The sequence below is a fragment of the Carcharhinus amblyrhynchos genome, chromosome 33, assembly GCF_965287045.1.
Source record: "Carcharhinus amblyrhynchos chromosome 33, sCarAmb.v2.hapA, whole genome shotgun sequence".
In the NCBI taxonomy this organism is placed as follows: domain Eukaryota; kingdom Metazoa; phylum Chordata; class Chondrichthyes; order Carcharhiniformes; family Carcharhinidae; genus Carcharhinus; species Carcharhinus amblyrhynchos.
In genome coordinates, this window is record NC_137356.1 from 6,298,482 (window position 1) to 6,370,570 (window position 72,089).

Here is a 72,089-nt window from a genome sequence, read left to right on the forward strand (position 1 = left end):
GCCATAATGTGTATAAATTGATGAGTCATTCCTGCTGTAACTGCGAATGTGTTTCCACCACAGTGCTGTTCTTTAAGCTTGGAAAAGGTGAATTGATTTTGCATCATGAGAATTCGTGACCAATTAATGCTTCAGAAATGGTGGAAGCTTCTAACCTCATACTTGTCCCACTGAGAAGAGAGAGCAATGAGAGAATGCTCTTGTCAAAAAAACAAAGCAGTTTGTACACAGGATGAGTTAACATCCTATTTATATTCAACTTTTTGTTTGCAAATTAATTTGTACTATAATTCTGTAGCATCTTAATCGCCTGCTACTGTTCTGTTTTTTACATTTTTATCTGATGGCATGTTTTTAATTGTGGATAACCCTTTTCACAGTGATCCCAATATACACTCTCTCTTTATTAAGCGGGAGCTGGACAACAAGTGACCAAGGATTCAACTTTTTTGCTTGCAGATGTGGCCGATGTGATTTGATTTGATTTGATTTATTATTATCACATAGTGAGAAGTATTGTTTTTTGCGTGCTATACAGACAAAGCATACCGTTCATGGAGAAGGAAAGGAGAGAGTGCAGAATGTAGTCTTACAGTCAAAACTAGGATGTAGAGAAAGATCAAATTAATGTGAGGTAGGTCCGTTCAAAAGTCTGATGGCAGCAGGGAAGCAGCTGTTCTTGCGTCGGTTGATAAGTGACCTCAGACTTTTGTATCTTTTTCCCGACAGAAGGTGGAAGAGAGGATGTCCGGGGTGCGTGGGGTCCTTAATTATGCTGGCTGCTTTTCCGAGGCAGCAGGAAGTGTAGACAGAGTCACTGGATGGGAGGCTGGTTTGCGTGATGGATTGGGCTACATTCAGGACCTTTTGTAGTTCCTTGCGGTCTTGGGCAGAGCAGGAGCCCATACCAAGCTGTGTTACAACCAGAAAGAATGCTTTCGATGGTGCGTCTGTAAAAGTCGGTGAGAGTCGTAGCTGACATGGCAAATTTCCTTAGATTTCTGAGAAAGTAGAGGCATTGGTGGGCTTCTTAACTGTAGTGTCGGCATGGGGGGGACCAGGACAGGTTGTTGGTGATCCAGGAGGAGAGGGGTTGGAGGGGTTTGGAGGGAACTCGAAGTAGGAGTAGGCCATTTGGCCCTTCGAGCCTTCTCCGCCATTCATTTTAATCATGGCCGATCATCAAATTCAATATCCTGATCCCACACTTCCACCCATATCCCTCAATCCTTTAGCATCAAGAGCTATATCTAATTTCTTCTTGAAATCACACAATGTTTTGGCCTCAACTACTTTCTGTGGGAGTGAATTCCACACATTCACCACCCTCTGGGTGAAGAAATTTCTCCTCACCTCAGTTCGAAAAGGTTTACCCCCTTATCCTCAAACTATGACCCCCCCTAGTTCTGGACTCCCCCACCATCGGGAACATTCTTTCCAAATCTACCCTGAGAGACCCTGTTAGAATTTTATAAGCTTCTATGAGATCCCTTTCACTCTTCTAAACTCCAGTAAATATAATCCTAATCTACAACTTTAGTTAGTTAGCCACACTACCAGAGGGATATGGAGGCTTTGGAGAGGGTACAGGAAAGATTTGCCAGGATGTTGCCTGGCATGGAGTGCATTAACTACGAGGAGAGGTTGGAGAAACTTGGTTTGTTCTCACTGGAACAACGGAGGTTGAGGGGCGACCTGATAGAAGTCTATAAGATTATGAGGGGCATAGACAGAATGGATAGTCAGAAGCTTTTTTTCCCAGGGTGGAAGAATCAATTACTCAGGTGCATAAGTTTAAGGTGCGAAGGTCACGGTTTAAAGGAGATGTACAAGGCAAGTTTTTTTTACACAGAGGGTGGTGGGTGCCTGGAACTCGCTGCCGGGGGAAGGCAGTGGAAGAGGATACAATAGTGAGTTTTAAGGGGCATCAGGACAAAATACATGAATAAAGTTAAAGTTTCCCTAACCTTGGATGAATGTTGTTCGTCACTCATAGGATGTTGATTTAAGACCAGTGTTTGTTGTCCATCGCTGATTGTCCCTGGGAAAATGGAGGTTAGCCACCTCCTGTCAGTACAATGGAGGGGCTTACTGGACTAACTCAGCAGAGAGTGAAGAGTCAGTGTGGGTCTGAGGTCCCTGTCAGATAGAGAGGATTGATTGAGCTCAATTCCTTGGTGGGGGAGTGACATTAATTACAGTTTTGAGCCTCTTACATTAGTAACGTACAACTGTCAAAATATCTTCCAATGAAGATGTTATTAGTTACAATGTGAATGGACATTCGCCAATTCCCAGATGGATAAATAACAATGGAATTCCTTGTAATGGGATTACGACCCCCCATGAAGCAGCAAGATGGTTCACTTCACAATTTGAAACCGAGTTCAGCCTATACTCCGCTTGGTGCGATCTGTGTGTGTGTGTGTGTGTGTGTGTGTGTGTGTGTGTGTGTGTGTGTGTGTGTGTGTGTGTGTGTGTGTGTGTGTGTGTGTGGCGGGGGGGTGGAGACGTGGGATTAAAGTTCAAAATATTCTCTCGATGCCCCAGGGTGATGGGTTGGATGCTCCTCTGGTCCCCATGTTGTTAGTGTTGGCTACTTTTAATGCATAACGTTTTGCAAAAATAAACTAATACCTGAAACTTCAGGTATTTTTGGTGACTATCACATTTTAGTGTTATTTTTCTTGCCACTTGTGTTTGGCATGTTAACAAACCCAGCCCCGACCCGCAGCCAGACATCTGATGTTTCTCTCTGAGCAGATGCTGAAAGGAATGTACGATGTGAGTCAGTGCGGCAGAGATTAGGTCTCAACTTGCAGGAATTCCTGAGCTCCACCTGACCCCTGTGATTGGTGCACCAATGTCCAACGCTACTGCATTATTCCCATGAAGTGTATCTATCTTAAAGTAAACTTTAGATCAGTAACATTTAGGGACCCTTCCACCAGCCCCACCACCTCTCTCTTCCCCGTTCCCCCTTTCCCCCTCTCCTCTGTCTCTCTTCCCCCCCTCTCCTCTGTCTCTCTTCCCCCCTTCCCCCCTCTCTCTCTTCCCCCTCTCTTTCTCTTCCCCCTCTCCTCTGTCTCTCTTCCCCCCCCCTCTCTTCCCCCTCTCTCTCTCTCTCTTCCCCCTCTCTCTCTCTCTCTTCCCCCTCTCTCTCTCTCTCTTCCCCCTCTCTCTCTCTTCCCCCTCTCTCTCTCTCTCCCCTCTCTCTCTCTCTCTCTCTCTCTTCCCTCTCTCTCTCTCTCTCTCTCTCTTCCCCCTTTCTCTCTCTCTCTCTTCCCCCTTTCTCTCTCTCTCTCTTCCCCCTCTCTCTCTCTCTCTTCCCTCTCTCTCTCTCTTCCCTCTCTCTCTCTCTTCCCTCTCTCTCTCTCTTCCCTCTCTCTCTCTCTTCCCTCTCTCTCTCTCTCTCTTCCCCCTCTCTCTCTCTTCCCCTTCTCTCTCTCTCTCTCTCTCTCTTCCCCTTCTCTCGCTCTCTCTCTTCCCCCTCTCCTCTCTCCCTCTTCCCCCCTCTCTCTCTCTTCGCCCCCTCTCTGTCTCTCTATTCCCCCCCCCTCTCTCTCTCTCTCTTCCCCCCCTCTCTCTCTTCCCCCCCCCTCTCTCTCTTCCCCCCCCCTCTCTCTCTTCCCCCCCCTCTCTCTCTTCCCCCCCCTCTCTCTCTTCCCCCCCCCTCTCTCTCTTCCCCCCCCCTCTCTCTCTTCCCCCCCCCTCTCTCTCTTTCCCCCCCTCTCTCTCTTCCCCCCCTCTCTCTCTCTTCCCCCCCCTCTCTCTCTTCCCCCCCTCTCTCTCTCTTCCCCCCCTCTCTCTCTCTTCCCCCCCCTCTCTCTCTTCCCCCCCTCTCTCTCTCTTCCCCCCCCTCTCTCTCTTCCCCCCCCTCTCTCTCTTCCCCCCCTCTCTCTCTCTTCCCCCCCTCTCTCTCTCTTCCCCCCTCTCTCTCTCTTCCCCCCCTCTCTCTCTCTTCCCCCCCTCTCTCTCTCTTCCCCCCCCTCTCTCTCTTCCCCCCCTTCTCTCTATTCCCCCTTTCTCTTCTCTCTATTCCCCCTTTCTCTTCTCTCCATTCCCCCTTTCTCTCCTCTCCATTCCCCCTTTCTCTCCTCTCCATTCCCCCTTTCTCTCCTCTCCATTCCCCCTTTCTCTCCTCTCCATTCCCCCTTTCTCTCCTCTCCATTCCCCCTTTCTCCTTTCTCTCCTCTCCATTCCCCTTTCTCTCCTCTCCATTCCCCTTTCTCTGTCTCTTCCACCCGTCCCCCCATCCCTCTCTCCAGAGTCGGAATAGAGAGAGGGAGGGGGAGAATAGAGAGAGAGAGGGGGGGAATATCTTTCCCGACACTCTCTATCTGTCAAGCAATCAAGAGCCAGCATCCTGGGTGACCTTCCCGCCTCCTGCCCCGATCATAACATGGAAATCCGTTTGTCGCAATCCCATTCCAATCTGGGCAAAAGTCCGCACAGATCTGGAATCAATCTTGGGGACATTTTTACTGGTAGGGATCAGATAGTTTAGTGCCTTGCCTCGGGTCACTGGGGGAATGTGAAGTCTACTTTTGAATTAGAGCTGTATCCCTGGATCCTGAATGGGATTAACAAGTCTTGGACTGGATTGGGAAGCAGGGCTTCAACTCCTATCAGTATTCCGCCTACTGAGGGGAAATGACCTGCCAAAGTCCCTACTCCTAATTACCACTTCATGACCATCGTTGAATGTGGACTTTGGATGAGAATTGGGTCCGGCTTGCTTGTTCCATACCCGCTGACACTGGTTACCTCCGCTCTCATGTAGGAAGTCGGACAAGGCCAATGAGCTTTTGTTGGTACAAGTTGGTATCTCTAACTTAGTAACAGGCAGACAACAGGGGAATTTAAACCTTAGCTGGTTTAGGAAATTGAGCTTCCCTTTCATGACTCAGAAGGTTGATGTACTGTGGTTGTGACACTAAAGTCAGGCCCTAAATTCGGTTGTTGAACCAAGATATAGATGGAATAGTCAAATGGGTGGATAAGTGACAGATAGAATTTAACCCTGAAAAGTGTGATGTGATACACTTTGGAAGGAGTAATTTGACCAGGAAGTTTACTATGAAAGGTCTGACACTGGAAGTTTTGAAGAACAAAGGGACCTTGGCGTGTTTGTCCATAGATCTCTGAAGGCGGAAAGGCAGGTTAATAGGGTGGTGAGAAAGGCATCTGGCACATTGCCTTTATCAATCGGGGTATACCTGACAAAAACAGAGAGGTCATGATAGAGTTGGATAGAACTTAAATGTTCCACCCCATGGGATGACATGGTGGTTAGCACTGCTGTCTCACAGTGCCAGGGACAAATTCCTGATGTGGGTCACCATCTGTGCAGAGTTTGTACATTCTCCCTGTGTCTGCGTGGACTTCCTCCAAGTGCTCCAGTTTCCTCCCACACGTCCAAAGGTGTGCTGGTTAGGTTGACTGCCATGTTAAATGACTCTAGCATCGGGGAGATTAGCAGGGTAAATATGTGGGATTACAGGGATAGGGCCTGGTGGGATTGTGGTCGGTCTAGACTCAATGGGCCAAATGGCCTCCTTCTGCACTGTAGGGGTTCTAGGATATCAGAACTTTGGTGAGGCCACAGGTGGAGTAATGTGTGCAATTCTGGTTGCCACATCATAAAGAAGGACATGAACTCACTGAGGGGTGCAGAGGAGTTCACCAGGATGCTGCCTGGGATGGAACATTTAAGTTATGAAGAGAGGTTGGATAGGATTGGGTTGTTTTCTCTGGAGCAGAGAGGACTGAGGGGATGACCTGATTGAGGTGTTCAAGATTATGAGGGACAGGGACAGAGTGGATAGGGAGCAGCTGTTCCCCTTAGTCGAAGGGTCAGTTACAAGGGGGACACAAGTTAAAAGTGAGAGGTGGGAGGTTGAGGAAGAACCCCCCTTGAGGAGAATTGAGGAAAAACCTTTGACTCAAGGGGGAATGCGCTGCCTGGGAGGGTGGTGGAGGTGGGATGCCTCACATCTTTAAAAAAGTACGTGGATGAGCACTTGGCACATCAGAACATTCAAGGCTATGGGCCGAGCACTGGCAAGTGAGATTAGGTGGGCAGGTCAGGACCTTTCATGCGACAGTGTAGACTCGATGGGCTGAAGAGCCTCTTCTGTGCTGTAGGGTTCAGTGATTCTATAGAGTTTCTGGCTAGTATCAGCTTTGAGCAGTTTTCTGGCAAATGGTGGAGATGGCTATAAATAACCTTAAGGAAAGGCAAATGGTGAAAGTCTCATTATTTTAACTGTATTAACACATTGTACAGTGCAGAAATGGGCAGCTTTGGGTTCCTTGATGGTATGTTCCTCCCCCCAGCTCTTCATGGACTCATCCTGGCAGCTCACCCTTCCTTTTATTCCTCAGGGACTAGCTGAGTTGTGCTTGCAGAGAGATGTATTATAATTCAGGTCAGAAACTCCAAAGTATTTTATGAAGGCCGCCTGGATCATACGTTTGGCAATTTGAATTTGGCTGGGATAAGGATGATATGTTTCACTTCAGGTACGATTTAAATGACCCATGGGGGAGCTTTTATCAAATAAAGTTTAGGCAAGAATATACTTAAACGTGTATAGAAAGAAAATTAGCAAATAGCTTTTACCAACTACAAACAAGAGAGAAAAACAACCATGAAAATATAACCCTTAATGAATGGATGAAATGTTCCAATTAAACAAACTTCCTTAACAAAACCCTTGTCACAGATTTAGCAAAGAAAATACAAATGCTCACATGATGCTGGAAATTTAGTTTATTTGTTAGTGTCACAAGTAGACTTACATTAACACTGCAATGAAGTTACTGTGAAAATCCCCTCGTCACCACACTCCAGCGCCTGTTCAGTACACTGAGGGAGAATTTAACGCATCCTAACCAACACCTGCGTGGCTTCCTCCAGATGCTCCAGTTTCCTCTCCCAGTCTGAAAGACGCGCTGGTTAGGGTGCTTTGGCCGTGCTAAATTCTCCCTCTGTACCTGAACAGGCGCCGGAGTGTGGCGACTAGGGGATTTTGGCAGTAACCTCATGCTGTTTTAACGTAAGCCTACTTATGACAATAATAAACTTAACTTACCTAACTTGCCCTCAAAAGCATCTACACTGTTCATCCCCAGCTCTCCTTGTTTGTAAGTGCCACATCCAAACCAGTGTCTGGGTAAAGAAGATTCTCCTGAACTTCTCACTGAATTCATCAAAGACAATCTCACGTATATGATCTCTACTTTCAGACTCCCCCCAACCCCACAAGCAGAGACATTTTTCTGTGTCTCCCCGACAGAACCCTTTAATGATTTTGACAATGTGTAACCCTCCCCCCCACCTCCCAGTCTTTTACTAGAGAAAGTTGCCCCAGCCTGTTGAGTTTATTCTGTGGCGATTGTTAATCACACTCAGTTAGTACTGGCATTCCTCTCTCTGGGCAAGGTGGTGGACATTCAGCAATTCAAATCCATTGAGGACAGAGTAGCTTAATGTGGGGCATGCTTGCTGTTGGCCAAAGTACCCAAGGTGTGACGCGAGTGCCCACGGTGAGATGGTTACCAGGTGTCATTGAGGGCTTGTGGTTTGCCGTGTTGGCGCCCGTTACCAAGCCATCGTAACGGCCAATTGCCATTGCGATGAGCAAGGCTGCACAAGGCGGAGTTGTCGCCGTTTTCCTGTGTTTCCTCCTGGCTGTGAGAAGCTGTAGCTAGGACTTTTCATGTCTCGCTTGTAAGTATGATGTGGAGATGCTGGCATTGGACTGGAGTAAACACAGTAAGAAGTCTGACAACATCAGGTTAAAGCCCAACAGGTTTATTTGGTAGCACAAACTACTAGCTTTCGGGGCGCTCCTCCTTCATCAGGTAAGTGGGAGTTCTGTTCATGAACAGGGCATATAAAGACACAAACTCAATTTACAGAATGATTTACAGATTCTGTAAATTGAGTTTGTGTCTTTCTACGCCCTGTTCATGAACAGAACTCCCACTTACCTGATGAAGGAGCAGCGCTCCAAGAGCTAGTAGTTTGTGCTACCAAATAAACCTGTTGGGCTTTAACCTGGTGTTGTGAGACTTCTCACGTCGCTTGCAAGTAGCCTTTGGACGTCCTGCTTGTTGTCTTTGGCTACCTCGCAGCATACAGAAAATCCTTAGGTATGCAACTGTCTCCATTCTGCAAACACGTCCAAGCCTGTGAGGATGTCTTTGCCTGACAAGAGCCAACGTATTCGAGGTTAGTAGTGGAGGCAAGTGAGCATCTGAGCAACAGGAACCCGATACAATTCCCAGCCTTCAGCTGCTAAAGCTCCAGAATTCTCTTCCTAAGTCTTTTCATCTCTCTCTCTCCTCTACGACAGTTCTAAAACAAAAACTTTTGATTTATTATTGTCACGTGTATTGGGATACAGTGAAAAGTATTGTTTCTTTGCGCTATACAGACAAAGCATACCGTTCATAGAGAAGGAGAGGAGAGGGTGCAGAATGTAGTGTTACAGTCACATTTAGGGGTGTAGAGAAAGATCAACTTGATGCGAGGTAGGTCCATTCAAAAGTCTGACAGCAGCAGGGAAGAAGCTGTTCTTGAGTCATTTGGTACATGACCTCAGACTTTTGTATCCTTTTCCGACAGAAGAAGGTGGAAGAGAATACATTTTGATTTGATTTTATTATTATCACGTGTATTCACATACAGTTGGGTGCAACACTGTGTCACGGTGGCGAGCACTCCTGTCTCTCAGCGCTAGGGACCCAGGTTCAATTCCCAGCTCGGGTCACTGTCTGTGCAGAGTCTGCACGTTCTCTCCGTGTCTGCATGGGTTTCCTCCAAGTGCTGCGGTTTCCTCCCACACTCCAAAGGTGTGAGGGTTAGGTGGATTGGCCATACTAAATTGTCCCTTAGTGTCCAAAGATGTGTAGGTTAGGTGGATGGGCTGTGGTAAATTGCCCCTTTGTGTCCCAATGTGTGTAGGTTAGGGGGTTTGTGGGTAAATACTTGGGGTTATGCGGAACAGATCTGGGTGCGATTGCTTCTTGGTGTCAGGGGGATTAGATGGGGTTGCAAGGATAAAGCTGAGGTGGAATTGGTGTCAGTGCAGACCAGATGGGCCAAATGGCCTCCCTCAGGGATTCTTTTCTAAATTCCAAATTTTTTAAATTGAATTCAAATTCCAGCATTTGCTGTGATAGGATTTGAACCCAGGTCCCTGGAACGTTATTTGAGTTTCTGGATTAATAGTTTATCAATAATACCTCTAGGCCATCGCCACCCAGATGATGGTCTTGTGAAATGCCTTGATTTACTCCATGGTGCTATATTAATGTAGGTTGTTGTTTATTTTCCAGTTGCAGCATGAACCTGACCTCTGTTTAAAGGTTGCAACCTTTAATCATTTGTTCCCAGATCTATCTTGTTGAGAAAATCAGTGTGCGGCATTGTCTCTATTCCTCACGGGAAAGTGAAGTATTCCCAGTTTTCCTGCTGACATCATTGTGGAGCGGTTCCCAGTACAACTGCTCCCTGGCGAGGACATGTTACTGGAAGTAGTTGACTCCAACCTTCTGTTTAGAATGATTGATCCCACCTGGGCTATTAGAGCTGGGAACAATGTGCTTCCTTATCTAACACAACTGGACGTGTTCCCCTCTGAGAAACCCCTCAGAGAAATTTCTAGAATGTCTGTTCCAAAGTAAAAACAGAAACCCGTTTACAATTTATCACTCGGTTCCCAGGAATACATGAACCTACAAATGTCCTTACAACTTTTACTCCTAACCATACTTCTTCAGCAGCACAGTGAGTTAGCACTGCTACCTCACAGCAGCAGGGACCTGGGTTCAATTCCCGGCTTGGATCACTGTCTGTGCAGAGTCTGCATATCCTCCCCACGTCTGCATGGGTTTCTTCCGGGTGCTCCGGTTTCCTCCCACACTCCAAAGATATGCGAGTTAGGTTGATTGGCCATGCTAAATTGACCCGAGTGTCAGGGGATTAGCAGGGTAAATGGGCTAGGCTTATGGGAATAGAGCTTGGATGAGATTGTGGTCAGTGCACACTCAATGGGGCTGAATGGTCTCCTGTAGGGATTCTATGATTGGCCATGCTAAATTGACCCTTAGTGTCAGGGAACCAGCAGGGTAAATATGTGGGGTTACAAGGATCAGGCTCTGGATGAGATTATTGTCGGTGCAGACTTGATGGGCCAAATGGCCTCTTCTGCACTCTAGGGATTCCATGATTCTTGTGAAGGGATCAATTGATTGTTGGATACGGTTCCATGAGGAATTATCGCCCAACAGTAATGAGGTTCCTGTGGCTAGTCCTTATGGTCCAGATATTGGGGTATCATTCTATATTCAGATAACCATGGTGGCACAGTAGTTAGTGCTGTTGCCTCCCAGCACCAGGATCCTGGATTCGATTCCCAGGTTAGTTGCATTGGCTAAAGAGTTATGGGGACAGTGGCTGTAAAAGTTACTGAAGTGTCTGACCAGCCGTGATTGTATTAAATGGTCGAGCAGGCTCGAAGGGCTGAATGGTCTACTCCCATTCCTATAAATGTCATAAGGATGTGGTAATGACACCATGACCATTTTCTCCACTGTTGAGGTGTAGAATTCTTGTGTAGACGTTTCATCTTTGTGTCTTTCACAACATAAGGGGGAGGCTATAGCCTAGTAGTATTATCACTAAACTGTTAATCTAGAAACTCAGCTAATGTCCAGGGGACCCAGGTTCGAATCCCGCCACGGCAGATGGTGGAATTTGAACTCCATTAAAAAGAAATCTGGAATTAAAATCTACTGATGACCGCAAAACCATTGTCGATTGTCAGAAAAATCCATCTGGTCCACTAGTAACCTTTAGGGAAGGAAATCTGCCATCCTTACCTGGTCTGATCTACATGTGATTCCAGAGCCACAGCAATGTGGTTGATTCTCGAATGCTTTCTGAACAAGAGCAACTAGAGATGGGCAATAAATACTGGCCAGCCAGCGACGCCCATGTTCCACGAATGAATAAAGGAAAACAGTGGCTTCACTTCACTAGCAGTAAAGCATTTTTGGACAATCTGAGATTAGGAAAGGTGCTTTCTAAATGCAAGTTATTTTAAAGGAGCGTTTGAGCATTGGAACTACAAAAGGTTGTGAATATAGCCCAATCCATTGACTCTGTCTACACTTACCGCTGCCTCAGCAAAGCAGCCAGCATAATTAAGGACCCCACGCACCCTGGACATTTTCTCTTCCACCTTCTTCCTTCGGGATAAAGATACAAAAGTCTGATGTCACATACTAACCGGCTCAAGAACAGCTACTTCCCTGCTGCTGTCAGTCTTTTGAGTGGATTTACCTTGCATTAAGTTGATCCTTCTTGACACCCTAGCTATGATTGAAACACTACATTCTGCACTTTCTTGTCTCCTTCTCTATGAATGGTATAGCGCACAAGAAACAATACTTTTCACTGCATGTTAATACATGTGACAATAATAAATCAAATCAAATCATGAGTCAAATGCAAGCATACAGAAAATTCTTCAGGCATAACTTCTTTGTACATGAAACCCCTGAAATAAAAAGTGAAGCTTTAACTATTTCCCTATTCTCTTCCCTTGTGATGCTTACATACTTTCCATCTGGTGCCTTGTAGAAATGAATTCTTTGCGTTCTTTAATAACATATGCTTTATTCTTGTCCACATATGTTATAGATTCTAAAGTCAATTTAACTGAATTTGGAATTAATATAACACACCTGACATTTCCAGAGACTGGAAATATTTGAAAACAACTTATTCCTCAAAGGACAGTTCCAATCGTTGCTCCATCTGCATCTTCCATACCCGATTGCTTCTTTTGTTATACCCTTGTTGCTTAGTCCACTGATCCGGTGGCCTTCCTGCATTTTATTCAACATCATTTTAATTCTTTAAGACTGAATTTGTTTAAAATCCATTGGCAATAAAAAAATTGTGTGGGGAAATGTGACTTGTCTTTGTGGAGTTTGCATGTTCACCCTGTGTCTGCGTTGGTTTCCTCCGGGTTCTCCTGTTTCCTCCCACAGTCCAAAGATGTGCAATTTATGTGGATTAGCCATGGTAACTTGCCCCTTAGTGTCCAAAGATGTGTATGTTAGGTGGATTAATGATGCTAAATTGCCCCTTAGTGTGCAAAAATGTGTGGATTAGATTGATTGGCCATGCTAAATTGTCCCTTAGTGGCCAAAGATGTGCAGGTTAGGTGGATTGGCCATGCTGAATTACCCCTTAGTGTCAGAGGGACTAGCTAGGGTAAGTGAATGAGGTTATGGGGATAAGGCCTCAGTTAGATTGTTAGTGCAGGCTTCCTTAGTGCCCAAAGATATATAGGTGGGGTAAATGCATGGGGTTATGGGAATAGGGTGTAGAGTGGGCCTAGGTAAAATATTGGAGATGGGCACTTTCTGCACTCTAGGAATACTATGATTCTATAAATACAGACAAACATAAGAAATAGGATCAGGAGTAAGCCACCTGGCCTCTCCAGCCTGCTCCTCCATTCAATAAGATCATGGCTGATCTGATTGTAACCTCAACCCCTCATTCCAGCTGACCCCCCCCACCCCCGATAATCTTTTACCCCCCCGCTAATCAAAAATCTATCCAGTTCTGCCTCAAAAATATTCAAAGACTCTGCTTCCATCGCCTTTTGAGGGAGAGAGTTCCAGAGACCTACCACCCTCTGAGTGAAAAAAATTCCTCCTCATCTCGAACTGACGTGGATGGCCCCTCATTTTTAAACAGTGACCCCATTCGCTCAGTGAGATCTTCGTCTTGGCACGTTCAACCTGAAAAGGCAGGGAAACTGATTTCATGAACAATTTTAAAAAGGATTCGGACAGGAGAATGAGGAACTTAGAGGGTTACAGACGAAATGCAGAGAAGTGGGATTCCACACAACCGCTGTTTTGAACAGGGACAATGGAACAATCGCCTCCTTCTGTGCTGCAGGTTTTCTGTGATTCAATTAATTCTCTGAGTCATGGTCCTCACAAGTACTGGCTTCTTTGTATTAAAATAATAATTACTGACCTTTCTTTAGCCTCTGGCTCCAGCACGTTGCGGAGGGGGTTGATGGGGCTGATTTTCACATGATGTGTTAGAATCATAGAAATCGCCAAATCCCTATGTGCAGGAGGAGGTCTTCAACCCGTCGGGTCTGCTCCGACAACTGTCCCACCTAGGCCCTATCCCCACAACCCCAGATAGTTACCCCACTAATCCCTCTAACCCACACATCTCAGCATACAAAGGGGCATTTTAGCATAGCCAACCCATCTAATCTGCACATCATTTGAAGTGTGGGAGGAAACTGGAGCACCCGGAGGAAACCCAAGCAGACACGGGGAGAACATGCAAACTCCACACAGACAGTAACCCAAACCGGGAATCAAATCCGGGTCCCTGGCGCTGTGAGGCAGCAGTGCTAACCACTGTGCCGCCGTGCCAACCTGGGTTAAACTCAGGCCTTCTCTGCCTATCTGATTCAGGTGGATGACGGAATTCATGGACAAGGTGGGTATTGCTTGGGAGAGGTGTTGATATTCTGATGATAATGTGAAGGGTATAACAAAAAAAACATAGCATCCCTACAGTGCAAGTGGAGATCACTCAGCCCATCTAGCCTGCACTGACAATCCCACCCAGGTCCTATCCCTTTACCCCCATGTGTTTACCCTGCTAATCCCCTGACACTAATCCACGATAAAAAGTCTGACAACACCAGGTTTCAGTCCAACCGATTTATTTGATAGTAAATTCACTAGCTTTTGGGTTAGCCCCTTCGTCACTTGGACTGAAACCTGGTGTTGTCAGATTTTTTACTGTGTTCACCCCAGTCCAACGCCAGCATATCCACATCATGACTAATCCACAATGGCACCTGAGTAAGGCCTGTGCCCAGCATACTCTTTAATTTTATCTTTTACTCTTGTTCTATGTTTATAAAACTCTAACTCTTTTAAACTCTCCAACAATGTTCTATTATCTTTCTCTACACCCTAGCTATGACTGTAACACTGCATTCTACACTGTCTCCTTCTCTACGTACAGTATGCTTTGTCTGCATAATATGCAAGAAACTATATTTTTCGCTGTATACTAATGCATTTCTTTTATTCATTCGTGGGACATGGGCATCGCTGGCTGGCCAGCATTTATTGCCCATCCCTAGTTGCCCTTGGAGAGCAGTTGAGAGTCAACCATATTGCTCTGGAGTTGCATGCAGGCCAGACTGGGTAAGGACGGCAGATTTTCTTCCCTGAAGGGCATTAGTGAACCAGATAGGTTTTTTCTAACTATCAACTGTGGTTTCATGGTCATCAGTAGATTCTTAATTCCAAATTTTTTTTATTGAATTCAAATTCTACCATCTGCCATGGCAGGATTCAAACCCAGGTCCCCAGAACATGAGTTTCTGGATTAATAGTTTAGCGATAATGCTACCGGGCCATTGGCTCATGTGACAATAATAAGTCAAAGGGTGCAATTCAGCATGGCCAATCAATGTACCCTGCGCATATTTGAAGTGTGGGAGGAAACCCAGGCAGACACAGGGAGAAAATGCAAACTCCACACAGACAGTGACCCAAGCTGAGAATCGAGCTCAGGTCCTTGGAGGTGTGAAGCAACAGTGCCAACCACTGTGCCACCATGCCACCTATGGGGCACCCCATTTAAGACGGACTTGAGGAGAAATATTGAGGGTGAGTCGTTGGAACTCTCTTCTTTAGAGAGTGGTGGAGGCAGGGTCGTTGAATATTTTTAAGGCAGCGACAGATCATTGACCTATGAGGGGGCAAAAAGTACTGAGGGATAGGTGGGAAAGTGGAGTTGAGGCCCCAATCAGGTCAGCCATCTAAATGATTGGAGCAGGCTTGATGGGCAGAATGGCCTATTCCTGCTCCTAATTAGTATGTTCATACATAGTCTGTGTGGAGTCTGCACATTCTCCTTGAATCTGCGTGGGTTTCCTCCAGGTGCTCCGGTTTCCTCCCACATTCCAAAAATACGTGCTGGTTAGGGTGTATTGGCCATGCTAAGTTTTCCCTCAGTGTACCCAAACAGGTGCTGGAATGTGGCAACAAGGGACTTTCACTGTAATTTCATTGCGCTGTTAATGTAAGCCTACTTAGGATGGCATGGCTGGCACAGTGGTTAGCACTGCTGCCTCACAGCACCAGAGACCTGGGTTTGAGTCCCAGCTTGGGTAAGCGTGGGTAAATGTTGGGTAAGACTGTGCCATTGAATCACTCCAATGGTTTGATTAATGTAATATCGAACTGCAATTTCGAATGAAACTCTGTATTCTGTCTACAAAACCTCTCACCACAGGAAAAGGAATATTCTTGTCTAGTCACTAAGCGAGAGAACCATTGGCAGTGCAATGATGGTAGAGACATGTACTGGGTGAGCTAAACCATGCCATATGGGCGATGACTCCCATGATTAAATCACTTCTCACAATTCGGCAGGGGGGTGGGAAGAACATCACAGTCAGAGAAAATTACTTCAGAGTACATCACTCAATAGCTGAAATCACAGGAACTTGTGCAATAGTCTTCCATTCTGTACAGTTGATTCACTCTTTTGCCAAAATAAACCAGAATTCATGGCACAGCCCAGACTAGCATTGTTGGCCAAATCCTAGGATCAAAGCTGGGATCCCCCCAACTATTCCCCGGATAATATGATTGCGAGATTGGGAGGAGGGAAAGTTTATTTATTAGTCACAAGTTGGCTTACATTAACACTGCAATGAAGTTACTGTGAAAATCCCCTAGTTGCCACACTTGGGCACCTCTTTGGGTACACTGAGGAAGAATTTAGCACGGCCAATGCACCCTAACCAGCACACCTTCTGGACTGCGGGAGGAAACTGGAGCACCTGGAGGAAACTCACGCAGACACGGAGAGAACATGCAGACTCCACACAGTGACCCAAGCCAGGAATCGGACCCAGGTCCCTGGCACTGTGAGGCAGCAGTGCTAACCACTGTGCCACCGTGACGCTCCACAAAGTGTTCAGCTATGATAATCCAACCATCACGAGTGTGCGGCGGGCTTGATGGACCAGTCTGTTTTTTCCTACCTGCTGATTTTATATGCTTGTTTAACCACATTTAATCCCCGCTGCTGCTGCCCCTCCCTCATCTTCTCGCCAACCCCCACTCCACCCCACCCCACCCCACCCTCTGAATGCCTTTGGGAAGCTGTGGGTGCATTTTGGTTAGGTTCCCAGAAGCCACAAGAGCACAATAGTTCTTTGAACCAGTATTTATACCGTGATCTATTAATCAATTCCAGCTAAGGAGAGTGAGGAGAATGGTTTGAAATGTGTCAACTTATTTTGGTTTCATTGAGAACTTCGATCTTGAGAGTTAAGACAGCAAAAAAGGTTTTTGGTACAACACACTCACATCGATAATCGTGTTATGGGCTCAAGGGAGTGACAGATCCCTGGAGAAGCTGACTGAAAATGGATGAAATCAAATTTGGTTTAATGCCCAAAACTTGCCTTATTAATTCCAAAGCTGATGACAACTGATAATGGCACCTGACAGGAATACTGGTATTGACTTATAAAAATGATTTTAAGCAAAAACAAGTAAAGGCAGTTCAACACACACTGGATCTGTAAATATATTTCATGAGAAGATGACATCTGGTTATGACAGAGACAAATTGTCCTACTGGTTTGTTGATCTCCCCAAGGCATCTGAAATGGACAACCAGTCAACATAGTAAATAATATGTTATCATTCTTCAAGCATATTTGTTGGTTTTCGCAACGCTTTTTCAGTGAGGCATCACACTGGAGAATATGGAAAGTGTTAAGTGGATTTCTTTTATACATCCATGGGTGTCGCTGGCTGGCCAGCAAATATCACCCATCTCTAAGTTGCCTTTGGGCAGATCAGAGTCAATCACATTGCTATGGTTCTGGAGTCACCCTTAGATCACACTGGGTAAGGGCAGCAGAATTCCCTCCCTAAAAAACATTGGTGAACCAGATGGGTTTGTCCAACAATCGACAATAGTTTCATGGTCATCAGTAGATTCTTAATTCCAGATTTTTTTTATTGCATTCAAATTCCACCATCTGTCGTGGCAGTATTCGAACCTAGGTCCACAGAATATCAGCTGCTTTTCTGGATTAATAGTCTACTGATAATACCACTAAGCCATCACCTCCCCATGATGGTGGGCATGGTTCTATTGTTTTCCATGTTGATCTGGGTGCTAACTGCATTGTGTGTGTGTGTGTGTGTGTGTGTCTATCTGTGCCTGCGAGTGTGTTGAGTAGATGCAACAGACCTCTTCTTATGCTGAGGGTTCCTACAATTCTGAGATTACAAAATCAGATTTCTTGTTTTGTATTTAAGGCTTTGGTAAAATTATTGAGTGGACTTTCTCCCCCTTAGAGCGGAATGGGCAGGTTGTTATGGCCTTGCTTGCCCTGAACTGTAAAGTCCCACCTGAAGTCAATGGACCTTTCCATGGTCCACCACCTCACCTGCTCCAATTCCTGTGGTGGGCAGGACAGTAAAATTCTGGCTAATGTCTTCATAGCACCAACAATCATACCACACAAAGTGCTGGAGACGGGAGAGTGAATTAACTTTAAAAGGTTCTGGGAGTGTGAGCATCGCTGGACAAATGGGGTATTTATTGTTCATCCCTAGTTGTCCATGAGAGGGTGATGATGTACATCATCTTGAACCGCTGCAATCCAAGTGGTGACTATATTTCCGCAGTGCTGTTCGGTATGGAGTTCCAAGGTTTTGACCCAGCAATGATGATGGGGCAGCCATATATATAGCCAAGTTGAGTTACGACCTGGAAGGGAACTTTGACTCAGTCCCATGTGCTCCAAGTCTTTCTAGGTAATGGAGATGAGAGAATTAGCAGATGCAATGAAAAAGGCAAGGTTTCCATGGTCACAAAGTAAGATTGTTGCACAATAGTAAAAGGAGATGAATGCACTGTGAGGATGAAAATATTTCCTATGTGACCCTGGTGAGGTTGTGTAGTACTTGCTGTGCCCACATTTCTGTCAAGTCATGAAGACTATTCGCAGTTCTTCATTTACATTCTGGGCCCAAGTCACTTTACAAGGGTCCGGTCTTGCTGGCCTAGATTTCCGATGGCCCCAGAGGTTCCAGCTTCCGTGACAAGGCACTCAGGATTTTATCAAATTTCTCGTATCTCTCATTCTGACTAAGTTCAGTTACGTTGGCACCCCAGAACAATCTTAAAGCAAATTCGGTCTTGAAAGCCTCTAATAGTTCATCGTTCGGGTGAAAATCTGGAAAAGGAAGATTAACATTAACCCCTTTGAACATTTAAATGAAGTATTATTGCAATTGGGGAAATATACACACTCAATCGAACCAGTAGATTAAATCACTTCTCTGTCTCCTCTTCTATGCCTACAACCCTGCACTCATCCAATTCTGGCTTCTATCTGCCAGTTTCATTGCTGTACCATTGGCAGCCATGCCTTATCAAAACCCTAAGCTCTGGAATTTGGTCCTTAAACTTCTGTGCCTCCTTTCACTTAACATCTTCCTTCAATCCTATTGCTTTAACCGAGCATTTGGTCATCTGTCTATCATCTTGATGCCAAATTTTGCTTCTTTGTACTTCTGCGAAGCAACTTGGGATGTATTGGTAGGCGCTATATAAATGCAAGTTGTAATCACTGTTTATAGAGCACCTTTTATGCTGATGATAAAACCTCATAGAAGGGTCTGCGGACTTGGCTAAAGGTAAAGTTAAAGTTTATTTATTAGTGTCACAAGTAGGTTTACATTAACACCACAATGATGTTACAGTGAACATCCCCTAGTCGCCACACTCCAGCACCTGTTTGGATACACTGAGGGAGAATTTAGCGCGGCCAATTCACCTAACCAGTACGTCTTTAGGACTGCAGGAGGAAACCGAAGCAAACCCATGCAGACACAGGGAGAATGTGCAGAATCCACACAGACAGTCACCCAAACTGGGAATGAAGCTAGATTGCACAAAATGGCTGTCACCTTCCTGGACTATAGAAGGTTAAGGGTTTAAGTTTAAACTTATTTATTAGTATCACATTAGATTGGTGTCCCAAGTAGATTACATTAACCCTGCAATGAAGTTACTGTGAAAACCCCTTAGTCGCCACACTCCGGCACCTGTTCAGGTACACTGCTGGAGAATTTAGCGTGGCCAATTCCCCTAACCAGCATGTCTTTGGACTGTAGAAGGAAACCGGAGCACCCAGAGAAAACCCATGCAAACATGGGGAGAATGTATAAACTCACACAGTAACCTGAGCCGGGAATCGAATCCAAGTCCCTGGTGCTGTAAGGCTGTAGTGCTAACCACTGTGTAATGGGCCATCTTAAGAATCAATAGGGGATATTTTGAAGCTATGAGAAGGGTGACAACATAGCAGGATTCAGAATGAGTGAGCTAGAAAGTTAGTGGAAGGTTTTGTCACCAATGTGAGGAGAGAGGAGGAAGGAGCCAGCGGTTTCTGCTCTTCTCCACCTCTCAGTGACTCCAGCCAGAAATGCATTCATACGAAATGACATAAAAACAGGTCTGCATTTGTTAATTTCAGCATCCGCAGTATTTTGCTTTAGTTATAAAGCGTGATGTATCTTATCAAATAACCTCATTAGTGAGGTGTTGTATGGATAATGGAAGAAGTGATTAAATCATATCTTAGCTATTTAAGGTTTATTTATTAGTGTCACAAGTTGGCTTACATTAACACTGCAATGAAGTTACTGTGAAAATCCAAAAGTCGCAACACTCCGACGCCTGATGAGACACATTGAGGGAGAATTTAAGCATGGCAATGCACCTAATCAGCACCTCTTTTGGACTGTGGAAGGAAACCAGAGCACCTGGAGAACACCACACAGACAGGGGGAGAACATGCAGGCTCCACACAGAGAGTGAACCAGGAATCGAACCTGGGTCCCTGGCACAGTGCTAACCACTGTGCCACCCACAGTCTAAGTTAATTATTAGTCAAGTCACAGGACACAGGTGAGAACAATAATTTGATTTATTATTGTTACATGTATTGGAATAGTTGGAAGTATTGTTTCTTGTGTGTTATACAGACCAAGACTACTGTTCATAGAGAAGGAAAGGAGTGCAGAATGTAGTATTACAGTCATAACTAGGATGGAGAGAATATACGGTAGGTCCATTCAAAAGTCTGATGGCAGCAGGGAAGAAGCTGTTTTTGAGTCAGCTGGTACATGACCTTAGACTTTTGTATCTTTTTCCAGACAGAGGATTTTTCCTCTGATCTTATAACAAGGATTTTTCTAAAAACAGGGGCCCATTAACTTGGTCAGCACAAGCTGATCACTGCTAGATTTTTTTCTATACATTGTGCATCAGAAATGGATAATTTTCAAGTGTATGTTTCATTTTTAAAAAAAAAATCAGATTTAGTTTTGTCACTTTACACTCAGCGAACGGAATGAGCTCTCAAAGCGAGGCCCAAAGAATTGGAATGTCACCACAGCTCCCGCTCTAGGCCCCAAACAATTCCCCTCAATCCCAGCCTCTTAGGAATGCAACCTACTGACCCAATATGCCACTTCCACTTCCTTTACTGTATCCTTAAGGCTTTGAGTGATTACTGGAGACTGGCTTGACAAGAAGACTGAAAAGAGTTGTGGGGCATGATGGACAGAGGAAGCATTGTAATGTCTGGCTCCCAGCAAACAAGACACAACCCTGATTTATCAGGAGAAAGGGGGCATCATTGTGGTTAGTGTTACAATGAAGGGCTATTGTCGAACACGCCCACTCCTTTTACTTTCAAGTATTTTCTCACCATTGTGAAATCTATGAATTCTGTAACCACCTCCAGCCTTTCTCTGTGCTCCTCTAATTATGGTTTCCTTGCACATCCAGGACATTTAATCACTCTACCTTTGGAAGTGGTGTCTTCAGCTCCCAAGGCCCTATTCTGTGGAAATCACTCCCTAAACCTCTCTGCCTGTTCCTTAAAATCTACCTGTTAGACCAAGACTTTGGTTCCATTATCCCCTTGCATGGCTCCTTGTTAGATTTTGTTTGATAAATCCTCTGTGAAGCATCTTGAGATGTCTTGCACTATTTGAAGTGCTACTTAGATACACGCTGATCTAGTTTCTAGAAGCAGGAGTAGGCCATTCGGCCCTTCAAGCCTGCTTTGCTATTCATTTTGATCATGGCTGATTATCAAATCCAACATCCCATTCCCACCTTCAGCCCCATATCCCTTGATCTTTTTAGCCCCAAGAACTATATCAATTTCTTCTTGAAATCAGACAAAGTTTTGGCCTCCTGTGGTAGTGGACTCCAACATTCACCACCCTCTAGGTGAAGAAATTTCTCCTCACCTCAGTTCTAAAAGGTTTACCCCTTATCCTCAAACTATGACCCTCTAGTTCTGGACTCCCCCACTATTGGGAACATGCTTTCTGAATCGACTCTGTCTAACCCTGATGTTGTTGTAAAACAAGTTTCAAATCTGTCCAACCAGAGAATGAAATATCAAGTGATCTTTAATCCACCCCTGAATTTTAGTTTATTCATTAGTGTCACAAGTCAGCTTACATTAACACTGTAATAAAGTTACTGTGAAAATCCCCTAGTCGCCACGCTCTGGCACCAGTTCAGGTACACTGAGGGAGAATTTAGCATGGCCAATGCACCTAACCAGCACATTTTTGGACTGTGGGAAGAAACCAGATCACCTAGAGGGAAACCCATGCAGACACAGGGAGAACATGCACATTCTGCACAGACAATGGCTGAAGCCAGGAATTGAACCTGGGTCTGTGGCACTGTGAGGTAGCAGTGCTAACCACTGTGTCACCTAACCAGTCATCATCGTCCAACTCATCTAACTTAAATGGACATGGCACTGGCAAAGAGTCAGGAAAGGGTTTCGGATCTTCAAATAATATTTTGTTTGGAATGTGAGCAGTGTTCTCCAAACTTGCCCATTTTCCAAAGTCAGGCTTCAGATCTGCTGGCACTTCACTCGGGCAATGTTGTAGGACTTTATGTAACTGATTGTCAATGTAGGGGCATCACAGCCTGATCCTGCAGCAGGGAAACTTCCAGCACAGCTCACCTCTAATACGCAGAAGTGTGAGCCCAGGGTGTGACACCCAATTCCTCCCTCCTCCCCATTATGATGTTGTCCCAAAGTAATTCACAACCAATGGAGCACTTTTGAAATACTGACATGTGGGAAACACAGCAGCCAGTGTGTGCACAGCAAGATCCCATAAACAGCTAAGTGGTAATGGTGAAATAACCTGTTCGAGTAACGTAGGTTAAGGGTTGAACAGCTCTTGTGCAAAATAGTGCTACGGCATCTTTTGCGTCCTCCTCAGAGGGCAGAGGGGGCCTCTGTTTGACATCATCCAAAAGCTGCTGTTAGCAACCATGCTGCACTCCTTCAGTACTTCACTGAGCATCGCTGGATGCTCAGGTCTCTGGAGTGGACCTGCAACCTTCTGATTGCGAGTCCTACCTACTGACGGATAAATTTGCACAGACCTGGAATGAAACTCGTGACCAACAGAAAGTATTGGAACTTAATGAGTGTTGGATAAGATAGCGCAACTTACCTTTCAGTTTGGCCTCAGCATTGGCTTTATATGTCGCGGCATTCAGTGTCACAGACCGAGCTGCCTCCAGTGTCTTCAGCAGCATTGCGCAGCTCTGATCTACGTTATCCCAAGCTTCCATCACGTCAGACACCGATTGACGCTCCATTAATGTAATGATGGGCAGAATGTGTGGAACGGTGATATTTTGCAGAGGGAGCTCAACTGTGTTGGGAGAGAAAGACTTTGAGAGAACAGACAACACTGCACAGTAAAGAAAGACTTTGCGTACACATGGTGCCTTTCACAACCAGAGCATTTTACAGCCAGTGATGTACTTTTGAATTGCAATCACTGCTGTAATGTAGAAAATACAGTAACCAATTTATGGACAGCAAGTTCCTACAAACAATGGTCAGATAATCTGTATTGATGTTGTTGGTTGAGGAATAATCATTGGCCAGGAAATGAATAGAATCATAGAATTCTATAGTGCAGAAGGAGGCCTTTTGGCCCATCAAGTCTGCACCAATCACAATCCCACTCAGGCCCTATTCCCATAACCCCATGCATTCATCCTAGCTAGTCCCCCTGACTCTAAGGGGCAATTTAGCATGGCCAATCATGGCATAGCAGTGCTAAACACTATGCCACCATGCCGTGCAAGCACTGATCCTTGATGCAGCAGAGTTTCCTGCTCTAACTCTCAAAACTTCATTTCTGTTTGCACACTTTACTTCGTTACAACATCAGGGCTGCACAATGAGTCATCAGGAACAAATACAAATAGATTGCAACTCAAGTGAAGATACTCTCAAATGAGGCATAACTGGTACTGTGAAGATGAAGTTAAGAGAAAGCCAGATAAGTACATAAAGAAGAAAGATGTAAGAGGATATGTTGATGGGATGCGATGAAATAAGGTGTGAGGGTGCTCATGTGAAGCAGAAGTGGCATGGTGGCACAGTGGTTAGCACTGCTGCCTCACAGCACCAGCGACCCAGGTTCAATCCCCCTTGGGTCACTGTCTGTGTAGCGTCTGCACATTCTCCCTGGGTCTGCGTGAGTTTCCTCCCACAGTCCAAAAGACATGCTGGTAGGGTGCATTTGCCATGCTAAATTCTCCCACAGTGTACCCGAAAAGGTACTGGAATGTGGTGACTAGGGGATTTTCACAGTAACCTCATTGCAGTGTTAATGTAAGCCTATTTGTAACTAATAAATAAACTTTACTTAGGTTAGCACCATTGCCTCACAGCGCCAGGGGCTCAGGTTCAATTCTGGCCTTGGGTGATGTTTCTGTGGACAGTACGAAATCTCACAGCTCCACATTAAAGTCCAATAGGTTTATTTGGAATCACGAGCTTTTGGAGTGCTGCTCCTTCAGAGACTTACCTGATAAAGGAGCAACAGTCTGAAAGCTTGTGATTCCAAATAAACCTGTTGGACATTAATTTGGTGTTGTGGGACTTCTTACTGTGTCCAACCCAGTCATCTCCACATCGTGTCTGGAGTTTGCACGTTCTCCCCATGTCTATGTGGGTTTCCTCCAGGTGCTCCAGTTTCTCTCCACAGTCTAAAGATGTGCGGATTAGGTTAATTGGCCATGTAAAATTGCCCCTTAATGTAGTGGGGATTAGCAGGGTAAATACATGGGGCTACAGGGATAGGGTCTGAGTAAGATTGTTGTCAGTGCAGGCTCAATGGGCTGAATGGCCTCTTTCTGCACTTAGTGATTCTATGAAGTTGACTAGTTGAGCCTGCTTCTATTAAGTAAATTCTATGGAAGTCAGCAACAAATTATCAAGTAATGGATTTATTGTACACAGGTGAGTGTGATCTCCAATTTACACCAATTATCCCAACTGATGTGGTTAACTGATTCATCTTGAGATCTATTACAATAGTGACTTTTAAGAAGCGTCTGGACAAATACATGAATAGGATGGGAATAGAGGGATATGGTTCCTGGAATGGTAGGGGATTTCAGGTCAGTAAGGCAGCATGATCAGTGCAGGCTTGGAGGGCTGTTCCTGTGCTGTAATTTTCTTTGATCTTTGTTCTATTCTCAGTGTTCCAAATGCAGAAGTCTCTACAGCAACCTTGCAACCTTTTGGCTAAGGTCAAGCATTAAGCCTAAGATGGGGTGCAATATCTCATCTTGACAGAATCATACAATCACAGAATCCTACAGTGCAGAAGGAGGCCATTCGGCCTATTGAGTCTGTGCCGACCATAACCCCAGCCAGGCCCTATTCCCATAACCCCAAGCATTTACCCTAGCTAGTCCTCCTGACACTAAAGGGGAAATTTAGCACGGCCAATTCACCTAATCTGCACATCTTTGGACTGTGGGAGGAAACCGGAGCACCAGGAGGAAACCCACACAGACACAGGGAGAACGTGCAGGTTCCACACAGACAGTGACCTGAGGCTGGAATGGAACCCAGGTTCCTGGCACTGTGAGGCAACAGTGCTAACCACTGTGACCCACAGCTTCGATCTTGTTTGTCTCTCTTGTGGGGACTGTGAATGGACTTCAATTGGATTTTCAATTTGGTTTTTGGGGCGAGCAAGGAATGGGTTTGCATTTGCTTGGTCCATTCTGAGCATTGACTTTGTAACTTTAAGACTGGCATCTCTACAGGGGGATGAATAATTACTGACTAAATTAATGAATAAATGCACACAAAATTCAAGGAATTGTGTTGTGCTTGAAGTTAATTTCAAATAGAAACCATCATCTTATTAGATTTTTGGGTGGGTTTTCAATTCTGAAGTGCTAACATATTCCTACTCCACAGGCCTGGTTAAAGCTCTGCATCACCTGAGTGATTCGCTCTGGACAGAATACCTGCCTTTTCCCTCATTCAATGACTTGATAAATGGTTTGAGCTCCTTCTCAAACTTGATGGCACTATCCGTGTAATTCCGGCGCAGAGTCCGCCACGTGTGCTCCAAGCGCATGATCTGGTAAGAGAAGGGAAGAAGTTGCATCACTGATGGTAATTTGTCTACTCACAGTCTCAGTGTAACAGTTCAGAAGTTTAGGTAGGAAGAATAGAAGCATGGACTATTTTATAAATGGGGGAAAGGCTTCGGAAATCTGAAGTACAAAGGGACTTGGGAGTCCTAATTCAGGACTCTCTTAAGGTTAATGTGCAAGTTCAATTGGCAATTAGGAAGGCAAATTCAATGTCAGCATTCATTTTTAGAGGGCTGGAATTCAAGAGCAGGGATGTATATCTGAGTCTGTATAAGATTCTGGTCAGACGCCATTTGGAATATTGTGAGCAGTTTCAGGCTCTATACCCAAGGAAGGATGTGCTGGCCTTGGAGGGGGTCCAGAGGAGGTTCACAAGAATGATCCCTGGAATCAAGGGCTTGTCATATGAGGAGCAGTTGAGGAGTCTCGGTCTATACTCAATGGAGTTTAGAAGGATGAGGGGGGATTGAAGGATGAGGAGTCTTGCTGCAACTGTACAGGGTACTAGTGAGGCCGCAGCTGGAGTAGTGTGTGCAGTTTTGATTGCAACATTTGTGGAAGGATATATTGGCCTTGGAGGGAGTGCAGAGGAGGTTCACTAGGCTGATACCGGAGATGAGGGGGTTGGACTATGAAGAGAGACTAAATAGACTGGGTCTGTACTCGTTGGAGTTTAGAAGGATGAGGGGGGATCTTAGAGATGTATAAGATAACAAAGGGGATAGATAGGGTAGAAGTAGAGAGATTCTTTCTGCTTAGAAAGGATAGCAGGACTAGAGGGCACAGCCTCAAGGTAAGTGGTGGGGGTGGGGGGAACAGTTTAGATTGGAGTTGAGGAGGAACTTCTTCACTCAAAGGGTGGTGAATCTCTGGAATTCCCTGCCTGTTGAAGTGGTGGAGGCTACCTCGCTGAATATATTTAAGTCATGTAGGTTTAAGTAGGTTTTTGATAGACAGGGGAATTATGAGTTATGGGGAGAAAGCGGGAAAGTATAACTGATCCACTTCAGATCAGCCATGATCTTATTGAATGGCGGGGCAGGCTCGAAGGGCTAGATGGCCTACTCCTGCTCCTATTTCTTAAGAACATAAGAACATATGAGGGGATCTAACTGAAACTTACAGAATACTAAGAGGCCTAGATAAAATGGACATGGACAAGACGTCTTCACTAGTGGGACAGACTAGAATTCGAGGGCACAACCTGAGTGAAGGGATGCTCCTTTAAAACAGAGATGAAGAGGAATTTCTTCAGCCAGAAAGTGGTGAATCTGTGGAAATCACTGCCACAGAGGGTTGTGGATGCCAGGTTTTTGAGTGTTTAAGACAGAGATAGATAGGTTCTTGATCAATACAGGGATCGAGGGTTACAGGGAGAAGGCAGGAGAATGAGGATAAGAGTCATATCAGCCCTGAGTGAATGGCAGAGCAAACTGATGGGCTGAATGTCCTAATTCTGCTCCTATATCTTATGATCTCATGGTGTCCATTAAGCCACACCCACCATTAGCCAAAGAGAAAATGTTAGGATTTAAGGGGCCTCACTGTTGTCGGAAATTAGTCCGAGCTCCACGGTCAGAGATCCCAAATCTCATCCTGTCACAATGCTCAGTTTGCAAGAGAAGGGGTGCAAAAGAATGGATACAAAGGGCAGGAAATTGTGTTTATAATGTACAAAACCCTGGTTAGACCTATATAAGAGAATATTTAATTCTGGGCACCGCAGGATACATTGCCTGGGACTTTTTTTTTCTTCTTTCACAGAATGTAGACGTCGCTGGTTAGGCCGATTACTTACTACCCACCCTGAAAAGGTGGTGATGAGCTGCCTTCTTGAACTGCTGCAGTTCATTTGGTGTAGGTACACCCAATGTTAGGACTTTGACCCAGCAACAGTGAAGGAACGGCCAATATCTTTGATTTGATTTACTATTGTCACATGCATTAGTATACAGTGAAAAGTATTGTTTCCTGTGCACTATGCAGACAAAGCATACCGTTCATAGAGAAGGAAAGGAGAGGGTGCAGAATGTAGTGTTACGGTCAGAGCTCAGGTGTAGAGAAAGATCAATTTAATATAAAGTATATTTCCAAGTGAGTGGCTTAGAAGCTTTGAGGAGCCAGGAGGCAAGTAACTTTCCATACAGTTCCCAGCCTCTGACCTGTTGTCCACACTATTTATAAGGCTGGTCTGGTTCAGTTTCTGGACTGGAAGACAGATTGCATTGCACAGAATTACCAGAATGATACTTAAATGTAAAATTATAAGGTGGAGATGCCAATGTTGGATTGGAGTAGGCACAGTGAGAAGCCTCAGAACACCAGGTTAAAGTCCAACAGGTCTACTTGGAATAGCAAGCTTTTGGAGCACTGCTCCTTTATCAGGTGAGTGGAGAAGTATGTTTCACAAACATTGCATACATAGACAAGGACCCAATTGCAAGATAATGTTTGGAATGTGAGTCTTTTCAGGTAATCAAGTCTTTTCAGGTAGAGACAATGCGAGTGGAGAAAGGGATAATCACAGGTTAAATTGTATCAAGCCAGTACGGTTAGTAGGATTTTGCAAGCTCAGGCCAAATGGTGGGGTTACGTGTAGTGTGACATGAACCCAAGATCCTGGTTGAGGCCTTCAAGACACACAACACAGAATCATCAAAAAGAAACTGATAGCCAAGTAAAGACGGGTTACATAAACTCGGTTTGCAATCCCTTCATTATAAATGATAGAGAGCAATTTGATACAGGTATTTAACATGTGAAAATTGTGCTTACTGGATAAATACTTGAAAGGAAAGGTGTTCAGGATTTGTGGGAAGAGCAGGGGTTTGAGACTCATTGGATAGCTCTTTCAAAAAGACAGCACACAAGGGATGGGCCAAATGGCCTTCTGTATTGCATAATTTGAAGATTATTAATGTGAAACTCAATGCTTATCTCAAGCAAAGGCATAAGAATGGTTCTCAAGTCTGTATTGAAAAACAAGGTGCGGCCTTGGGAAAAACTCACATGAAAGGATGGAAACTAATGAAACAACAGGAGGTGGTAGAGGAGGAAGGGGGAAGACAAGACAGAGTGTCCAAATACCTGAGGCAGCTCCAAAGCTTTCATGATGGCTGAAAGTCCAAAGAGATCTCCCATGGAGTCTTTTAGCTCAACAGCCAGTTGGATGATTTTATGGAGAACTGCAGATCTTTGTCCAACACTTGCTGTGCAACCCAAGATGTCCACGGCAATGCCCAGGGCTATCAAATGATGCCTGAAAAATGGAAAGCAGGAGAGACAGTGAAGAAGTCTCTTGTGGCAAGGTGTATATTGACTAAAGATGATGGACCTGAAATGTTAACTCTGTTTTTCTCTTGTCAGTATTTGACTTGTTGAGTATCTCCAGCATTTTCTGTTCCCACATACGGACAGTGTTGCCGCTTCAGCTGAGTTGGAATCCACAGCAGAAGATTGAACATCTAGCACTTTCCTCTAATTCCTTTTTATTTGTTTATGGGATGTGGCCGCCACTGGCCAACATTTATTACCCATTCCTGAAGGAATTTAAGAGTCAATCACATTGCTGTGGCTTTGGAGTCACATGTAGGCCAGACCAGGTTAGGACTTCAGATTTCCTTCCCTAGTGGACATGAGTGAACTGACTCTAATTCATCTCTGTTGTGTTTGTTAATATATCTGCAAGGCAAGAGCTCCATTGGATCTATTTACTGGCCAATCCTCACTTAATCTACTGTAGATTGATCAGAATTAGTACTGGTAAATTGATCCAAGGATGTGCGGGTGAGGTTGATTGGCTAGGCTACATTGACCCTAGTGTCAGGGGAATTAGCAAAGTAAATGTGTGGGTTACGGGAATAGAGATCTGGGTGGGATTGTGGTTGGTGGAGAATTGAAGGGCCTAATGGCCTCCTATACAGCATTCTACGATTTCTGATTTTGCTGACTTGTTATGGCTCACCACTTCCCTTGATTTCTCTACATTACTGACCAAATATTTGGTCACCTGTCCTAACATCTCATGTGGCTTGGTGTCAAATTTTGTTTGATTATGCTCTTGTTATTGTGTTTGTGGTTGCTAGGTGGCCTGGCAACATCATCCACCTGCACCATTGTATGTCACGATGTTGTACATTCAGTCTTGCAGTTGACATCACTTCTGATGACACCATTTATCTCTTTTTTTCTTAACTTCACTTCCTCCAAACTAACAAAATAAATGAGATTCCAAAAACATCAAACAGGGCGGGGAGGGTCTTCTAAATGGATCACTGACTCAGATATCAGGATTGCCAGAGAGGTGATGGCGTAGTGGTACTAACACTAGGTTATTGATTCCGGAAACTCAGCTAATGTTCTGGGGACCCAGGTTTGAATCCTGCCATGATAGATGGTGGAATTTGAATCTAATAAAAAATATCTGGGGTTAAGAATCTACTGGTAACCATGAAACCATTGTCTGAAAAACCCATCTGGGTCACCAATGAAGCAAATTTAAGGAAGCAAATCTGCTGTCCTTATCCAATCTGGCCTACATGTGACTTCAGAGCCATGGCTGACCTTGGGCAACTGGGATGGGTAATAAATGCAGCCAGAAACTCCCATGGCCAACGAATGAATAACAAAGAAAAAATGTTTTAATGTCTCAATGCTGACAGCAACATCGGCCATTGGTTGTTACTGCATATTACCTGACCAGGAGGTCCATTCTCAGCTGATGTCCATGGGGTAATGTGATCAGAACCAGTCCCGAGCTCACTCCCATCATCTTCTTCTGTTCCAAGGACACGTTGATGATCCGTGCAACCTAGAAGACCAAAGCACATTGTCCTTTTCCTTAGATAGTAACATAATCTGCTCCTCCCAATGACCTGGGGCCCACCATGTTTTTAACAAGGTCTTCTGAGTCTGGAGACATTTCCCTCCCCTTTTGGCAACTTTACAAGCAGATGCTGCATTAATATTAAGGTGCAGAATCCTGTGGTGTTAGTTTCTAAACACCGAGACCTCCCTCAGTGTCCATAATCCCCACTGGCAACATATGTTTGTGAGATGGCCATCATGTTTGCCAATGGGATGCACTTCCCTTGCACATACATCAACTAATTCATGCATGAACCTTGGCAGAAAGTATAAGGCGGCAATGATGGGAGGGAGCATTACAATGAAGCCCAACTCTATTCTCGCCTCCAATCCATACAAGTGCACTTTCAGAGCAGGTTTATTGGCAAATAAATAGATTGTTCTTTTTTAAACCCTCCCCCAGCTTAGACTGTGACTCAAAACCAACGACGTCACCCCCACTCGAACATTGATGAAGTTCCTGTAATCAAATTAATTAATTATTAAGGACGGCAAAGTGGTTAGCACTACTGCCTCACAGCACCAAGTACCTAGGTTCAATTCCGGCCTCGGGTCACTTTGTGTGGAGTTTGTATGTTCTCCCCGTATGTGTGTGGGTTTCCTCCGGGTGCTCCTGTTTCCACCCAGTCCAAAGATGTACGGGTTAGGTTGATTGGCCGAGCTAAATTGTCCCTTAGTGTCAGGGGGATTTGTAGGGTAAATTGATGGGGTTACAAGGATACACAATAATTCCTACGAATGTTTCAAGTTCACCTAGCTAATACATCCACTACCGTTCAAGGATAGAGTAGGTTGGGAATGGTCTGCGGAGTGTCAGAGAGCATGAAAGTACTGACTAGTGATGGGATGGTGTCCGGGTAGTATTGTTGTCAGTGAAGATGCAATGGGCCAAACGGCCGCCTTCTGCACTATAGGGATCATTTGATGAATAATGACCTATTACTTAGAATTCAGAGTTAACAGTGCAGAAGCAGGCCATTCAGCCAACTGGTCCATGCCAGTGTTTATACTCCACTCAAACCTCCTCACTCGCACCTCCCTCTCCTCCACATCTCATCCTTTTCTTTCCTCCCTCATGTGCTTATCCAGTTTCCCCATAAATATATCCATACTATTCACCTCAACTTGTGATGGTGGGTGGGATTTTACTGCCTCGCTCACCCCAAAACCATAAAATCCCACCTGAGGTCAATGGACCTTCCCATTGTCCGCCACTTGCCTGCTCCAATTCCCATGATGAACAGTCTGGTAAAATTCTGGCTAGTGAGTTCCGAGTTCTCACCACTCTCCTTTTTCCCTTTCTGGATTTATTAGTGACTGAGTTTGTTTATTATCCCGGGTTTTGGTCATGAGTGGAAAACTATTCTCTGCATCTAATTTATCCAACCCTGTCGTAATCATGGAATTCCTGCACCGACCCCAATCCCACTCAGGCCACATCTCCACAACCTCATGCATTTATCCTAGCATGACACTAAGGGACAATTTAGCATGGCTATCTTGCACATCTTGACTTTGGGATGAAACTGGAGCACCTGGAGGAAACCCACGCTAACACAGGGAGAATGTGCAAACTCCACACAGATGGTGACCCAAGCTGGGAAACGAACCCGGGGTCCCTGGCACTGTGGGGCAGAAGTGCTAACTGCTGTGCTGCCTCCAATTTCCAAGAACTTTATTTGGGCACCCCCTCAACCTTCACAGTTCTAGAGAAAAAGATACGAATTCAACCTCTTACTTTAACTGACCCAAAGCCGCAGTGAATCTGAACATTCTTACTAGGTCAAGGTGTTGGAATGGGTTTGACATTACATTAATTGCTAATTACCTGACAGTCCATTTTCAGAATGTGCTGTGCTGTAGTCTTTGCGTCATTGTCAGCGAATATTCCTTTGAGGCGTTTAAGCACAGTTGAATCAAGAGGTTTGTTGTCAGGAGGAAGTAAGATGGAAACAAAAGTGTCAAGTTTAAATGAGCTTGTGGTCTCCAAATAGGGCCGTTCAAATGACCAGTGTTCATCATTGTCATCATCCTCGATAGCTTCTTCATGGTGGGTCTTCATGGAAGCTGAGTATGCGTCTAAATCCAGAAGAGCAAAGTCCGTATCTGTCCTGCGGGTCCGGCTCTTCATTCGTTCGGTGCTACGTAACCTCTCCACATGGGTCTTTGCCAATGATGGGATCTGGCTGGTCTGAGGAACTTGTGGCACCAACTCACAGTAGACATTGGCATTCAAGGCTGAATCAGTTGGCGTGTCTGTCATCATGATGGATGGAATTCGGAGTGGCTTTGGAGGTGCCTTGCAGTGTAGCTGTCCATCGGAGCCTCTCAACACCATACTGGACTGCGAACCAAAGCGTTTTGGGAACGCTTTGGGGTTGATTAGTGGGTCACTCCCTGTTCTATACATTAGCGATGAAGGACGAATTGATTTGTGTGATCCATTTGCTTGTATAACATCCTTGGGTCCAGCTGCACACAAACACAGCAATTTTACTGTTAATATAATAGCTAAGTGATGGCTATCACATTGTTCTTTCCTCCTCTCTCCTCTTTGTGCATTCCCCATTATAGATGGACAAAACTAGAGTGCAGGTACAGCAGATAAAAAAGAAAGCGAATAGAATGTTGGCATTTATACCTAAAAGAATAGAATATAAAGGTAAGGAAGTATTGTTGCAAGTATACAAGGCATTGGTGAGGCTGCACCTGGAGTATTGTGCACAGTTTTGGTGCCTGTATTTGGGGAAAGATGTAGTGGCAGTGAAGGCAATTCAAGGAGGTTCACTAGGTTGATTCCAGAGATGAGCAGTTTGTTGTATGAAGAGAGATTGAGCAGTTTAGGCCAATGCTCTCTGGCATTTAGAAGAATGAGGGGACATCAAATTGGAGGTATAAAAGATGATAAAAGGTATGGACAACATAGATGTGGAGCAGATGCTTCCTCTTGTGGGGCATTCTAGGACGAGAGGTCACAATCTTAGGATAAGGGGCAGCAAATTTAAAACAGTTGAGGAAAAACTACTCTCCTGTGGAATTCACTACCCCAAAGTGCGGTGGGCGCTGGGACAGTGAGTAAATTTAAGGAGAAGTTAGACAGATTTTTAATTAGTAATGGGTTGAAGGGTTATGGAGAGAGGGCAGGAAATGGGGATGAGGAGCATATCGGCCACAATCAAATGGCAGAGCGGACTCAATGGGCCAAATGGCCTAATTCTGCTCCTATATTTTAAGAAACTTATGAAAAGCCAGTTCTCTTGTGCTGCTGTAAGCTAGTCATTAAAAGGTATGCCCGAGTGCCATGGACCCAACTCAGCTCTTTAACTCCTCAATTCCTTCCAGAAGTGTAAGAACAGCATCTGAGACCTTGGTTCAGGCATGGCCACAACCTTTGTTTTCCCTTATCATCTTTTTCAATAATCTGACTGAGAACGCAGGTTGTAGAGTTATCACTGAATGAAACAGAGGCCATTCAGCCCATCTTACTCACATTTGGGAAAGAGTTATCCAATTCGATGCAGTTCACTGCCCTCTCCCCAAAACCCTGCAATACTTTTCAAGTACCGATTCAATTCCCTTGTGAAAGTTACTATTGAATCTGCTTCTGCCATTATTTCAAGTAAGGCAGTTCTAAATCACAACAACTTGCTGTGTAAAAAAAAATAGGTTTCCTCATGTTATTTAGTTCTTTTTGGCGGTCCCTTAAATCTGTGTCCTCTGGATGCTGACCCTTCTGCTGTTAGGAACAATTTCTCCTTCTTTATTCTGTCAAAGCCATTTATAATGTTGAATACAAAGAACAAAGAAAGTTACAGCACAGGAACAGGCCCATCAGCCCTTCCAAGCCAGCAATGACCATGCTGCCCAACTGAACTAAAACCCCCTACCCTTCCAGGGACCATATCCCTCTATTCCCAACCAATTCATTTATTTGTCCTGATGCCCCTTAAAAGTCGCTATTGTATCTGCTTCCACTACCACCCCACCCCCCCCACCAGCATTGAGTTCCAGGCACCCACCACCCTCTGTGTGAAAAAACTTGACTCGTACATCTCCTTTAAACCTTGCCCTTCGCACCTTAAACTTGTGCCCCCTAGTAATTGACTCTTCCTGGGAAAAAGCTTCTGACTATCTACTCTGTCCATGCCCCTCATAATCTTGTAGACTTCTATCAGGTCGCCCCTCAATCTCTGTCGTTCCAGTGAGAACAAACAAAGTTTCTCCAACCTCTCCTCATAGCTAATGCCCTCCATACCAGGCAACATCCTGATAAATCTTCTCTGTACCCTCTCCAAAGCCTCCACATCCTTCTGGTAGTGTGGCAATCAGAATTATTATTTCCTCTTGTTCTTACAGTATTGTCTCACACTATCCGCTCACTTCAAAAAGCCTTGCTCCTTCTTGAACAGAGGTTTTGGGATGAAGCCCCACTTGATGTCTTCAGTCAAGATTAACTGACACACTAGTGTTCATAGAAATTCCTCAGAATCCCTACAGAAGGTAGGGTAGAGAAGTACAGAAGGAGACTATTCAACCCATTGAGCCTGCACGACAACAATCCCGCCCAGGCCCTATTTCCATAACTCCACCTTGCGAATCCCCCTGACACTAAGGGGCAATTGAGTATGGCCAATTGACCTAACTCGCAGCTTTGACAAAAAGGTCATCTGGACTTGAAAGGTCGGCTCTTTTCTTGCCTTACGGATGCTGCCAGGCTTGCTGAGATTTTCCAGCATTTCCTCTTTTGGTTTCAGATTCCAGCATCTGCAGGAATTTGCTTTTAACCTAACCCACACATTTTTGGATTGTGGGAGGAAGTCAGAACACCTGGGAAAAAAACCACACAGACACGGGGAGAATGTGCAAACTCCACAGACAGTGACCTGAGGTGGGAATTGAACCTGGGACCCTAGTGCTGTGAGGCAGCAGTGCTAACCACTAGAATGTTAAGCAGACATCGTATCATCAGGTGGAAGTTATCATAATGGAAAGATAGGAGGCTGGATTTTCTGCACCTCAGCCCCCGCAGTGTATTTTGTGGTGGCAGAGACAGCCTGCCATTGGCCAGTGGCAGGATCTTCCATGGATGAGGGGACCAGAAGATCCCACCAGCAGGAAGAACCGGAGAATTTCAGCCAGCAGATTTGGAATGGATGAAATCAAAATGGCCAAAAAAGAGGCCTTCTCCACTCAACTTCTCTGATGTAAGCTGTGAGGAGCAAAGAAAACAGGAGGAGACTATACAGTCTCTTCAGCCTCTTTCGCCATTCAATGGTTGATCTATATTTTAACTCCCAACTCTTGGTTCTGTAACAAAAATTTATCTATGCCAGTTTTGAAATTTTCAACCCACCTTTCAGGCGAACAAATCCCAGATTTCTACTGCCCTTTGTGTGACAAAATGCCTCCTGACATCAGCCCTCAACAGTTTAGCTTTAATTTTTAAGGCTTTGTCCCCTTATTCGCACGCAGGAACCTTACCGGAGAGTACAAGAAGGCAGGCCAACAGTGGGAATGATGGGAGGCAGCATTATTTTGGAGTTTAACTTATTCTCACCTCCTATCCATATAAGCATGTTTTCAGGTCAAGTGTTTTGGCTAGTTTCTATTTACATATCAAATCCACTAGTCACCTTAAATACCTCAATTAGATTGCCCCTAAACCTTATGTACTTAGGAAAATACAAACCTAATCCCGTCCTCAAATTTAAATTCAGTAACATTTGGTTCAAGGAAGGTGGATTTTGGCTATTGAAGGAATGACAGACCAGAGATCTTACTCTACAGTGTTAAAATTTCAAGGTATGATGAAAAGAATTCAGACTAGTGTCCTTACAGGGGCATCACGATAGCACACATTTGGCAATGCTGCTTCACAGCGCCAAGGACCCGGCTTGGGTCACTGTCTGTGTGGAGGTTGCATATTCTCCCTGTGTCTGTGTGGATTTTCTCCGAGTGCTCCGGTTTCCTCCCACAGTCTGAAAGACATGCTGGTTAGGTGCATTGGCCATGCTAAATTCTCCCTCAGTGTCTCCAAACAGGCACTGGAGTGTGGAGAGTAGATGAATTTCACAGTAACTTCATTGCAGTGTTAATGTAAGCATAATGTGACGTATAAGATTATGAAGGGAATACATAAGATAGAAGAAGGGACATTGTTTCCATGGGCAGGTGAAACTAGAACTAGGGATATGGCCTCAAAATAAGGGGCAGCATATTTAGGACTGAGCTGAGGAGGAACTTCTTCACACAAAGGGTTGTGAATCTGTGGAATTCTCTGCCCAGTGAAGCAGTTGAGGCTACCTCATTGAATGTTTTTAAGGCAAGGATAGGTAAATTTTTGAACAGTAAAGGAATTAAAGGTTATGGTGAGTGGCAAGTAAGTGGAGCAGAGTCCACAAAAAGATCAGCCATGATCTTATTGAATGGTGGAGCAGGCTCGAGGGGCCAAATGGCCTACACCTGCTCCTAGTTCTTATGAGCCTTACTTGCGACTAATAAATGAGCTTCACTTTTTAAACTTTACAGTGTTAAAATTGGTGGAACCCCGAGGTAAGATGAGGAGAATTCAATCAGACTGAGAATAACACCGATTTAAAATTGCCTTACTTCCAGAAAGGTAGCTGTCAGACTGGGCAGACTGTAACGGCTTCTTGTCATTCTCGTAGTCCAGAATATTTGGGTGGCTGCCACTTTTGTCCTTATTTCTACAATTTAAAAAAAAAATGAGTAAACATAGCAATGGCTTTGATAGTCGATCTTTGAGCCACTTCCTGTGCCACATTTATATGTGCTAAGGTCATTTTACTGATAACAGTGTTAGTCAGTCTACCAGGATGCTAAATGCTGTCACAAATGAAATAAGACTTAGAGTCATGGCCCCAGGATGTCCCAAATCACTGTTTTTGATGTGTAGTCACTATTGTAATGTAGAAGACACTAATTGTATAAGAGTTTTCAGCAAGTCCTCGGGGCAGGGTGGGGGGGGCACATGGCTCCTTCTTCATTCTACAAAATTCCTGCATGGAAACTGACCTTTCAGATCCACACCCAGATCGGCAGTGATCTGGATAAGCCAGATCACTGAGCATGGCCCGGACAAATGAATGCTCTCCTCACCCAGCTCAGGTTTCAGTGGGCCTTGAACTGAGTGGCTTGCTAAACCATTTCAGATAGGCAGGTAAGAGTCAAACGCATTGCTGTTGGTCTGGAGTCACATATAGGCCAGATTAGGTAAGGATGGCAGATTTAAAATCAGAGACCTCAACAGTACAGAAGGAGGCCATTCAATCCATCAAGTCTACACTGACCACAATCCCACCCAGGCCCTATCCCCATAATCCCAAGCATTTACCCTAGCTAGTCCCCCTGACACTAAGGGCAATTTTTAACATGGCCAATCCATCTCACCCACACATTTTTGGACTATGGGTGTAAACAGGAGCATGTGGAGGAAATCCACGCAGGCACAGGGAGAATGTACAAACTCCACGCAGACAGTGACCCAAGCCAGGAGTTGAACCCAGATTCCTGGTACTGTGAGGCAGCAGTGCTAACCACTGTGCCACTGTACCAGCCCCTCAAGGATTTTTGATTTGATTTATTATTGTCACGTGTTGGGATATAGTGAAAAGTATTGTTTCTTGAGCACTATACAGGCAAAGCATACTCTTCATACAGTACATAGGGGAGAAGGAAAGGAGAGAGTGCAGAATGTAGTGCTACAGTCATAGCTAGGGTGCAAAGAAAGATCAACTTAATATAAGATAGATTCATTCACAAGTCTGATGGCAGCAGGGAAGAAGCTGCTATTGAGTCGGTTGGTACGTGACCTCACATTTTTGTATCTTTTTCCCAATGGAAAAAGTGGAAGAGAGATTGTCCTGGGGTACTTGGAGTCCTTGGTTATGCTGGCTGCTTTTCTGAGGCAGTAGAAAGTGTGGACAGAGTCAATGGATGGGAGGTTGGTTTGTGTGATGGACAGGCTTTGTTCGTGATCCTTTGTAATTTCTTGTGGTCTTGGTCAGAGCAGGAGCCATGCCAAGCTGTGACATTAGTGAAGGTCACTGGCCTGTGTGAGAACGTAGGCTGATTTGTTCTTTTCCTAATTCAGGAACGCTGAGGGATGCCCCACCCAGTGCCTCTCCCTGCTGGGATCAGCAAAACACCAAGAACAACAGCAACTGCATTTATAAAGCACTTTCAATATATTAAAACATCCAAGGTGTTTCAGCATAGTGTTATCAAACACGATTGACACAGATACATAAGGACTTATTCAGACAAGTGATCAAAAGCTTGGTAAAAGAGACGGGGTTTTAAGGTGCATTTTAAAGAAGGAGAGAAAGGTTGTAGGATGAGAGGGAATTCCAGAGTTCAGAGCCCATTGGCTGAAGACATGATGATAGTAGCACTGTGGTAAAGTCATTGAATTGGTACTCCAGAGGCCCAGGCTAATGCTCTGGTGGAATGCGTTCAAATCCCATTATGATGACTGGTGGAATTTAAACTCAATTAATAAAATCTGGAGTTGAAAAGCTGGTCTCAGTGACCATGAAGCTTTCATCAATTGTAAAAACCCATATGGTTCACTCATGCCCCTTTAGGGAAGGAAATCTGCCATCCTGACCCTGAGACCTGCCTATTTGTGTGGAGTTTGCACATTCTCCCTGTGTCTGCGTAGGTTTCCTCCGGGTGCTCCGGTTTTCTCCCACACTTCAAAGATGAAGGGGTTAGGTGGATTGACCATGCAAAATTGCCCCTTAGTGTCAGGGAGATTAGCAGGGTTACCGGGATAGGACCTGGGTGTGATTGTTGTTGGTGCAGGTTTGATGAGCCAAATGGCCTCCTGTACTGTAGGGATTCTGTGATACCTGTGACTCCAGACACTGCAATGTGGTTGACTCTTAACTGCTCCACTGAAATGCCAGCAAGCCACTTAGTTCAAGGGCAATTAGGGAAGGGCACCAAATGTTGGCCTTGCCAGCGATGCCCACATCCCATGAAAGAATAAAAAACTTAATCGGCGGTGAAGGAATTAGAATAAGTGATTGAGGGACAGCAGAGGTTGGCGGAGGTTACAAAGATTGGGATGGGCCATAGAGAAATTTGAAAAGGGAAATAAAAAAGAATTTTATAATTGAAGCATAGCCAGAGTGAGAGCCAATGTAGATCAATGAACGCAGGAGTGATGCATAAGAAGGTTATGATCCAGGATGTTTGTAAAATTTATTTATTGGTGTCACGAGTAGGCTTACATTAACACTGTAATGAAGTTAGTGTGCAAATGCCCTATTTGCCACACTCCGGCGCCTGTTTGTACACTGTAGGAGAATTTAGCATGGCCAATGCAGGCTAACTAGCATGTCTTTTGGACTGTGGGAGGAAACCAGGGCATTCAGAGGAAACCCAGGCAGGCACAGAGAGAACATGCAAACTCCACACAGGCAGTGACCCAAGCTGGGATTTGAACCCGGGTCCATAGTGCTGTGAGGCAGCAGCGCCAACCACTGTGTCACTGTAGAGTTTTGGTTGAGCCATTGTAGGCAGGTTTGAAGATGGGAGGTTGGCTAATATAGCATTGGAATAGTCATGTTTAACAAAGGCAAAAATCAAGAACTGAACCTATAACCTCCTGATCTGTATGACCTCTCCTAAGCCTGGTACAAGACTGTCTGTGAGATAACAATACATACTTAGTAAGACAATAATTAATTACCTTAAAAGATTGCTGTCTGCTGCAAGTTGGTCCAAAGACACTCCGTCGGACAGATTTAAGCTGAATCTCTTATTCTGATCAGGGTTTCTTGCTGTCAGTTGTTCATCATGCAGTCTTTGGCCAGATGCTCCTCTATATTTTTCTTCAATACATCGCAAGGGGACAGTGCGGTTTATTGGATGAAAGATTATTGCCCCGCTATCCTCTGAGATTGGCTTGCGGTTTCCGACGTAGAATCGCACCAGTGCTGGGAGGTTATCAAAGCTCTCCTGTTCAAACTGGAAGAGCACACGGGTGTAGGACTCCTTGCGTCGGAGGACCACACGAATGATTTTGAAATGGAGAGGTTCATGCTTCCAAGTGCAACTCAGCACGTAGTCTCCAGGACTAGAGCGAGATTCTCGAATGAGGAAATCTCCATCCCTCTCAATTAGTGCCTCTGCGACCTAAAATTACGAGAAGGAGAAAAATCAGTGTCCATCTGCTACACAGCAGCTATTGCTAAATCATTTCTTGCCTGTTCAGACATTCATTATCTTTTCAGAATGTGCAAACTCTGCACAGACAGTGCCATGAATCAAAGCTGGGTCCCAGGAGCTGTAGGCAGCAGTACTAACCAGTTGCCACCCTTCCGTGTCATTGTGCCACTGCAGAGCTTTGGTTGAACTGAGGTAGGTAGGTTTGAAGAGGAGAGGTTGGCTAAAAAAGCATTGGAATAGTCATGTCCTGAGGGGTATTACTTGGGTAACAAGACATGAAAGATATGGTACTGGCTTAAAATCACCAATCAGACCCATCTTTGGGTCTGGGGGTCGAGGCAGTTGAAGGGGTAGCTCTACAACTAACTCATACCCTACATGAGATGGGAGGATCTAGAGCAATTGAGCAGGGGGCAAAAAAACAACAATGCACTCCTTCAAAGATACTCCCCTATAAATAATGCTAGACAAGTTTGCTACGTTTGCTAGTGAATTTCAGGTGGCAAAGGATTAATTGCTTCTGCCTTAATCCCACAGTTTACCTCTGAATATGAAACCGCCCCTCATGCAGTGTACAGTTATACAATGAAATAAATGACCAGTGATGTCCAACCTGCCGTGGAATAGGACCATGAAACCAGGCATGGCTGCAAAGTTCATCGGAGCTTAGTTTCAATTCCTCCTCCAGCTCCTTTGTCAGCGGATCTTTTCCAGAATTCATTATGAGTTGATCAGTAACTAATTGAAAAGAACAGATTAATGATGTCAGTGTCAAGTATTTCTAACGCCAGCCTAATGCAGCTGTCCAAATCAGGCTATCCAATAAAGTTTGTTTGTTTATTTATTGGTGTCACAAGTAGGCTTACAATCACCCTGCAATGAAGTTACTGTGAAATTCCCCTAGTCGCCACACTCTGGCACCTGGTCCGGTACAGTGAGGGAGAAGTTAGCACAGCCAATGCACCTAACCAGCATGTCTTTCGGACTGTGGGATGAAGCTGGATCACCTGGAGGGAACCCACACAGACACGGGGGAGAATGTGCAAACTCCGGACAGATGGTGACCCAAGCTTGGAATCTCCACATCTTTGGACACTAAGGGGCAATTTAGCATGGTCACTCCACCTAACCTACACATCATTCGGACAGTGGGAGGAAACTGAAGAACCTGGAGGAAACCCACACAGGCACAGGGAGAACATGCAGACTCTACACAGAGACCCAAGCTGGGAATCGAACCCGGGTCCCTGGCACTGTGAGGCAGCAGTGCTAAGCACTGCGCCACTGTGCCGTCATTAATATTGAGCTGCGCTGTGCTAGGAGTGCTGCATTGCTCCAACTGCCATCTTATGGTTGAGATTTTAAACTGCAGGACAGTGTCCCCTAATGAGGGGCAAAAGATCTTTGATACTATTTGTAAGAGAGAAGCAATATTCACCCAGGCATTCTGGAATTATTTATCCCTTAAACAATATCACTCATACATCTCATCTCTTTGCTGTGAGTAGAAGCTTGCTACGCACATTTGTCTGTCATGTTTCTTACTTTGCAACAGTGACTTCTCATTAACTACACAGCACTTGGGGACATCCTGAAAGGTACTTTGGAAAAACAAATCTTTTTCCCGATTTTTATTCTACATTATCCTGGAAAAAAGTGATAGGGACCCAATATACACTTCCGAAGTCTACCGCAGACTTCAAGAAAGTACAATGGGTGGAATTTTCTGGTCTTGCTTGCCCCAAGACTGGAAAGTCCCACCCGAAGTTTGCATGGTCCGTCCCACCTACTACAATCCCCATGGCAGGCTATGATGTGGGTATGCCAGCGTTGGACTGGGGTAAACACAGTAAAAAGTCTGACAACACCAGGTTTAAATCAACCTATTTAGGTTGGACTTAAACCTGGTGTTGTCAGACTTTTTACCATGGCAGGCTAGGCAGGAAAATTCCAGCCAATATGTCCCAAAATCTTAATGAGGAATCAGTAACTCCTCAGAAAATATGCATCTCCTAGGGCAGCCACCTTAATAGAAGTTAGTAACTAAAGGATTTGAGATCCTTTATAAAGTTTTTAAAGTTTACTTATTATTATCACAAGGGGGCTCTGGAGTCACATGTAGGCCAGACCAGGTAAGAATGGCAGATTTACTTCCCTTACAAGTTTATTTATTAGTGTCATAAAAAGGCTTACATTAGCGTTGCAATGAAGTTCTCTGAAAATCCCCGAAACACTATGCTCCGGCACCTGTTTGGGTACACCGAGGGAGAATTTAGCATGGACAACGTACCTAACCAGCATGTCTTTCGGACTGTGGGAGGAAACCAGAGCACCCAGAGGAAACCCAAGCAGACATGGGGAGAACATGCAGACTCCACACAGACAGTGACCCAAGCCAGGAATCAAACCCAGGTCCCTAGTGCTGTGAGATAGCAGTGCTAACCACTGTGCCAACATGTTTTGTGCTCAAGGGAGATAAAGGTATGGAACAGATAAAAATATTGTTGCCCAACGTAATTCCAGTACAAACAAAACAGAACATTCAACAGAGTGTATTTTTGTACAGTATTTGTTTAAAGCACCTGACTTGTTCATGACTGTTGTTTTCGCAACTAAGTTCAGCCTCCCTCACAGAATGACAAGACATTGCCCCATCAGCAACATCCCCCCCCCCACCCCCCCCCCGACACAAGACCTGATACTTGTCAATTGACACAGGGAATATGTTGCACCATTGTTCTCTGTGGAAATGGTGAGGCCTGATTATATTTTGACCACCACCCTCCTCCCCACCCTCCATGCCCGTTCTTAAGACTGCATAGTGGCCCAACCACCTCACAAATGACAGCACAGCCCCTCTGTAAGACAGATGGAGTATGAATACACTAGTGACAGTAACAACACAAGAAATGGTAAATCTTTCACTGATTCAAACTCAACTGACTGCAGTGAAGGAAACAGCAGGACGTCTGAAAGTTAATATAGCTTCACACAAAGTTGTACTCTTATAAAGAAAAGTAAATGGTATTTTCCATGTGTCCACACAAGGGTCGGAACACGCTATTACTGGTTTGTACAGGTTTGACACGTCCTCTCCTCACTGTAACAGAATAAAACTTCACAGTGTTTTCATCAACTGCATTCCGCACATTTTTCGCATAAAGATCTTGGTCTAAAGACTTCCTCTGTGCACGGAGCGCTACTCTTTAGTGTCCTTCAACGACATAGCCTACCTTCTCAGCTCATGGTTCTTCTTCTCATCCGTTAATCACCAGATACAGCCAAATTTAGTTTGGTGGTTTGGTTCACTGTTGCAAGGAACACCTCAATTTAGCCCAGGGGAGCTGCACCTTTAGGTGAAACCATTGGCTCAAAAGGTACGAGGGAGGAGGTCTGTCGAGTACTGGGAGGTGGAGTACTACAGACTGAGGGGGCACTGCCCATCGTGGCATGACAATTCACCTCCTGCTCTCTGGCATGACGCACTGCAAATGAAGTGATAAAAATTGCTTCTGTTGAGCTGGCTGAGTTTGTGAGAACATTGACAAATGCAGGCAGGGCACCCCTTCAGAATATGGAATATTCCAGCAGTACTCCACCCTTTATTGCACACCTGACAGCAAACCTGTGAAACTTTATTGCTTATCATTCAGGCCTGAAAACTGGTGAGACTATGAGAACTGTGCTTCCTACTCACCACACCCTCCCCTGCACCTCCCTCCTCTTGCAGCTGTGGGATCGAGGATTGCCAACCCTCCAAGAATGGTGTGGGGTCTCCAGGAACATGACAGTAATCTGAAGGGCACAAGTAATCAACCGGTGGGGACAAAGAAAATAATTTGATTTGATTTATTTTGAGGGGAGGCAACGGCCTAGTGGTATTATTGCTAGAATATTAATGTAGAAACTCAGCTAATGTTTTCTATGCCAGAGGTAGTAGTAGAGGCAGGTACAATTTTGGGTTTTAAAAAGCATTTACACAGTTACATGGGTACAATGGTATAGAGGGATATGGGCCAAATACGAACAATTGGGACTAGCTTAGGGCTTTAAAAAAAAGGCAACATGTACAAGTTGGGCCGAAGGGCCTGCTTCCATACTGTAAACCTCTATGACTCTATTATTGTCACATGTATTAGTATACAGAGAAAAGTATTGTTTCTTGCACACTATACAGACAAAGCATACCGTTCATAGAGAAGGAAAGGAGAGAGTGCAGACTGTAGTGTTACAGTCATAGCTAGGGTGTAGAGAAAGATCAACTTAATGCAAGGTAGGTCCATTCAAAAGTCTGATGGCATCAGGGAAGAAGCTGTTCTTGATCCCCTAATCCTCTAAAATCCCCGAGTCGCCACACGCTGGCGCACTGAGGGAGAATTTAGCATAGCCAATGCGCCTAACCAGCATGTCTTTCAGACTGTGGGAGGAAACTGGAGCACCCAGAGGAAATCCATGCAGACATGGGGAGAACATGCAGATTCCACACTGGCAGTGACACAAGCTGGGAATCAAACCCAGGTCCATGGCGTTGTGAAGCAGCAGTGCTAACCACTGTGCCACCGTGCACAGAGTACACGCTTCATTTTATTTGAACACTTTCCTTGTAAAATTAATGGAGAAATATATAAAATGAACTGACTGTTTGAGCAGGGCAAGGTAGGGAGCCATATGGTGAAGTCTCCAGCAATCCAGTCAACCAGAGTTTGCAACCCTACCTGGAAGGTGATGATGGGCGAATGGTTAAAAATTGGGGGTTCTTTCTCCCCTCCCACAGGTTCTTCCCACCTATTGCTGACATTTAGTTCAAAGACTGTAGCATGCCACCTCTCCAGATGTTTACAGTTGATTTCAGCCATATTGTGTAAAATTCTGTCCATTTGATGGCACGATGTGTCATTAAACGGGTATGAGGTGGTAATAAGATTAAAGTTGCAGCACGGTGACACAGTGTTGAGCACTACTGTCTCGCAGCACCAGGGATTTGATTCCAGCATTGTGTGTGAAGTCTGCACATTCTCCCCATGTCTGCTTGGGTTTCCTCTGGGTGCTCCGGTTTCTTCACACAGTCCAAAACAGTATGGATTTGGTAGATTGGCCATGCAAAATTGCCCCTTGGTTTCAGGGGGACTAGTAGGGTAAGTACATGGGGTTACAGGGATAGGGCCTAGGTGAGATTGTTGTTGGTGCAGGCTCGATTTGCCAAATTGCCTCCTTCTGCACTATACAAATTCTGTCATCGTCTATGATCTATGATGTTAATAAATGAGGTGGGTTTGGATTGGTGCCTGTATTACAAGAGGCTCAATTACATGGTTGCATCAATTCCTCTTGAAAGTCCTTCTTTCAAGGCATTATTTCATTGCTAGGATTTTTTAATTATTCTTTGATATTTAGGTGTCCCAGACAAGAGTGATATTTATTGTCCATAGAATCATCATTGACCCCCCTCATATAGAAGAGGCGATTTGGCCCCATCGTGTCTACACTGACTCTGACAGAGCATCTTACCCAGGTCCACTCCGCGCCCTATCCCCGTAAACTAACACATTTACCCTGCTAATTCCCCTAACCTACACATCTTTGGAGACTAAGGGACAATTTAGCATGGCAGTCCACCTAATCCTGCACATCTTTGGCCTGTAGGAAGAAACTGGAGTACCCAGAGAAGTACACAAAGAACTTTCAAAGTCAACACAGATATCAGCCAAGACTGGAATTGAATCTGGGTCCCTGTGAAGCAGCAGTGCATCCCATAGATTTTACATATGTTTTTGCAGCTACCTTCTGTTTGATTCTACTAAGTGGCTTGCTTGGCCACGACAGAAGGCCATCAAAATCAACCACGTTGCTTTGGATTTGAGTCACATATAGATCTAGATAGGGTAAGGACAGTAGATTTCCTTCCTTAAATGACATAGGTTAATGGCACCCCATCCACAAACATTCACTCCCTCCACCATTGACACACAATGATATCAGGTGTACCATCTACAAGATTCACTGCAGGAACTTAACAAGGCTCTTTAGACAGTACCTTTCAAACCCATGACTGCTACTGTCTAGAAGGACAAGGGCAGCAGATGTATGGAAAAAGCACCACCTGCATGTTCTCTTCCAATCTACTCACCATCCTGACTGTGAAATATATCACCATTCCTCCACTTGTCACTGGATCAAGATCCTGGAACTCCCTCCCTAACAACACAGTGGGTTTACCTACATCACATGGACTTAGGGGTTCAAAAAGGCAGCTCACCACAATCTTCTCAAAGGGCAGTTAGGAATGGGCAATAAATGTAGGCCTAGCCAGCAAAGCCAACAATGCATGAATGAATAAAAAAGAAGGCATGGTGACACAGTGGTTAGCATTGCTGCCCCACAGTGCCAGGGATCCAGGTTCTATTCACTGTCTGTTTGAGGTCTGCACGTTCTACCCATGTCTGCATGGGTTTCCTCCGGTGCTCCTGTTTCCTCCTGTGGTCCAGTGATGTGCGGGCTAGGTGGATTGGCCATGGTAAATTGCCCCTTAGTGTCAGGGGCAAAAGCAGGGTAAATACGTGGGGTTAAGGGATAGGGCCTGGCTGGGATTGTGGTTGGTGCAGATTTGATAGGCTGAATGGCTTCCTTCTGCACTGTAGGAATTCTATGATTCTGTGAACTAAATCATGAGGATTTTTATGACAATCTTACACATTTAAAATGCCACTAATATCATTTTTTAAAATATCCAACGTGCCAAATTGGGTCTGGAACTTGTATCATCTGGTTTATAAGTCCAGGAACGTAAACACCACACCGTTGTATTCCATGTACGTAACCATAATCGGCTAGCTTTCCTTGCCAATAGCTATACTTGGAAATATAAAGGTCCCAACCTTGAGTGTTCCCATGGCATTGGTGATATTCTTGGTGGCCATCAGTTACCTAGGTCCACTCTTTGATGCACTGAACTGACATTATTATAACTGCTTGACAAAACATTGAATTTAAAAAAATCTCCAATGTCATTGAACAACCAAGATTGGCACCTTTATATTTCCAAGTGTAGCTATTGGCAGGAAAACCTTTTTTTTATTCATTTGTGGGACATGGGCTGACTGGCCAGCATTTATTGCCCATCCTTAGTTGCCCTTGAATGGAGTGGCAAAGGGCATTTGAGAGTCAACCACATTGCTGTGGCTCTAGACTCATAAGTAGGACAGACTGGGTAAGGGTGGCAGATTTCCTTCCCTAAAGGACATTAGTGAACCAGATGGGTTTTTCTGACAATTCACAATGGTTTCATGGTCATCAGTAGATTCTTAATTCCAGATTCTTTTCTTGAATTCACATTCCACCATTGCCACGGTGGATTCGAAGCTGGGTCCCCAGAATATCAGCTGAGTTTCTGGATTAATAGTCTAGCAATAATATCACTAGGCCATTGTCTCCTCAACTAGTTAATTAGGGTTATTTACACAGAATGCAACAGTGTGGTGTTTATGTTCTTGGATATACAATCCAGATGATACAAGTTCCAGTCCCACCATGGCATTTTGGATATAAAAAGATATCTGTCACACAATCCATTATCCAATTTATCACACAAACTAGCCTCCCATCCACTGACTTGTCTACACTTCCCAAAGCAGCCAGCATAATTAAGGACCCCATGCACCCCAGACATTCTCTCTTCCAATTTCTTCCGTCGGGAAAAAGATACAAAAACCTGAGGTCATGTACCAACCGACTCAAGAACAGCTTCTTCCCTCTGCTGTCAGACTTTTGAATGGACTTACCTCGCATTAAGTTGATCTTTCTCTACACCCTAGCTATGACTGTAACACTACATTTTGCACTCTCTCCTTTCCTTCCCTATGGATGGTATGTTTTGTCTGTATAGCACGCAAGAAACAATACTTTTCACTGTATGTTAATACATGTGACAATAATAAATCAAATCAAATCAAATCAAAGGTAATATACATGGCATTTTAAGTATGTAAAATTGTTATAAAAATCCTCATGGGGTTCAGGTCTATTTTATTCATTCATGCATTGTGGGCTTTGATGGCTCGGCCAATATTTATTGCCCATTCTTAGTTGCCTTTTGAGAAGGTTGTGGTGAGTTCCCATATTCCCAAATTGGAAAGCAATCAGCAGACTAGCGCCAGAAAGTTGGCTTGGTGCTGGTACACTCAAAGCAAATAATGTTCGAGTAGCAAGCTTTTAAAAGCCTGTGAGACCACAGCATATTCAGGACCGTGTCACGCAGAGGCAGGGGAAGAATGTGATGATTCCACGACACATCAGTGGACCCACCCTTCCCCAGCAGCCCTGTAAATGCATCAGGATATGACAACATATGTTGGCTAACAATATTGATGCATCCGATAATGATTTACCATGCCTCACCTTTCAACATTCCACTCGTATTAACATCTAGCAGATGTCTCATGGGGATGGCAGCCATTACTGGTGGCAGTTCCAGCAGAGATTTGTGCAGTTCAGATGAGGGCAGGAATGTTCATTCTTTAATTGTCAAGGGAACACAAGCCTAGTTTACATAAACTCTCTTCATAATCTAAACCTTTGAACCCTGGTGACATTCTAGTGAATGCATTCCTTCCAAGGTAAATATATCCTTTCTAAGGCGTGGTGTCAAGAACCATACTCAGTAGTTTGGTTATTCCAGCGGCACAATAGCAGTGGTTAGCACTGCTGCTTCGCAGTGCCAGGGACCTGGGTTCGATTCCCAGCTTGGGTCACTGTCTGTGTGGAGATTGTGTGTTCTCCCTATGTCTGTGTGGGTTTCCTCTGGGTGCTCCGGTTTCCTCCCACATTCTGAAAGATGTGCTGGTTAGGTGCATTGGCCCAAACGGGTGCTGGATTGTGGCGACTAGGAAATTTCACAGTAACTTCATTGTAGTGTTAATGTAAGCCTTACTTATGACAAATAAATAAACTTTAGGTGTGACCTAATCAGGGTAGCTGGAGAAAAACTTCCCTTTCATATTCTGGCCCTGGAAAGTTCAAATTTAATTTTGACAATCTGTGCACTTGGTTGTGGAACCAATAAGGTTATGAATGAAAACAGAAAATGCTGGAAAATCTCAGCAGGTCTGACAGCATCTGTGGAGAGAGAATTTCGCGTTTGAATCCAGACTCGAAACGTTGGCTCTAGTCTCTCTCCACAAATGCTGTCAGACTGGTTGAGATTCTCCAGCGTTTACAGTTTTTGTTTCAGATTCCAGCATCCACAGTATTTTGCCTTTATATAAGGTTGTGAATGACTCAGATTGCTTATGGAAGTGACTGACAACATTAAAACTGAGAAGGTATCTACACACCCTTGCAGTAGGTCAACTTAGGAGTTGGGCGCGTCTTGTTGAAGTTGTACAAGACATTGGTAAGGCCACACTTGGAATACTGTGTACAGTTCTGGTCACTCTATTATAGAAAGGATATTATTAAACCAGAAAGAGTGCAGAAAAGGTTTACCAGGATGCTACCAGGATTTGATGGTTTGAGTTATAAGGAGAGGCTGGATAGACTGGGACTTCTTCCTCTGGAGCGTAGAAGGCTGGGGGTGATCTTATAGAAGTCTATAAAATAATGAGAGGCACAAATCAGCTTGATAGTCAATATCTTTTCCCAAAGGTAGGGGAGTTTAAAACTAGAGGGCATAGATTTGAAGTGAGAGGGGAGAGATACAAAAATGTCCAGAGGGGCAGTTTTTTCACACAGAGTGTGGTGAGTGTCTGGAACAAGCTGCCAGAGATAGTAGTAGAGGCGGGTACAATTTTGTCTTTTAAAAAGCATTTAGAGAGTTACATGGGTAAAATAGGTATAAAGGGATATGGGGCAAATGTGGCCAATTGGGATTAGCTTAAGGGTTTAAAACAAAACGGTGGCATGGATAAATTGGGCCAAAGGGTCTGTTTCCATGCTGTAAACCTCTATGACTCTATAACTCATAATAGCTACCATTATCAGCTCTTCTTCAAAACAGAACTGTGGGAACTTTTGCACCCACCCACAATTACCTCAAGATGGTGACCTGTGGCCACAATGGGACCCGCCAGGTCTAATATAGCTGAAGGATGATACATTGTCCATTGGGTGGTGCGCTGAATCTCCCCAAATAAGACAAACCCATCTACTGAATTACCACGATGTCAGAAGAACAAATGATTTGGGCTAGGATTTTATTGGCTCAGTCTGCCCATTGATGGGCTGGTAAAATCGCATGACAGCCGAGAAATCAGCATCACACCCGATTTCTCAACTCTTGCGATTTCATGAGATGGACTTCCGGCGGGGTCAACCTCTTGCTGGGAATGGGCAAGAGGCGGAATAATTTATTCAAATATTGATTTCCATTTCTTTAGTGGGCCTGATGCTGAATCATCCGGGCTCGCTTGCCGTTATGGCTTCACCCGGAGAGGTTCTCTCCAGCGAGGGAAACGCCCACTCCCCATGAATGGGAACAGTCGTGTTGGCCTCACCGGTGGAACTGGAGGCCATTGAGATTCACCCAGGGAGGTCAAAGGCAAGCGTGGATGCCTGTTGGCAGTGCCAGCTTTGCAGTACCACTCACGGCACCTTTGCAATGCCAGCCTGGTACCTTAGTAATGCCCACCAGGCCCTGGTGGCTCCTGCTCACTGGGCAGTGCCAGGGGCAGCAACTATGGGGAAGGGGCCAGGAGGCAGGACTTATAGCAGGTATGGCCTGCAAGGGCAAACCAATCGGGAAGGGAGGGGGCCTGCTATGCACTCTGTGGATGTGATCGGATCAGGGGGAGGGAGGCACGATCGGTCAGTGATGGGGGGGAAGCAGGGGCATTGTGGGACTTGCAATTGACTGCAGGCCCCCATTATTGTGGTGGAGGGGGAGAAGAGTTTATGAGGCTGCCTGTAGCAGCAGGGGCCTGACAACTCTCCCTCTATCAGATGGCTGCTGTTGAAATTGTGCGTGTGTAGAATCAAAAGTCTGCACATGTGCATCAGCTCCCTCGACAGACTAGCTGGTGAGTTAAGCCCAGCCCACTGCCTGCAGCAGCTCACAACAGCCTACACCATTTCTTCAATGTCTCTGTGCAGAAAACTGGGCGTGAAAACTCTCTGAAAAAAAATCCAGAACTCTCCCATTTTCACGCTAGCTGGACAGTTAGAATCATTCTCATAAGATTCCGCCTTTAATGTTTCTGTTTTGTATTTTCACTATCATATTCTCATATACTGGAAAACAAGCTTGTGAATGTGTGACTGGTTTAATTGGATTTGAGACAAAAAGACTGCAAAGATCAAAAGTCAACAAGAAGGGTGTAATGGCAGTTGGTTTGACGTGGTGATGAACAGAGGAGAACAGGAGACCTTGAATTATAAAATGCAATGAAAGAAGTGGCTTGAAGTTAGCTGTTGTATTTCAAAGGGGAACACACACACAAACTGGAAGGTTGTAAGTAGATGAGGCAAAAATAGTAAATTTACCTTTAAACTATAAAGAAAAGGGATTGACCAATTCTGGGAAAAAGGAACATCTAAAGTATTGCAGTGAGAAATAGAGTGTATTATCGAAGGGCAGGAACAGATTTAAGAAATCATTAAGACAGTGTGGCTCGTCTTTGACTGGCAGAGAGCCTTTCTCTGTGCTGTATACCTCTAGGACTCTGTGTGTGTGTGTGTGTGTGTGTGTGTGTGCGTTGCAACTGGTAACATCTCAAAAAAGACAGAGTGTGGACAAGCCCTGGCCTGTGTGGAGTCTGCACATTCTCCCCGTGTCTGCATGGGTTTCCTCTGGGTGCTCCAGCTTCCTCCCACACTCCAAAGATGTGCGCGTTAGGTTGAGTGGCCATGCTAATTTGCCTCTTAATCTCCCAGGATGGTGGATTGGCGGAGTGGATGTGTGGGGTTGTGGGGTGGGACAGGGCGGGATTGTTGTCGGTGCGGACTTGACGGACAGAATGGTCTCCTTCTCACCATAGGGATTCTATGAGATTTGGGCAGTTTGGCATTTACCTGTCATCCCTTAACAATGATCAATTCCATGGGTGATCCACCAGCAGTATTCATAGAACACAATGGGATTGTTATTTTTCACTATCCTTGTCATTTTTTAATTTGTTTTTGTTGATAAAGGGAGGAAAGGCAAGCACACATATTGCAGCTGGTCAGGAGTGTGGGAAAGTCTGCACCAAGTCTCCGTAGAGTATGAATCAGGGTATCCTTCCCTCCACCAACTCCCCACCAGCCTCCTTCACCCCCACCCCCCCCCCGCCCCCCACCTTGCTGGTTACTCATCATAATATGTGAGGACTGATATTTTGGCTTTGGAAGCACAACAGTTACAAAAATGATAATATGGTCCTGAAAAATCACTCTACAAGGTTTCCATTTTACAGGAAATCCCTCAGGACCAGGAAAAAAAAACTTGGCAAATGAAACTTTATTTTGGAAAACTGATAGGGCATAATAAAGCAGTTCTAACAAATACTGAGTTTGTTAAAATGCTCCAGTTACATAGAAGCAGGCACTTTTACCATTCAGGGAGTCAAATCACATGGCATTTTTATTTTGTCTAATGCAGGTCTGGCATTTTGACAAGATTGCATCCTGCTATAATAAATACATATTTCATTGTAAAATGCCCATAATGATCGTCTGGGGATGGAATCAGTTGCTTTCGTATCCAGAAACATAACCGTGTTAATTTTAAGCATCAGTTTGGAGGCAACGTGTTAATACATTGGCCCACATACCATTCATAGTTGGCTCAGAGCAATTTTGTAAAAAAAAAACCAAATGATCAAAGCCAAGCTACCTACAAGTCTAAACGCGGCAAGAATGAGCCAGCCTTGGTTAGAAGACACCTGGCCTTAGTTAAGGGGCTTTGATTGTAGCTGGCTGAACCTCACGGACGTCTTCTGGACTTGGGGCTGATTAGGCACCTCTTACCTTTTCACTTGTTCCCCGGTTACTGAGTGAAAGGTGCCAGCAAAGATTGTGGAAAGTCATTTGAACAGAATTGGGAGCCACAAGCCAGTATAGATGTGAGTACAAAATAAGGAGAACACAGTAAAATGTTATCCAAGATATTTCTTCACCCTGATGCATTGGACTACCTGAGGGGTAGAGAATGACAGGAATAGGAGGTGACATGATTTGACCATTGCAGTGGGCATAGCAACAAGCACGTTACCTCTATTATCTTTGATTTTTTGTTTTAAAAGTGAACTATTAATGTTTAAAAACCTATCTGTAAAGAAGGAAGATGTAAATGCAAAGCCTTTTAAATCCCGTTGCTCCATTATCTGGATGCAAGAAATAAGAGACAGCTTAAAACTATACCAAGTAAACAGGAAATTCCTAGGTTCGACCCTTAAGCTGATTTAAGCTACAGCAGCAGTAGGGGGCAGTACAACCGGTAACAGCACTTCCTGAGTTAAAGAATAGAAACCCGGTCAATCCCCAGGTGTCAGACATAATTTATAAAGCATCACAAAGTATTTAACCATCAGGACATACTGACATTTATTTTCCTCCTTTCATCCCTTTCGCATCTCATGCACATCAACTTGTCCTTCTATGCATTTCTCCCTTTTATTTATCTAGCTTCCCCTTAGGTATATCTATACTTATTCACCACAACCACTCTCTCTTGGTAGTGAGTTGCATATTCTCCCACCTCTCTAAGTAAACGCATGGTGGCACAGTGGTTAGCGCTGCTGCCTCACAGCACCAGGGACGTGGGTTCAGATTCCTGGCTTGGGTCACTATGTGTGCGGTGTCTGTACATTCTCCCCGTGTCTGCATGGGTTTCCTCCAGGCATTCTGGTTTCCTCCCACAGTGCTGGTTAGGGTGCATTGACTGTGCTAAATTCTCCCTCAGTGTACCCAAACAGGCACAGAGTGTGGCGACTAGGGGATTTTCACAGCAACTTCATTGCAGTGTTAATGTAAGCCTACTTGTGGCACTAATAAATAAACTGAATAAAATAAGTTTCTCTTGAATTCGCTACTGAAATTTTAGTAATTATTTTATGCTTCTGGTACCTTAGTTATGGTCTCACCTTGTATTTAGTCAAAACATTTCAATTTCTACCTTGCAAAATTATTTTATAATTTTAAATACCTATAATAGCAAAGCCTGCAGTGATCTATTTTCTCGAGAAAATAGCCCCAGCTGTTCAATCTTTCCTGATAAAGTTAATTTATTAGTCACAAGTAGGCTTTCATTAACACTGCAATGAAGTTACTGTGAAAATACCCTGGGTCGCCACACTCCAGCAACTGTTCGGGTACACTGAGAGAGAATTTAGCATGACCAATGCATTCTAACCAGCACGTCGTTCACCTAGAAAGTCCCCTAGTGCTAATTATAACCTGTCAATTCTGGTATTGTTCTAATATAGGGTGACTGTCTGTCCTCATTGTCCAGAGACAATCGCCGGAAGTGGTGCTGTGTTCCAGGGTAAGCAGTGTCCATGGAATGGTGCACAGCTCACAAAGCCCTTGCCCAAATGCTCAAAGTTTGAATTTCTCATGCAAACTTAATGCATGAGTGAGGTACAGCTGTACCTGCTTTGAATGTAGGTGTTTGCTAAATGGCTAAATAAAAGTAAGTTCATATTTGGAGAGAAATATCCAGCACATTTCAATAATATCGTCACTACCATTAGGTAGAGAACTATGCAGTTGCCATAGCTACTGCACTGGCCAAAAAACAGCATGTATATGACGCAGATTTGAGAGTCGGTGTAAAGTAATATTGCGTTGCCAAAAACATAGGCTGGAATTTTACTGGCACCGATTTTGGGGTGGCTCACAGAACGGAATTCTCCGTTAGCCTTGGGTGGGATTTTACAAGCCTCGCCCTGAGTGAGGTCGCAAAATCCTGGCTATAGAATCCCTACAGTGCAGAAGGAGGCCAATCAGCCCATCAAGGCTGCAAACACAGCAATCCCACCCATGCCCTTTCCCCATAACACTATATATTTACCCCTCTAGTCCCCCTGACATTAAGGGGCAACTCTGCATTGCCAATCAACCTAACCTGCACATCTTTGGACGTGGGAAGAAACCGGAGCACCAGGAGGAAAACCCACACAGAGACAGGGAGAACGTGCAAACCCCATGCAGACAGTGATCTGAGGCCGGAATTGAACCTGGGTCCCTGGCATCGTGAGGCAGCAATGCTAACCAATGCGCCACCGTGCCGTGGGTAAATACTGTTTTGACAACCAACTTCAATAGGATTTTCTGTATTGATGATAAATTGGAAGAGACGCATCTGTATTATGTTCAATATGCTGCTTAATATTATCCATCAACTGGAGAGGGATATCTACAAAAGAGAATGAAGGTACCACTAAACATAAAGCTGCTCAGATAGCACACACTGGTTCGAATTCTATTATTGATTTTGTTTGGAAAAGTTGATCCAATGCTGACTGGGCTATACGAATGAGTACTCAATGACCAAACTGGGTTCCTGAACAGTGATATTGTAATATTTATAAACAGATTCTAAAAACAGTTCAGTAGCGTGATGTCAGATCGATGGCAATTACTTGATTTATTATTGTCAAATGTATTAGTATACAGTGAAAAGTATTGTTTCTTGCATGCTATACAGGCAAAGCATACTGTCCATAGAGAAGGAAATGAGAGGGTGCAGAATGTAGTATTACAGTGATAGCTAGGATGTAGAGAAAGATCAACTTAATGCTGGATAAGTCCATTCAAAAGTCTGAAGTGAGCAGGGAGATCTGGCTGAGTTGTTGGGCTAGAGGAAGTGGCAGAAATTGGGAGGGGAAATTACACACAGATTTTGATTTGATTTATTGTTGTCACGTACTAACATACAGTGAAAAGTATTGTTTCTTGCGCGCTATACAGACAAAATATACCGTTCATAGAGAAGGAGACAGTGCAGAGCGTCGTGTTAGAGTCATGGCCAGGGTGTAGAGAAAGATCAGCTTAACGTGTGGTAGGTCCATTCACAAGTCTGATGGCAGCAGGGAAGCTGTTTTTGAGTTGATTGGTACGTGACCTCAGACTTTTGTATCTTTTTCCCAATGGAAGAAGGTGGAAGAGAAAATGTCCAGGGTACGTGAGGTCTTTGATTATGCCGGCTGCTTTTCCGAGGCAGTGGGAAGTGTAGACAGAGTCAATGAATGGGAGGCTGGTTTGAGTGATGAGGTGGGTAGCATTTATTATGAAGTTATTAATTAATTATGTACACCTTTGTTTTGCATTTATACGTTATATGTGCAACTGTTAAAATATAGAAACAATGTTCAAAAATTTGCCTTGCTATGCTATTTATGTTTTCCACCTTGTCTACTTCACGGTGCGTCCCTGGATTCAATTTTGTAAATATGGTTACCCTGCTATAGCACCTCTTCCAGTGCCTTTGCTTAAAGTTTCTTGTACTAGCGTCATAAGCATGCTTATATTAATACTGCAGTGAAATTATTGTGAAAATCCCTTAGTTGCCACACTCTGGTGCCTGTTAAGATACAATGCGGGAGAATTTAGCATTGCCAATGCACCTAACCAGCATGTTATTTGGACTGTGGGAGAAACTGGAGCACCCGAAGGAAACCCACGCAGACACGAGGACAATGTGCAGACTCCACACAGATAGTGACTCAAGCCAGGAATCAAACCCAGGTCCCTGGCATTATGAGGCAGCAGTGCTAACCGCTGTGCCACCATGTCATTTTGGTTAAATGCAAATTACAGCTGGAATCTGACACCAAATGAGAAAACATTGGAAAATCTCAGCAGGTCTGGCAGCATCTGTAAGGAGAGAAAAGAGCTGACATTTCGAGTCCTGATGATCCTTTGTCTAAGTTCTGAGCACAGCATTTTCTCTTTTGGTGTCATTTTCGTTAACTTCCTCTGCACCTATCGTAGGAAGTTGAAAGGAAATAGGTGCAACTTGCACGGCCAAGAGACTGCCAGTCAACATCAGGCTGCCGGGGTCCTGTGGTGGGGGAGATGCCCAGGACTTTGGGTGGACACTTCGATTGGGATCGGTGAAGAGGGATGAGTCCACTACGGGGGAGGTCTATACTTCTGTTGTGAGGCCTGGAAGAGCACTTGTGCATTATGTGTTTGAGTCGCTGATTGGGAGCCTGAACCCCAATCAGAGCTGAATCTGAGCACCTTCATCTATCTGGTTGGAATAAGGTGTCTGTTGATGAGGGAAAAGAGACTGTGATGAGTAAGAAAGTGTCTTCAGTTAATTAATTCTACAAGACCGATTTGCATTTAAGCATTGTAATTAGCTTCATTTGTCAATAATGAAACACAAATCCATTGTTTACTGATGCTAAAGAAACTATAATTCCCTGTGTGCTTATTATAGAACCAAGAACAAAATCATCAATGGAAAGGTTAGTATTAATGTGACACATGCCTTCCATTCTAATAAATCACTAGGGCTCAGTCAGCATTTAAAAATTTAAAAATAAGAGTTTATTTATTAGTGTCACAAGTAGGCTTACATTTACATTGAAATGAAGTTGCTCTGAAAATCCACTAGTCGCCACAGTCTGGCAGGGAGGCAGTGGCCTAGTGGTATCATCGCTAGACTATTAATCCAGAAACTCAGCTAATGTTCGGGGGACCCAGGTTTGAATCCCAGCACAGCAAATGGTGGAATTTGAATTCAATAAAAAATATCTGGAATTAAGAACCTACTGATGACGATGAAACCATTGTCGATTGTCAGAAAAACCCATCTGCTTCATTAATGCCCTTTAGGGAAGGAAATCTGCCGCCCTTACCTGGTCTGGCCTACATGTGACTCCAGCCCTACAGCGAAGTGTTGACTCTCAACTGAACAAGGGCAACTAGGGGTGGGCAATTAATGCTGGCTGGCCAGCGAAACCCATGTCCCATGAATGAATTAAAAAAAACTCTGGTGCCTGTTCAGGTATACTGAGGGGGATTTTAGCACAGCCAACGCACCTGACTAGCACGACTTTCAGACCGTGGGAAGAAACCGGAGCACCTGGAGGAAACCCATGCAGACAGGGGGAAAACATGCGGACTCTGTACAGATAGTGACTCAAGGCAGGAATCAAGCCCAGGTCCCTGGTGCTGTGAGGCAGCAGTCTGCAAGTTGAAGGTTCAAAGTGCAAAATGGAATCTGAGTGGACAATCTAGGGAACTGAATTAATCTGACCTCAAGATCTATGACTTCAAAATATTTAACCTTGCACCCTAAAGACTTAAAATAACTGTTGGTGATGGTAGTGGAGGAATGCTTGAGAATGAATGACATTCCCGTGTCAGCTATTTGATCTCCACTGGGAGCGGTACATACTCACTAACTGTTTTGATAGTAGTTCTCGCATTTTCTTTTCCCGTTAAATATATTTTAGATTTTACTTGCCTTTTCTCCTTACAAAAACGTAATCTGCCTCCTCATCCTGTCTTTGTCGATCGGCCTTCTGAAGCCAAATGCAGGAAATGATGTTCAGTACTGTTTGTCTGCATTACTCTCCTTACTGGATGAACCCCTTGTGGAAGCATCACCCATTCTATAGAACAAATATTTGCTGTTTTTCCAAGCGACTTAAATGACCAGCATTCCTGCTAGGGACAAAGAGGGGTCTCGTTAAAATCCACAGTAAGGGTCAGATGATGCAGTTAAGTCCCCAACATGATTCTCACGTCAATCCACTATTTCCTCAACTTGCTGACATAAAATGGGTGGAACAAGTCATTTCCAGTGCTATTTAAAGAGATCCTCACCTAATCTGATTTAAAAAGCTACAATGATTTGGGAGATATTTTACTGGTAGTTTATTTTAGCAATTTTTTAAATTCCAATTCAAAAAAACAAATACAAATTTAATTCATTGTCCCCACAAAAAGGACAAACAAGGTCCAAGCTGACAAGATGAGGCATTGCACTCTATCCTGGGCTTGCTCTAACACTTTAATTTTGTACCTTTTGGTACTTTACTCACAATCAAAAATCCAATTTGGCCCAATCAGAGTCCCCACATAAGAGACAAAACCGATCCAAGCTGACAAGACAGGACATACATCCCATCTTGGGCTCAATCAAACAAGTTGACAGGGTGAGACATTGCACCCTCTCCCAGGCTGGATCTGAGCTCCATCTTATCCAAACGGCCCCAGACGGCTTTAAAAAACCGCTTCAGATGAAGCCTCAGTGTAACTTCATTGGTTAACAGCAGATGCAAGAACAAATGTTACATTTGATCTTAGCCAAAAGGTTGAGATGGCTTTGAAAAAATTCATCAGGTGACACCTCATTGGCTACTGTAATCCTTCATTTTACCTTCTCATGGGGCATGAACCTGCCTGATCGTTGACTCTCCCCACCAGGTAAGCATTCCAAAGTACTTGCAGTAAATCAGAAGAAGATGTAGCTAAGAAGGAGGATGTTGGGGCTGTTATGCCAGTCCTGCCTCTTTGAAAAGTTATCCAATTAGTCCCATTCCCTCTGCTCTTTCCTCATAACCCTGCAACTTTTTTCTCCTTCAAGTAGACTTGATTGAACACATTTGCCTCTGGCAAATTCCAGGTTGCAAAGAACAGGGGGTCAGTCTACAGATCAGAATCATGTTAATCAGGTGACTCTGCCATGTTTCCGTCATGTTGCCCATGGGTGGCATAGTGGCGCAGTGGTTAGCACTGCTGCCTCACGGTGCCAGGGACCTGGGTTCAATTCTGGCCTTGGGTGACTGTCTCTGTGAAGTTTCCACATTCCCCCCATGCCTCTGCGTTGCTCCAGTTTCCTCCCAAAGTCCAAAAGGTGAGTGGGTTAGGTTGATTGCCCTTAGTGTTCAAAGATGTGTAGGCTAGTGGATTGGCAATGCTAAGTTGCCCTTTAGTGTCAGGGGGGTTAGTAGAATAAAAACATGGAGTTGGTGGAATTGTGGTTGGTGCAGGTTTGATGGGCCAAATGGCCTTTTTATGTTGAATCATTCTGTGATTCTTGAATCCCAAGAGTTTAAATGCACGACTTTTGCTTGGTCATGAGTAATATATCATACAGCTCTGCACCCATTTTCCAGGCAGAATAAAGATAATGCGATTGTTGCTATGCCAACTGAAACATTCAAATACATTTCCTTCCTCCCTGGGGGGTCCCCTGCTCCCATGCAGAAGGAAGCAACTGCTGTGCTACAGCTTTGGAGTGGTTCATTTGCACCCTCTGCTGGAAGGGTTTGGTCTCCATCCTCGACACAAAGATTTCTCTTAGCATCAAACAAGGGTCATTTTCTTCTGTGCTGTGGGACTATTAAAAACTCGGGACAGGCATGAGACTGAATCCTCGGGCAATATGGCATGAGACTGCAGTTTTGTGCGATACTACTGATGAGTTCAGGAGAGTTCACAGGCTTGAAGACCAAGTGCGACTCCCCCAACATCTAAGATTTCTTTTCGCTATTGCCTCCTTTCTTACCTTCTGCTCTTGACGTTTGAAAGGAATTTGCCGTGTTCCAGATGTTAGATGGTTTTCATGTGATTTCAGCTAAGATGTTGTCAGAACTTAGAAATAGCTTTTCCAAATTTCGCGAATGAATAGTATCCCAAAATTGGAAGATCCCGAAAGAATCCTCCCTCTCCTTTGAAAATATTTCTGAGCCCTAACACTTAGCAACATGTGGCAACGTTAAGATTATCAAACACTTAAAACTGGCAGTTTTAGTTTTCAAATTTAGGGACATGTTAGGATTTAGTGAGATTTTCGAGTAGGTCTCTGGTGTAGGGGCTATGAATTGGATTCAATTTGAACTGGTTTTTGGAGCAAACAAGGAATTAAGGGCTTACCTTGTGGACTCTGCCACAGAAAGCTGTGGAGGCCAGGTCACTAAGTGTCTTTAAGACAGTGATAGATAGGTTCTGGATTATAAGGCGGTCAGGGGTTATGGGGAAAAGGTAGGAGAATGGGGATGAGAAAAATATTAGCCATGATTGAATGGCAGAGCAGACTCGACGGACCGAGTGGCCTAATTCTGCTCCTATGTCTTATGGTCTTATGGACTCTGAATTTGATTTGACTTATTATTGTCACATGTATCGGGAGACAGTGAAAAATATTGTTTCTTGCATGCTGTACAGACAAAGCATACCACTCATAGAGTACATCGGGGAGAAGGAAGGGGGGAGGGTTATGGTTAATGGCTACTTTTACAACCATAGCTAGGGCGTAGCGAAAGATCAGCTTAATATATGGTAGATAAATTCAAAAGTCTGATGATAGCAGAGAAGAAGCTGTTCTTGAGTCAGTTGGTACATGACCTCAAACCTTTGTATCTTTTTCCCAATGGAAGAAGATGGAAGAGAGAATGTCCAGAGTGCGTGGATTGCTTAATTATGCTGGCTGTTTTTTTGAAGCAGCAGGAAATGTAGCCAAAGTCAGTGGCTGGGAGGCTGGTTTGTGTGATGGACTGGGCTACGTTCGCAACCCTTTTGAAGTTTTTTGCGGTCTGGTCAGAGCAGGAGCCATACTAAGCTGCTTTGCAACTCTGAGAGAGGAATAAAATTTAAAATAATTTTTAATAAGACGAAAACAATACAGATTACTGTGATCATTTTTCCAAGTGGGGTGCAGGTTATATTTTTGTACTTAATGGGTGAGATATAATGGGGAAAACATTCTGCCCCAAAATTAAGCAAGTCGGTTTTTCAGGGATATCACAATCTTTTCAAAATGGAGTGATTGGAAGATACCTACAAATCCTGATAATCGAGGGTCCACAGGGAAACATTCTGTACAGTCTGGGGTGAAATCTTGAACAATTTGGAATATTTTGGCTGATGTCTGGACATGGAAACAAGAGAATGATAGTGGAAAGCTTTATTTATTAGTGTCACAGTTATTTATTTATTTATGTCATGAGTAGGTTTACATTACATTCACACTGCAATGAAGTTACTATGAAAATCCCCAAGTTGCCACACTCCGGTGCCTGTTCAGTTACACTGACGGAGGATTTAGCATGGCTAATGCATCCTGACCAGCACGTCTTTCAGGCTGTGGGAGGAAGCTCGCACAGATACAGGGAGAATGTGCAGACTCCACACAGGACAGTGACCCAAGCCAGGAATCGAACCCAGGCCCCTTAGTGAGAAAGGTGAGCTTTGAATGTAGAACAATAGGATGTTGGAGGTGTTTACAGAGAGAATTGTGTAGATTTGACTGAGATCACTGTAAGCTGGGCTCTACTGAACATGGAGTGAAGTTACACCATTTGGGTACACAAAGGCAGAAAATGCAATGGAGATAAAAGGCAGGAGAAGTGTAAAATTTAGCAAAGCAGCAAAGTTGATGGTGAAGGCTAAATGAATGGCTACACTGGAAAGGAATTTGGCATCATCTATAATTTGATGTTAGGCAGTCAAGGTGTGGTTGGAAAAGGTGAAGAGATGTCGGCTGCAATCTAAACTCTTTGCGTATGTGATACTTTGACATGTTTCTGAGAGGTACAGTGACAATACTGTGCCTTTCAGAAATTATTTGAATTATGTTCTTGTTCTGTTGTAGCAGATCTATGCACTGGGAGCCATTCTGTCTATAACCGACATCCTGTATTATTGCTGCAGCAGCATAATTGCTTAATCTGAACTCATGCTGTTCTGCAGTTCTTGGTGTTCCACTGGGTTTTTGCAGAGTGGGGCTTGATTGGGATGATTGACAGCTATGGCCATGTGATGAGTGAAGCTAGACTTACACAGAATATTCATGTTTACATGCTGCTTTTGATTTGAGAAAGAGCAGTGCCTCTCTTTTCCCCTCTCTGAAGTTGGAGACTGGAAATAGTCAGGAGATAAGCCTCTTTCTTGGAGATTCTTCTATATGAGAGTGGATCTCTCTCTCTTTCTGAGAGTTGCTGTTTTGGAACTGCAGCAAGAGGTATTCCTTTCTGATTCTGAAGTCTGGAACCTGGGAGCTGCCTGAGACTAGGTTTACTTCTCTAAAGTTTTGCTGTGTTGTGCGTATATCCTTCTCTGAAAACTGCTTTCTGGATCTCCGTTGAGAAGTGTTAAAAATTTGGAAATCTCGCATCGCGTAAGCATTTTTGGTTTCTGTGCTAACTGGTTGTACAGAAGGGAGTTATGTCTGGGGGGGATACTGCTGAATTGGAATAACATAAATAGCTAAGTTAAGAAATTATACTTCGTCATGTTTAAGTATTTTAATTGGTAAACGTTTTGCTAATTATTTTTCTTAAATTCTGTGTCTTGAATAAAATTTGTTTTGGTAAAAGCTTCCTGGTGGGTCACTTGAATCATACCTGGAGTGAAACACTTTATGCTCACCCTAATGCCACAATCAAATGCACAAGTTGGGTCTAGGTTAACTGCATAAAATACCTTGGAGTTCCTGGTCCGGTCACTAACTGCAGGATTTTCCAGTCCCACTGGCCCTGAAACCAAAGATTTCCTCCCTTAAGGTCAATGGAACTTTGGCTTGTCTGCCATATTCACGCGATGATTTCCACAGCAGGCAAAACCAGAAGATTTAGGCCGTAGTCCTTTTGCCCCCTATTTCACAGGCAGATATTCAACAATAAATCCAATTGGGAATTCAGGAAAAATTTCTTTATGCAAAAGAATGGTGTAGAGATGTTGAGGCTGATGACATAAATACATTTAAGGGGACCTAAACAACTAAATGGGGGAATAAGGAATAGGAGATTGAAAAAAGATAAAATACTGGATAGCACCAAGTAGATTGGGCAGCATCTGTGGAGAGAGAAAAACAGGTCCACGACTTTGCATTAAAAATGGAAGGGTTAGAAATTCAAATAAGATTTTTTAAAAATTTTTTCATGAGGTATGGGATGGGCCAGCATTTATTGCCCATTCCCAATTGCCCTTGAGGGGGCACTTAAGAGTCAACCACATTGCTGGAGTTACATGTCGGCTAGACCAGGTAAGGATGGCAGATTCTCTTCCCAAAAGGACCAGATGGGTCCTTTTAGTGAACCAGATAGGTTTTTATGACAATTAACAATGGTTTCATGCTAATCATCTGACTTCAATTTTGAGATTTTTATTCAATTCAAATTTCACGGTCTGCCATGGTGGGATTACCATCTTCCTGAATCTCTGGAATATTAGTCTAGTGAAAATACCATTACAACATTGCCTCCACCACCCCGCCCCCCACACCCCACGCCCCTCTACAGTTTGGAAAATAGACCATAAGACCATAAGACATAGGAGCAGAATTAGGCCGCTCGGCCCATCAAGTCTGCTCTGCCTTTCGATCATGGCTGATATTTTTCTCATTCCCATTCTCCTGTCCTTTCCCCATAACCCCTTATTAATCAAGAAGCTATCTATCTCTGTCTTAAAGACACTCAATGACCTGGCCTCCACAGCCTTCTGTGGCAAAGAGTTCCACAGATTCACCACTCTTGCTGAAGAAATTCCTCTTCACCTCTGTTTTAAAGGATCGTCCCTTTAGCCTGAGGTTGTGCCCTCTGGTTCTAGTTTTTTCTACTGTGGAAACATCCTCTCCATGTCCACTCTATCCAGGTCTCGCAGTATTGTGTAAGTTTCAATAAGATGCCCCCTCATCCTTCTACACTTCAATGAGTACAGACTCAGAGTCCTCAACCGTTCCTCGGATGATAAGTTCTTCATTCCAGGGATCATTCATGTGAACCTCCTTTGGCCCTTTCCAAGCCAAAATGTGTATGTGTGTGTGTGTGGGTTTGGGGATGGTGGAGGGGGAGCGGCTATGAGAGGAAAGAAGGGAGGAAGATCTGTGATGGGTTAGAGAGTATAAATTGTGATTAATCAGGGATAGTCAGCATGGTTTTGTTCCAGGAAGGTTGTGTGTTACTACATGAATCAATTCTTTTGAGGAATCAGCAAGAAGATTGTTGAAGGTAGTACAGTAGATGTTGTCTATATGAAATTTAGTAAGGCATTTAACAAGATTCCACATGGTACATTGGTCAGAAAAATATAAGTCCATGGGATACAAGGAAATGCCGGCCTCAACTCCTTTTCTGTGCCATTTCCTTTTAGCCGTCAGCCAAGATGTATTGAATGGGGCAGGCTTGAAGGGCCTAGTGGCCTAGTCCTGCTTCTATTTCTTGTGTTCTTGAATGGATGGTCTACTGCCGCTTTTATCTCACAGAATTATATACACAATGTGCATATAAACAAATATTAAATATATAAATATGTAATCTATAAAATATAAAAAATATTATAAAAATATAAAATATATAAGAACATAAGAACTAGGAGCAGGAGTAGGTCATCTGGCTCCACCATTCAATAATTAAAGCAAATTACTGCTGGTGTTGGAGTGTGAAACCAAAAGAGAAAATGTGGAAAATGTCTGCATTTTTGGCAGCATCTGTAAAGAGAGAAAAGAAATGATGTTTCGAGTCCAGATTACCCTTTATCAAAGCTGATCTTCTTGTGGACTCAGCTCCACTTACCCGCCCGCTCACCATAACCCTTAATTCCTTTACTGTTGTTGCCTTAAAAACATTCAACAAGAACATAAGAACATAAGAAATAGGAGCAGGAGTAGGCCATCTGGCCCTTCGAGCCTGCCCCGCCATTCAATAAGATCATGGCTGATCTGTCGTGGCTCAGTTCCACTTTCCCGCCCTCTCCCCATAACCCTTAATCCCCTCTCTTATCAAAAACCCATCAACCCGCTTCTTAAAAATATTTAGCGAGGCAGCCTCCACCACTTCAACGGGCAGAGAATTCCAGAGATTCACCACCCTTTGAGTGAAGAAGTTCCTCCTCAACTCCGTTCTGAACCGCCCCCCCTTTATCTTGAGGCTGTGCCCCCTAGCCCAACTGCTTCACTGGGTAGGGAATTCCACAGATTCACAACCCTTGGGGTGAAGGAGTTCCTCCTCAACTCAGTCCTAAATTTGCTGCCCTTTATTTTGAGGCCATGCCCCCTAGTTCTGGTTTCACCCGCCAGTGGAAACAACCTCCCTGCTTCTATGTTATCTATTCCCTTCATAATTTTATATGTTTCTATAAGATCTCCCCTCATTCTTCTGAATTCCAATGACTGTAGCCCCAGTCTACTCAGTCTCCCCTCATAAGCCAACCCTCTCAACTCCGGAATCAACCTAGTGAATCTCCTCTGCACTCCCTCCAGTGCCAGCATATCCTTTCTCAAGTAAGGAGACCAAAACTGTACACAGTTCTCCAGGTGTGGCCTCACCAGCACCTTATACAGCTTGGTGGCACAGTGTGCAGTGTGATTAACACTGCAGCGTCACAGTGCCAGGGACCTGGGTTTGATTCCTATCACTATCTGTGTGGAGTCTGCATGTTCTCTCTGCATCTGCATGGTTTGCTCTGGTTTCCTCCCAAAGTTTAGGTGCATTAGCTATGTTAAATTCTCCCTCAGTGTACCCGAACAGGCACAGGAGTGTGGCGACTCAGGGATTTGCACAATAACTTCATTGCAGTGTTAATGTAAGTGTATAGAGATAGATTAGTTCCTGATTAATAAGGGGATCAGGGGTTATGTGGAAAAGGCAGGACAATAGGGATGAGAAAAATAACAGCCATGATTGAATGGTGGAGCAAATGCGATGGGCCGAGTGGCCTAATTCTACTCCTATATCTCACTTGTGACACCAATAAATAAACATAACCTCCCTGTTTTTAAAGTCCATCCCTCTAAGAATAAAGGACAAAATTCCATTTGCTATATACAATATGTAATACACAAAATATGTAATATATAAAATATGCAGTATATAAAAGAAAATTTATATGTTTAAACTAAAATTTATTCTACATAAAATAAAATGTATACTATATTTAAAATAAAATTTATATTATACATAAAAGAAAATTTATATTATACTTAAAATAAAATTATATTCTGTTTAAAATACAATGTATATTGTACATAAAAGAAAATTTATATTATACCTAAAATAAAATTTATATTTATGTTTAATGTAAAATATTATATATAAAAGAATACTATTGCGCCCCAATTTTCTTTCCTCTCTGAGTTGTAGTTGGCATACCCTCCCGGGCAATCGTGGACAGGGTTGGCAACTCGGCCGCCATTTTGAATCGCTCCCTTCTGCCTCCCCCACCCCGCTGCGTTCCAACGGCCCCGGCGCGCGAGGCGCCATTTGAATAGGGCGCGAGAGGGCTCGCGCAGGGGGGGAACCCGGAGCCGTTGGGAAATGGGCAGGGCTGGTTATTCGGAGCAACGGCTCGCGGCCTGATTTCATTTCCGCCCCGCCCTCACCCCAGCATTACTGCCGGCAGCTCCTAGCGGCCACAACGGGTACGACGGTGGCGGCGACTACATCTCTTCTTCACACACATAATATATATATGCAAAGATAGAAAAAGAAAAGGGTTGACACACACACACACATAAAATACAAGCGAAAACGACGGCGGACCAGAATGGAAGGTAAAATAAATCCCCTCCCGGAGGTAGATAAAATATAGAATGAGTTATGTAGAAGTGAAGGGCATGAGTAGAGGAATAATGAATGGTGTCGATTTGACTATGAGTACGCTATTTCCAGCCTAGATCCAACAGGTGGCTCCGTGGCGCAATGGATAGCGCATTGGACTTCTAGCGGCTGAAGGCATTCAAAGGTTCCGGGTTCGAGTCCCGGCGGAGTCGGTACTTTTTGCCTCTCTGTGTGAGTGTGTGTCTGCATGTACCCCAATCAGTAATTTAAAATGCAGCAGCTTCACCAGGGAGAGGAAGCAAATAATCACTAATTTCCCACTGAGTCCACAACTAAGGAATTTATTCCCTCTTAATTTCAATTAGATTTATGCAGCAAAATTCGAATTATTCCAATTTCTTAGTCTGCATATTTTATATTTTTTATGTATATATTTTGTAGATTTTATATATTTATCATTTTATATATCTTGTTTTATATATTTTATATCTTTTACATTTTATAAATTTTATGTTATAAATTTTATATATTTTACATATTTATATATATATAATGCATTTTAAGTGTATATACATATTTTACATTTTATATATTTTTATAGATTTTGTATTTTATATGTTTTATATTTTTTATATTTTACATTTTATAGGTTTTTTAAAATATATTTTATGCATTTTAAATGTATATGTTATATATTTTACATTTTGTAGATTTTATATTTTATTTATTTTATATATAATAGAAATTTTATACCAAACTATACATATAAAACTGTGCATTTCTGGTCACCACACTATCGGAAGGATGTTATTGCCACTGGAGCAGGTGTGGAGGAAATTTACCAGGATGCTACCTGGGATGGAATATTGAAGTTATGAAGAGAGGTTGTGTAGGCTTGAGTTGTTTTCGTTGGTGTGGAGATGCTGGCGTTGGACTGGGGTAAACACAGTAAGAAGTCTCACAACACAAGGTTAAAGTCCAACAGGTTTATTTGATAGTAAACCCACAAGCTTTCGGGGTTTGCCCCTTCGTTAGGTGAGTAGACTCTCCTAACGAAGGGTGGTTGGAGGCGGGATGCCTCACATCCTTTAAAGAGCCCTTGGCACATCGTAACATTTAAGACAGTGGGCCTTGTGCTGGCAGATGGGATTAGGTGGGAGTGCAGGGTGTTTCTAATGTGTTGGTATGGATTTGATGGGCCAAAAGGCCTCTTCTGCACTGTATGATTCTCTGATACATTTTATATATTACAATTATTATATATTTTATATTTATTTAATTTCACAACATTAGGAAGAATAGTTTGCCTCTTCAGCTCTTATTTATTTGGTAAAACGATAAATCTTACTTTAAAATGAGCAATGTTTGCATCAATATTGTTGGAAACCAAAGAAATCAATGTCAATTGACATCATTATTTTGTGAAAAATAAAATAAATGGCAAGTATATATTTGCTATTGTAATTATTATATTGGTAAGTGATAATTGTTATTATTATTTCTTCAGAGCAGGTATTTTAATTGTTTTCCTGCAACTTGCCCACTGAAAATAATCTTTTTGATCTCAGAGCCATAGCTCCAGCTGTCAGGTGGTGGGCAGAGTTTTAGCATCTGAGAATTACTGCTGTTTGATGCTGCTCCCACTATTTTTGAGGGCAATAAAATGCATGCAACAGATGCTGGCCTTGCCAGCCAAGCTCTTCCAATGATTACTAAATGCTAAATTGCCCCTTAGTGTTAGGGGTTGAGCAGGGTAAATAGATGGGGTTAAGTGGATAAGGCCTGTTTGGGATTGTGGTCGGTGCAGACTTGATGGGCCGAACGGCCTCCTTCTGCACTGTAGGGATATTATGAATTTATATATTTTTAAAAGCTTTGTCTTCCCTCCCTAGCTCATCCCTTGATTGCCACAGCATCCAAAAATGTACCAATCTCTCAAGTTAAAGGCAAAATACTGCAGATGCTTTAGTTTTTAGTTTATTTATTAATGTCACAAGTGGCCTTGCGTTAACACTGCAATGAAGTTACTGTGAAAATACCCACACTGTGAAAAGATCACCACAGTCTGGCACCTGTTTGGGTACACTGAGGGAGAATTTAGCATGGCCAATGCACCCTAACCAGCATGTCTTTTGGACTGTGGGAGGAAACCCACACAGATATGGGGAGAACATGCGCAGCCTGTGAAACAAAAACAGAAAATGCTGGAAAATCTCAGCAGGTCTCACAGCATCTGTGGAGAAAAAATAGAGCCAATGCTTTGAACCTGAATGACCCTAGTCAGTTCTTGTTTGCTATCAAGGCTTGGCTGGCCTTAGCAACTGAGCATTCTCTGGGATTGAGAACAGTAAAGACTCGCAACCCTTCCTGAAAAAGGAGTGTCACCTCACCTGAGTCCTAAATGACCGACCCCTTGTTCTGAGACCCCGACTTCATGTTCCAAGCCAAGGGTAACATTCTCCAACACCTACCCTGTCAATCCTTTTTAAAGTAGGAGATGGCCGGAGCTTCCACACAAAAGGTGGTTCATCAAAATTGCAACGTGTATAATTTTTGATTTGGATTGGAAAATAATTGGGAGCATTGTAAGAAACAGCAACAAGAGTGAACCATTTAGCCCTTTTGGGCCACTCAGTATGATCATGACCGATCTTCTACCTCAGAAACTCCATAAGCCTCCTTTGACACAATCTTCTGAACTTGTGACCTTTAGGAGTTTGGACAAGGGCAGCAGAAGCATGGGAATGCTATTACCTGCAAGTTCTTTTCTAAGTCATTCACCACACAGTTTCTTCAGTGTCACTGGGTCAAAATCCTGGAACTCTCTTCCAAGCTGTGGGTGTACCTACACCAAGCGGCCTGAAGCAGCTCAAAACCACGTTTTTGAGGGCAATTTAGGATGTGTAATAAATGCTCACCTGCCAGTGACATGCTTATCCCATAAATGGGTGATGGCTGTATGCGGAGAATTGGCCAAAGGGTCCACAACCTCCTGAGTCATCATACCTCTGCTAAAAGGGCACCTACAAGTGAGATATGAAGGTGGCAGATATTGTTATGAAATTGCATATGTAAGGTTAAAAATGTGGTGTTTGACAAATGTAAATGATGAAAAGAGAGTCCAAAACAAAAGAAGAAATCATATGGCATTGTCTCCCTAAGGAAAAGCCGGTCTCTGTGCATAGATTTTAAATGGCAGACAACAGGCAAGTAGATTTTTGCAACGTTATGTGAAAGCCTAGTTATCAGTCTTCCAACCTAACCAAAACAGCTTTTGAATTGGACCAGTAAATTTAAAGCAAGCATGTAGAGTCACAGAACCAATGGAATTCAAATCTGAGGGTTGCTGACAGCTTCAAGTCACTCAGATTGTAGAAATACTGTGAGGTAATATAAAGTAAAAAGTCTGACAACACCAGGTTTAAGTCCAACCGATTTATTTGATAGTAAACTCACCAGCTTTCGAGGCTTCCCTCTCACCCAGATAAACCCAGACAAGAGGGGGTAACTGTCAGAGTATGCTTGCCACTTCTTGTGTCAGAAGGAGGGTAGGCAAGGCCCTCATGTAAATCCTGCTGTTTCATATATGCCTTCATAAAATCACCATCTAAATAGAGAGAGAGGGGCCAACTCAGGAAGTTTTCCAGATGAGAGCCTCACCGGAGAAAGTTCATACTTCCAAAAGATGTCTGGTTGTACAACAGTTTGAGAGTGACTGGATTCTGTAATGATTTATGCCATTATTCCTGAAGGGGTCTTGTAATATTTGAACAGCATTCTTTTGGTATTTAATTCAGTTTATTGATTGTTTTAATAAGTTGTCACCAGTTTAAAAATAAAGACCTGTTAATTGTTCATGCTAGAGAGTGTCAGATCCTGCTTTAATTTACCAAAAACAGTAACTTCCTACTACCTCACACACTCGTATAAGATTACAAGGCATGGTATAT

General features: G+C 43.9%; 1 protein-coding gene and 1 non-coding gene across 3 annotated transcripts; one reads left to right on the plus strand and one right to left on the minus strand.

Moving 5' to 3' along the window:
* Nucleotides 1–16,659: 16,659 nt before the first annotated feature.
* On the minus strand, nucleotides 16,660–59,286 carry sh2d3a (SH2 domain containing 3A). 2 transcript variants are annotated; one of them, XM_080216653.1, is made up of 10 exons: nucleotides 59,103–59,286; nucleotides 41,328–41,452; nucleotides 40,236–40,681; nucleotides 37,127–37,224; nucleotides 32,346–32,989; nucleotides 30,346–30,461; nucleotides 28,739–28,910; nucleotides 25,524–25,635; nucleotides 22,687–22,890; nucleotides 16,660–18,350 (listed from the first exon to the last, which is right to left on the minus strand). In XM_080216653.1, exons 2-10 carry the CDS (start codon nucleotides 41,433–41,435, stop codon nucleotides 18,178–18,180), a joined length of 2,073 nt encoding a protein of 690 aa, XP_080072779.1. In that variant the 5' UTR covers nucleotides 41,436–41,452; nucleotides 59,103–59,286; the 3' UTR covers nucleotides 16,660–18,177. The 2 variants fall into 2 exon arrangements, with proteins under 2 accessions (XP_080072779.1, XP_080072778.1); XM_080216652.1 differs by lacking the exon at nucleotides 59,103–59,286 and adding an exon at nucleotides 43,948–44,049.
* An 8,980-nt stretch (nucleotides 59,287–68,266) lies between these two features.
* On the plus strand, nucleotides 68,267–68,351 carry trnar-ucu (transfer RNA arginine (anticodon UCU)). Its single transcript is given in 2 exon segments — nucleotides 68,267–68,303; nucleotides 68,316–68,351. It is a non-coding gene; the product is annotated as a tRNA-Arg (tRNA).
* The last annotated feature ends 3,738 nt before the right edge of the window (nucleotides 68,352–72,089 follow it).

What these genes read in the sequence shown, in the direction of transcription:
- sh2d3a (XM_080216653.1), bottom strand. Translation starts at nt 41,435, where the DNA reads ATGAATTCTGGAAAAGATCCGCTGACAAAGGAGCTGGAGGAGGAATTG. An exon ending in GCAGACAGCAATCTTTTAAG is followed by an intron (nt 37,225 to 40,235) that starts GTAATTAATTAT and finishes TTTAAATTGTAG; the next exon opens with AAATAAGGACAAAAGTGGCA. An exon ending in GTCATTGAATGAGGGAAAAG is followed by an intron (nt 22,891 to 25,523) that starts GCAGGTATTCTG and finishes CTCCCAACACAG; the next exon opens with TTGAGCTCCCTCTGCAAAAT.